General features: G+C 41.9%; 2 protein-coding genes and 1 pseudogene across 2 annotated transcripts; all 3 read left to right on the top strand.

The window, feature by feature from the left end:
• Positions 1–30,549: 30,549 nt before the first annotated feature.
• Positions 30,550–42,715, top strand: AKIRIN1 (akirin 1). Its single transcript, NM_001101236.1, has 5 exons — positions 30,550–30,876; positions 35,029–35,169; positions 37,483–37,617; positions 38,932–39,003; positions 39,663–42,715. The coding sequence occupies exons 1-5, from the start codon at positions 30,657–30,659 to the stop codon at positions 39,671–39,673; spliced, it is 579 nt and encodes a 192-aa protein (NP_001094706.1). The 5' UTR covers positions 30,550–30,656; the 3' UTR covers positions 39,674–42,715.
• A 5,030-nt stretch (positions 42,716–47,745) lies between these two features.
• LOC112445913 (rho-related GTP-binding protein RhoG-like) lies at positions 47,746–53,159 on the top strand (annotated as a pseudogene).
• Positions 53,160–53,299: 140 nt separating this feature from the next.
• NDUFS5 (NADH:ubiquinone oxidoreductase subunit S5) lies at positions 53,300–58,797 on the top strand. Its single transcript, NM_176652.2, has 3 exons — positions 53,300–53,337; positions 55,090–55,307; positions 58,574–58,797. Exons 2-3 carry the CDS (start codon positions 55,092–55,094, stop codon positions 58,676–58,678), a joined length of 321 nt encoding a protein of 106 aa, NP_788825.1. The 5' UTR covers positions 53,300–53,337; positions 55,090–55,091; the 3' UTR covers positions 58,679–58,797.
• Positions 58,798–64,832: the final 6,035 nt, after the last annotated feature.

The following is a 64,832-nucleotide window of genomic DNA, read 5'->3' as shown; positions in this document are numbered from 1 at the left end:
TCCATACTATTTCTGTCTTTTATTGTGCCCATCTTCATATGAAATGTTCCCTTGGTATGTCTAATTTTCTTGAAGAGATCTCTAGGCTTTCCCCATCCATTGATTTCCTGTTTCTTTGCATTTATCACTTAGTAAGGCTTTCTTATCTCACCTTGCTATTCTTTGGAACTCTGCATTCAGATGGATATATCTTTCCTTTTCTTCTTTGCCTTTCGCTTCTCTTCTTTTCTCAGCTATTTGTATGGCCTCCTCAGACAACCATTTTGCCTTTTTGCATTTCTTTTTCTTGGGGATGATTTTGATCACAGCCTCCTGTACAATGTTATAAACCTCCATCCATAGTTGTTCAGGCACTCTGTCTATCAGATCTAATTCCTTGAATCTATTTCTCACTTCCACTGTATAATTGTAAGGGATTTGATTTAGGGCATACCTGAATGGTCTAGTGGTTTTTCCTACTTTCTTCAACTTAAGTCTGAATTTGGCAATAAGGAGTTCATGATCTGAGCCACAGTCAGTTCCCAATCTTGTTTTTGCTGATTGTATAGAGCTTCTCCATCATCAGCTGCAAAGAATATAATCAATCTGATTTCAATATTGACCACCTGGTAATGTCCATGTGTAGACTTGTCTCTCGTATTGTTGGAAGAGGGTGGTTGCAATTTATATAGTAACTAATGACAAATTCATGACAAGTAATATATAAAATAAAATTTTCTTTGCAGTAAAATATTCCCTTAATGTTCTAGAAAGGATAAATCAAGGAACTAGCAATCTGTACGATAACTACCCTCAGGCAGTATCTCTTCTTTTGATTTTAGTATTTCCAATTTTGGTTTATTAGCATCTTAGAAGAACATAATGGTTTGATATATTGAGGCCTAATTATGTTGGACTGTTTTGATCTGGCTTGAGTAGTAATATTATGGTAGGCATTTGTGAATAATGGGGATCAGTTGAATAGCCTGTTCCTGAAATAGCACTATATAATTTCCACTTTGGGAAATATTTAATTCTTTTTTAAAAAATATATTTCATTTATTTTATTTGGTTGCATTGAATCCTAGTTACAGCATGTGGGATCTAGTTCCCTGACCAGGGATCAAACCCAGGCCCCCTCCTTTGGGAGCATAGAGTCTTAGCCACTGGACCACACAGGAAATCCTGGGAATAGTTAATTCTTAGTTGAGACTCCTAGTAGAATAAGCTTTATTTTCCCAGGACTCCAGTACCTATTTAATTTTTTTTTTTTAATTTTTAAAAACTGGTCATTGTTTTTGAATTGCATATGTGGGCAATACATAGATTATTTTCACATAAAATTGTCTCTAAAGAGGGAAAAAGGAAAACAATTTAGTCTTTCTTAGCTACAAAATGAGAAACACTGGGCTGGAAGAAGCACAAGCTGGAATCAAGATTGCCAGGAGAAATATCAATAAGCTCAGATATACAGATGATACCACCCTTATGGCAGAAAGTGAAGAGGAACTCAAAAGCCTCTTGATGAAAGTGAAAGAGGTGAGTGAAAAAGTTGGCTTAAAGCTCAACATTCAGAAAACGAAGATCATGGCATCTGGTCCCAACACTTCATGGGAAATAGATGGGGAAACAGTAGAAACAGTGTCAGACTTTATTTTTCTGGGCTCCAAAATCACTGCAGATGGTGACTGCAGCCATGAAATTAAAAGACACTTACTCTTTGGAAGGAAAGTTATGACCAACCTAGATAGCATATTCAAAAGCAGAGACATTACTTTGCCAACAAAGGTTCATCTAGTCAAGGCTATGGTTTTTCCTGTGGTCACGTATGGATGTGAGAGTTGGACTGTGAAGAAAGCTGAGCGCCAAAGAATGGATTCTTTTGAACTGTGGTGTTGGAGAAGACTCTTGAGAGTCCCTTGGATTGCAAGGAGATCCAACCAGTCCATTCTAAAGGAGATCTGTCCTGGGTGTTCTTTGGAAAGAATGATGCTAAAGCTGAAACTCCAGTACTTTGGCCACCTCATATGAAGAGTTGACTCATTGGAAAAGACTCTGATGCTGGGAGGGATTGGGGGCAGGAGGAGAAGGGGATGACAGAGGATGAGATGGCTGGATGGCATCACTGACTCGATGGACATGAGTCTGAGTCAACTCCGGGAGTTGGTGATGGACAGGGAGGCCTGGCATGCTGCAATTCATGGGGTCGCAAAGAGTTGGACACGACTGAGCGAATGAACTGAACTGAACTGAACTAGCTACAAAAAGCAGGCTTTCTGGATCATAAGGCTAATTATGATGCTTATTTCATTTAAAGATCATGTACAGAAGACCTAAGTAGACATTTCTCCAGAGAAGACATACAGATGGCAAATAGCCACATGAAAAGATGCTCAGCATCTCTAATTATTAAATAAATGCAAATCAAAGCTGCAGTAAGGTACCACCTCACACCAGTCAGAATGGTCATCACTAAAAAGTCTACAAGCAACAAATGCTGAAGAGGGTATGGAAAAAGAGAAACCCTCCTACTGTCTTGATGGGAATGTAAGTTGGTACAGACAATATGAAGAACAATATGGCAGTTCCTTAAAAAGCTAAAAACAGACTTACCATGTGATCCAGCAATTCCACTCCTGAGCATACAGCTGAAGAAAACTATAATTCGAAAAATGCATGCACCCCTATGTTCATAGCAGCACTATTCACAATAGCCAAGACATGGAAACAAACTAAGTGTCCATCGACACATGAATGGATAAAGAAGATGCGGTACATGTATACAATGGAATACTCAGGTCAGTTCAGCTCATTCGCTCAGTCGTGTCCAGCTCTTTGCGACCCCATGAATCACAGCACACCAGGCCTCCCTGTCCATCACCAACTCCCAGAGTTCACTCAGACTCACGTCCATCGAGTCAGTGATGCCATCCAGCCATCTCATCCTCTGTCGTCCCCTTCTCCTCCTGCCCCTAATCCTTCCCAGCATCAGAGTCTTTTCCAATGAGTCAACTCTTCGCATGAGGTGGCCAAAGTACTGGAGTTTCAGCTTTAGCATCATTCCTTCCAAAGAAATCCCAGGGCTGATCTCCTTCAGAATGGACTGGTTGGATCTCCTTGCAGTCCAAGGGACTCTCAAGAGTCTTCTCCAACACCACACTTCAAAAGCATCAATTCTTCGGTGCTCAGCCTTCTTCACAGTCCAATTCTCACATCCATACATGGCCACAGGAAAAACCATAGCCTTGACTAGACGAACTTTTGTTGCCAAAGTAATGTCTCTGCTTTTGAATATGCTATCTAGGTTGGTTATAACTTTCCTTCCAAAGAGTAAGTGTCTTTTAATTTCATGGCTGCAGTCACCATCTTCAGTGATTTTGGAGCTCCGAAAAATAAAGTCAGCCACTGTTTCCACTGTTTCCCCATCTATTTCCCATGAAGTGATGGGACTGGATGCCATGATCTTTGTTTTCTGAATGTTGAGCTTTAAGCCAACTTTTTCACTCTCCACTTTCACTTTCATCAAGAGGCTTTTTAGTTCCTCTTCACTTTCTGCCATAAAGGTGGTGTCATCTGCATATCTGAGGTTATTGATATTTCTCCCACCAATCTTGATTCCAGCTTGTGTTTCTTCCAGTCCAGCGTTTCTCATGATGTACTCTGCATAGAAGTTAAATAAGCAGGGTGACAATATATAGCCTTGACATACTCCTTTTCCTATTTGGAACCAGCCTGTTGTTCCATGTCCAGTTCTAACTGTTGCTTCCTGACCTGCATACAGATTTCTCAAGAGGCAGATCAGGTGGTCTGGTATTCCCATCTCTTTCGGAATTTTCCACAGTTTATTGTGACCCACACAGTCAAAGGCTTTGACATAGTCAATAAAGCAGAAATAGATGTTTTTCTGGAACTCTCTTGCTTGCCATTAAAAAAAAAAAAAAATGCCATTTGCAGCAACATGGATACAACTAGAGATTATCATACTAAGTGAAGTAAGTCAGAAAGAGAAAGACAAATACTATATGATGCAGAATCTCAAGTGGTGTAAATGAATCTATCTACAAAAGAAACTTACAGACAATGTGAGCAGATTTATGGTTGCCAAAGGGGAGGGGAAGAGGGGAAGGGATGGACTGGGAGTTTGGGATTAGCAGTTGTAAACTATTACTTACAGGATGGATAAGCAACATGGTCCTACTGTATAGCACAGGAACTATATTCAATATCCTGGGAAAAATCATAATAGAAAAGAATATAAAAAAGAATATAGATACGTGTATAACTGAGTCAACTGTGTGTGTGTGTTTGTTAGTCACTCAGTCATGTCTGATTCTTTGCGACCCTTTGGGTAGCAGCCCACGAGGCTCCTCTGTCCATAGGATTTTTCAGGCAAGAATACTGGAGAGGGTTGCCTGCCATTTCCTACTCCAGGGGATCTTCCCAACCCAGGGATCGAACCTGAATCTCCTGCATCTCCTGCATTGGCAGGTGGATTCTTTACCACTGCACCACCTAGGAAGCCCTTTGTATATACACTTATTCATCAATTCTAAGACAGAGAGAGATTAAGCGATTCTAGCTGGTGAGTGGCAGAACCCAGGTAAGGCACGAGATCCTGGCTGTCCTTAGCGAAGTTTTGATCAAGGGTTTTCAGATTGTATTTTACAGCACCGGTTGCTGTGGTGAAATAAAGACGGCTATAAATACTTTGTCAGTGTTCCCATTGAGATCTAAATCTGATTTCCTCTCCCTTGGAATCTAGGCTGGCTCTGTAATTTTCTTTGACTAAAAGAATGTGAGGGGATTCATGCTGAACTTTTGAGGCAGGGGTTAAGAGATCTGTAGCATCTAGTTCCTATACTTGGAACTCTTCCTCTTGGAACCCAGCTGACATGCGAAGCCATATGAAGGATGACTGAAGAACTCTGGCCAACAGTCCCAGATGTTGAGCTCCCGGCCAACTGCCAGTCAGATGAGGGAACATCTTCAAATGTTTCTGCCCATTTGAACCTGGGATTACTGAAAGTGAAAGAAAGAAAGTCAAGTCGCTAAGTCGTGTCCAACTCTTTGAGACTCCATGGACACCAGGCTCCATCCATGGGATTTTCTAGGCAAGATTACTGAAACACTAGCTAATCCCACAAAGGAAAGAAGAGCTGTCTAGCTGAGCACAGTCAACTCAAAGAATTGTGAGAGATAAGTAGCTATGGTGGTTGGTTTAATTCACCAAGTTTTAGGAGCATTTGTTATGGAGCAATGGACAATCAAAACCGTTGACAATAACAGGGTTTCCCCTAAATGAAGTTAAATGGCAACCAACTAATTTAAGGCTTTCTTTAGGGAAATTGTATTGCCAAAAAACAGAAACAAAACATAACGGGGATCTATTATGCAGCCCCTAAGGCAATCTCCAGTCCTAAATATTTTACCAGTACAACGAGTGACACTGAATTGGAACAGCTCCCTGGAGAGGAACCCTCTCTGTTTCCCGTCTCAAGGAGTGTCTCTGAAGGATCTTGGACAAGGAAAATCACTTGGTGGTTATAACCTGGGATGCCCAGATTCTCTTACAAAGGAATTTACTTACTGGAAGGAACCGATCTCTACATAGAGCTGCACAGGTTGCTCAGTGCCCAGCTGCTGCAGGCACCATTCATATAAACTGTCATGTGAATGGTATTCTAAAGTATAAATGTGGTGCCCTAATCGGGAAAATGAGTTAATGAATGAATGAATATGAAATGTGTAGGCGTTCCTTACCATAGTCTATCAGGGCTTGGAATATATCTATATGTTGTACCTTATCTTCCCCCTTTTTAAAATGAGAGATTTAACCGATGTCTGAACTACTTTGCTAGGAATGCCATGACAAAGTACCACTGACTGGATGGCTTAAACAAGAGAAATTTATTTCCTCATAGTTCTGGAGGCTAGAATTCCAAGATCAAGGTGCTGACAATATTGTTTTTTTCTAAGCTCCTCTCGTTGGCTAATAGTTGACTGTCTTCTCCCTATATTTTTACACTGTACGTGTCTATGGCCAGATTTCCTCTTCTTGTAAGCCCACCAGTCTTATTTAATTAGAGCCTACCTCTAATAATGTCTTTAACTTAATTACCTCTTTAGAAGCTATCTCCAGATAGTCACATTCTGAAGTACAGAGACTTAGGTCTTCAGCTTATGAATGTTTGAAGACTATAATTGATCCCAGGCTTCCCTGGTGGCTCAGTGGTAAACAATGCATCCGCAATGCAAGAGACCCAGGTTTGGTCCCTGGGTTGGGAAGATCTCCTGGAGAAGGGAGTGGCAACCCCTCTCCAATATTCTTGCCTGGGAAATCCCATGGACAGAGGAGCCTGGTGGGCTAAGAGTTGAACACGATTTAACTACTAAACAACAACAAATAATTCTGCCCACAAGGTCACTCCATTTTTCCTGTACTGTTGTATAAACAATGTATTGCTTATAATTAAACATATCATTTTAGCCATAAATTGTAAGATCTGAATCTGATTGAGATTAGACATCACCTAAAGATTCTGACAGAATGTGGTCCACTGAAGAAGGGAATGGCAAACCACTTCAGTATTCTTGCCTTGAGAACCCCATGAACAGTATGAAAAGGCAAAATGATAGGATACTGAAAGAGGAACTCCGCAGGTCAGTAGGTGCCCAATATGCTACTGGAGATCAGTGGAGAAATAACTCCAGAAAGAATGAAGGGATGGAGCCAAAGCAAAAAGAATACCCAGCTGCGGATGTGACTGGTGATAGAAGCAAGGTCGGATGCTGTAAAGAGCAATATTGCATAGGAACCTGGAATGTCAGGTCCATGAATCAAGGCAAATTGGAAGTGGTCAAACAGGAGATGGCAAGAGTGAATGTTGACATTCTAGGAATCAGCAAACTGAAATGGACTGGAATGGGTGAATTTAACTCAGATGACCATTATATCTACTACTGTGGGCAGGAATCCCTCAGAAGAAATGGAGTAGCCATCATGGTCAACAAAAGAGTCTGAAATGCAGTACTTGGATGCAATCTCAAAAATGACAGAATGATCTCTGTTCGTTTCCAAGGCAAACCATTCAATATCACAGTAATCCAAGTCTATGCCCCAACCAGTAACGCTGAAGAAGCTGAAGATGAACGGTTCTATGAAGACCTACAAGACCTTTTAGAACTAACACCCAAAAAAGATATCCTTTTCATTATAGGGAACTGGAATGCAAAAGTAGGAAGTCAAGAAACACCTGAAGTAACAGGCAAATTTGGCCTTGGAACACGGAATGAAGCAGGGCAAAGACTAATAGAGTTTTGCCAAGAAAATGCACTGGTCATAACAAACACCCTCTTCCAACAACACAAGACTCTATACATGGACATCACCAGATGGTCAACACTGAAATCAGATTGATTATATTCTTTGCAGCCAAAGATGGAGAAGCTCTATACAGTCAGCAAAAACAAGAGCAGGAGCTGACTGTGGCTCAGACCATGAACTCCTTATTGCCAAATTCAGACTGAAATTGAAGAAAGTAGGGAAAACCACTAGACCATTCAGGTATGACCTAAATCAAATCCCTTATGATTATACACTGGAAGTGAGAAATAGATTTAAGGGCCTAGATCTGATAGATGGAGTGCCTGATGAACTATGGATGGAGGTTCGTGACATTGTACAGGAGACAGGGATCAAGACCATCCCCATGGAAAAGAAATGCACAAAAGCAAAATGGCTGTCTGGGGAGGCCTTACTCCCCAGCTGTGAAAAGAAGAGAAGCGAAAAGCAAAGGAGAAAAGGAAAGATATAAACATCTGAATGCAGAGTTCCAAAGAATAGCAAGAAGAGATAAGAAAGCCTTCTTCAGCGATCAATGCAAAGAAATAGAGGAAAACAACAGAATGGGAAAGACTAGGGATCTCTTCAAGAAAATCAGAGATACCAAAGGAACATTTCATGCAAAAATGGGCTCGATAAAGGACAGAAATGGTATGGACCTAACAGAAGCAGAAGATATTAAGAAGACATGGCAAGAATACACAGAAGAACTGTACAAAAAAGATCTTCATGACCCAGATAATCACAATGGTGTGATCACTGACCTAGAGCCAGACATCCTGGAATGTGAAGTCAAGTGGTGACTTGACTTAGAAAGTGATGCTTAGAAAGCATCACTACGAACAAAGCTAGTGGAGGTGATGGAATTCCAGTTGAGCTATTTCAAATACTGAAAGATGAGGCTGTGAAAGTGCTGCACTCAATATGCCAGCAAATTTGGAAAAGTCAACAGTGGCCACAGGACTGGAAAAGGTCAGTTTTCATTCCAATCCCAAAGAAAGGCAATGCCAAAGAATGCTCAAACTACCACACAATTGCAGTCATCTCACACGCTAGTAAAGTAATGCTCAAAATTCTCCAAGCCAGGCTTCAGCAATATGTGAATCGTGAACTTCCTGATGTTCAAGCTGGTTTTAGAAAAGGCAGAGGAACCAGAGATCAAATTTCCAACATCCGCTGGATCATGGAAAAAGCAAGAGAGTTCCAGAAAAACATCTATTTCTGCTTTATTGACTATGCCAAAGCCTTTGACTGTGTGGATCACAATAAACTGTGGAAAATTCTGAAAGAAATAGGAATACCAGACCACTTGACCTGCCTCTTGAGAAACCTGTATGCAGGTCAGGAAGCAACAGTTAGAACCGGACATGGAATAACAGACTGGTTCCAAACAGGAAAAGGAGTACGTCAAGGTTGTATATTGTCACCCTGCTTATTTAACTTCTATGCAGAGTACATCATGAGAAACGCTGGACTGGAAGAAGCACAAGCTGGAATCAAGATTGCCGGGAGAAATATCAGTAACCTCAGATATGCAGATGACACCACCTTTATGGCAGAAAGTGAAGAGGAACTAAAAAGCCGCTTGATGAAAGTGAAAGTGGAGAGTGAAAAAGTTGGCTTAAAGCTCAACATTCAGAAAACGAAGATCATGGCATCTGGTCCCATCACTTCATGGGAAATAGATGGGGAAACAGTGGAAACAGTGTCAGACTTTATTTTTCTGGGCTCCAAAATCACAGCAGATGGTGACTGCAGCCATGAAATTAAAAGACGCTTACTCCTTGGAAGGAAAGTTATGACCAACCTAGATAGCATATTCAAAAGCAGAGACATTACTTTGCCAACAAAGGTCTGTCTAGTCAAGGCTATGGTTTTTCCTGTGGTCATATATGGATGTGAGAGTTGGACTGTGAAGAAAGCTGAGTGCCAAAGAATGGATGCTTTTGAAGTGTGGTGTTGGAGAAGACTCTTGAGAGTCCCTTGGACTGCAAGGAGATCCAACCAGTCCATTCTGAAGGAGATCAGCCCTGGGATTTCTTTGGAAGGAATGATGCTAAAGCTGAAACTCCAGTACTTTGGCCACCTCATGTGAAGAGTTGACTCATTGGAAAAGACTCTGATGCTGGGAGGGATTGGGGGCAAGAGGAGAAAGGGACGACAGAGGATGAGATGGCTGGATGGCATCACTGACTCGATGGACATGAGTCTGAGTGAACTCCGGGAGTTGGTGATGGACAGGGAGGCCTGGCGTGCTGTGATTCATGGGGTTGCAAAGAGTCGGACATGACTGAGCGACTAATCTGATCTGAAAGATTCTGTACTCAGAGATGGATGCAACTGTCAGATGTGATTTTGAATGTGGATGCTTTTGAAGTTGTATATGGCTTAATTGCATTGTATTATATAAGGAATTTGGGGGAAAGTATGTGTGAGAAGAAAGAGCACGTGTGCGTGCCTACCATATAAGTGTGTTCGATCATCAGGTATACCGTAAGAAATAGCTGTGGTATTACACATCTAGCACTTCTCCCTTCTTTTGGAAACTAACTCCTCCCTTCTCACCATTCATGGGAGACATCATGGCAAAGACCATATATTTACCTAACTACATCCCTCCTGGCCACAGTAAATTGGTCTGAGGAGGGCACTTGATTCTAGTCAAGCCAATTAACCTCCTTCTCCGGGATTCTTCAGGCTTAAATCGATAACATTTGTCCTTCTCCAGGGTGGAAGTTGTACACTGAAAAAAAATTAGGACCTGCCGGTCACATTTCTTGCTATGTAGAGAAAGCCAATTTCCAATGAGGAAAAAAATGAAACCAATGTGCTAAAGATAAAATAAAACAAAGAAAAACAAACAAACAAAATCCCTAAAAAACAGAGACAAAATAGGGCAAGAGTCCTGCACCCCACCCGTATTCCTAACTCACCTCAAATCAACAGATTTGAATGAGCCCAAAATATTTTTCCCATTGTGCCTAATATGGTTTGAATTGAGGTTATTTTTTTAACCAGAAGAATCCTCATTAATGTAGTATATCATGGTCAATTTTATGTGCCAATTTGACTGGCTATGGAGTGCCCAGATTAAATACTATATCTGGATGAGTGGATAGGATTTTCTGGATGAGATTAGCACTTGAATCAGTGGACTCAGCAAAGTAGCTTGCCCTTCCCAATGTGGGTGGGCATCATCCAACCTGTTGAAGACCTAAAGAGAACAAAAATTTGAAGAAGGAGGAATCCCTCCCTTTTTGCTTTGTACTTGCTTCAACTGAGACATCTCCTCTTGTCTTCTCTGTTGCTCAGGCTGCGATTTAAACCATTGGTTGCCCTGGTTCTCAGGCCTTTGGACTCACAGTGAATTGCATCACCATCATCAGTTTTCCTGGGTCTGCAGCTTGTAGACAGCAGATTACGGGACTTCTCATAATCTGTGGGTGTAACAAATTGCATGAGCCAATGTGTTACACCCACACACACACATATACATAATTAACAGTACGTTATACAGATATATACATATATCCAAAGAACCCTAACTAATACAAGTAAGACATATAATAGCATAGATGGATCCATGCTACCATTTGGCCATACTTCAGTAATGAAAAGTATGTTCCTTAAGTTTCAAATCTTGCTGACAAAAACTCTACTTAAGTGGTAGGATGTTTCTTCTTTCTTTGTATCCATCAAGATTCTTTTTCTTTCCAGCCACTTGGGATGTGGGATCTTAGTTCCCTGAACAGGGATGGAACATTTGCCCCTGCAGTGGAAGCACAGAGTCTTAACCACTAGATTACCAGGGAAGTCCCTCTGTCAAGATTCTTAATTTTAACCAACAAAAACTAGTTGTGGATGTTTTAGGCAGAAAGAAATTTATTAAAAGGATATTAAGTTGCTCACAGAGTCAGTGGGAGAACTGAAGAGAAGACTCACGTTCTGGGTCACACAACGGAAGCTAAAGTCAAGTTACAGAATTGGTCTGGTGACAAGGACACGAGTGCCATGGCTGCAGAATGCTGGACATGAAGCCTGCATTGATGATTCAACCAGCACTGAGTATTAGACTGATCACCACCCCTGCAGCCACTGCTTTTCCAGCAAGTGATCTTCCTGAAACCATTTTTTCTAGCTATCTTAGAGGCTGGTGTGCCAAACTGGCAGAGCCTGGTCCATGTACTGATGTTCTGGCTGCAAGGAATGTGGGAAATAAAGTTCCTAGCACTTCGGCTTTTATAGAGGATGATAAGCCCTATAGGTTCGATTCATAACCTGAGGGAATTTCACAAATGCAGGACAAGGGGCCCCGATGCTGAGGGACAAGAAGAAATGTTGTATCTACTACGCACTGAACATTCAAGAGCAGCCCTGCTTGGGACATCAGCTCAGGACTGGACCAGTATACTTCACAGAGCCTATAGCAAATAAGACTCACAAATTGTAGTAATCTATACTTAAGGCTGGGCTTCCCAGCTGGTGCTAGGGGTAAAGAACCCACCCTCCAATGCAGGAGACATAAGAGACAAGAGTTCGATCCCTGGGTGGGTAAGATCCACTGGAGGAGGACACTACAACCCTTATCCAGTACTCTTGTTTGGAGAATCCCATGGACAGAGGAGCCTGGCAAGCTACAGTCCAGAGGGTCACAAAGAAGTGGACACACCCGAAGCAACTTAGCATGTGTGCATGCTTACTCGGAGCTGGTTATTGAATGAGGATTGATGCAAGTCAGGCACAACTTTCACCAAGAAAACTATTATCTCTGCCACATTAGAGAAGTGGGGAAATAGGAAGTTGTCCTAACTATTGGTTCTGAGAACACAACACCTTAGCCAAGATCTAGGGAAGGGGAAGCCACAGCCAGAGCGATGACTTCCTAAATCATCACATGTTGCTTCACTTCTCCGTCACTTAACTCAGTTCCGAATTCAACAAAAGCTCCTTACACGTGTATTGGGGAATTTAAAACACATCCAGGTACAAGAAGGTCTAGGAAATGCAGTCTTAGGTTTCTAGGCTTTGCAGTATAGGGAGGCAGAATAGGAGGGGATTGGCAATAGCTGTCTACCCCACCTGCCTGAGATACTACTCATTCTACCTTTTTTCAGTCTCTGAATGCTATTGTTTTTTTAAATCAATTTTACAAAAAGATGCTCAATATTGCTAACTAATAGAGAAATGCAATGGAGAAGGCAATGGCACCCCACCCCAGTACTCTTGCCTGGAGAATCCCATGGACGGAGGAGCCTGGTAGGCTGCAGTCCATGGGGTCGCTAAGAGTTGGGCACGACTGAGCGACTTCACTTTCACTTTTCACTTTCATGCATTGGAGAAGGAAATGGCAACCCACTCCAGTGTTCTTGCCTGGAGAATCCCAGGGACGGAGGTGCCTAGTGGGCTGCCGTCTGTGGGGTCGCACAGAGTCGGACACGACTGAAGCGACTTAGCAGCAGCAGCAGAGAAATGCAAATCAAAATTACAATGAGGAATCATCTCACACCAGGATGGTCATGATTAACAAGTCTACAAGTAACAAATGCTGGAGGGGTGTGGAGAAAAACACCCACACTGCTGGTGGGGATGTAAACTGGTGCAACCATTGTGGAAAACAGTATGGATGTTCCTCGAAAAACCTAAAAACAGTGTTACTATATGATCCAGCAGTCCCACTCCTGGGCATATACCCAGACAAAGCTATGTATAATTTGAAAAGATATAAGCACCTTCATGTTCACAGTAGCACTACTTACAATAGCCAAGTCATAGAAGCAACCTAGATGTCCATCAGCAGATGAATGGATAAAGAAGATGTGGTGTACATATATATTAATATATATACACACATACAGGTACATATAATGGACTACTATTCAGCCATAAAAAAGAACAAAAGAATGCCATTTGCAGCAACATGGACACAACTGAGATTATCAAACTAAGTGAAGTAAGCCACATAGAGAAAGACTAATATCATCTGATATCCCTTCTATATGGAATCTAAGAAAAATGAAACAAGTAAACTTATTACAAAAGAGAAACAGAATCACAGACATAGAAAACAAGTTTATTATTACAAAGGGAATAGGTAGTGGTGGGGAAGGGGACACAATAAGGAGTTTGAGGTTAACACGTGCATACTATTGTATATAAAATAAGCGAACAATAAGGACATACTGTGCAGCACAGGGAACTATATTCAGTACCTTGTTATTAAGAATGTATAATGGAAAAGAATCTGAAAAATAATATATATATATTTATATATACCTTGCTGTAAACCTGAAACTAACACATTGTAAATTAACTGTACTTCAATTAAAAAATATAAAACTATTTTAATAGGCAATACATCTCCAAGAAAAAGTAATCAAAAAGGTAAAATGGTTGTCTGAGGAGGCCTTACAAATAGCTGAGAAAAGAAGAGAAGCTAAAGGCAAAGGAGAAAAGGAATGACGTATCCATGTTCCAAAGAATAGCAAGGAGAGATAAGTCCTCCTCAGTGATCAATGCAAAGAAATAGAGGAAATCAATAGAATGGGTAAGACTGGAGATCTCTTCAAGAAAATTAGAGATACCAAGGGAATATTTCATGCAAAGATTGGGACAATAAAGGACAGAAATTGTATGGATCTAAGTTACTCCTTGGAAGGAAAGTTATGAACAGCCTAGATAGCATATTTAAAAGCAGAGACATTACTTTGCCAACAAAGGTCCGTCTAGTCAAGGCTATGGTTTTTCCAGTGGTCATGTATGGATGTGAGAGTTGGACTGTGAAGAAAGCTGAGCACCGAAGAATGGATGCTTTTGAACTGTGGTGTTGGAGAAGACTCTTGAGAGTCCCTTGGACTGCAAGGAGATCCAACCTGTCCTTTCTAAAGGAGATCAGTCTTGGGTGTTCATTGGAAGGACTGATGCTAGAGCTGAAACTCCAGTACTTTGGCCACCTCATGCAAAGAGTTGACTCATTGGAAAAGACTCTGATGCTGGGACAGATTGGGGCAGGAGGAGAAGGGGACAACAGAGGATGAGATGGCTGGATGGCATCACCAACTCGATGGACATGAGTTTGAGTAAACTCCGGGAGCTGGTGATAGACAGGGAAGCCTGGCGTGCTGCGATTCATGGGGTTGCAAAGAGTCAGACATGACTGAGCGACTGAACTGAACTGAACTGAACAGAAGCAGAAGATATTAAGAAGAGATGGCAAGAATACACAGAAGAACTGTACAAAAAAGATCTTCACAACCCGGATAACCACAATGGTGTGATCACCTAGAGTCAGACATCCTGGAATGTGCAGTCAAGTGGGCCTTAGGAAGCATCACTATGAACAAAGCTAGTGGAGGTGATGGAATTCCAGTTGAGCTATTTCAAATCCTAAAAGATGATGCTGTGAAAGTGCTGCACTCAATATGCCAGCAAATTAGGAAAACTCAGCAGTGGCCACAGGACTGGAAAAGGTCAGTTTTCATTCCAATCCCAAAGAAAGGCAATGCCAAAGAATGTTCAAACTATTGCACAATTGGACTCATCTCACAAGCTAGCAAAGTAATGCTCAAAATTCCCCAAGCCAGGCTTCAACAGTACGTGAACTGTGAACTTCCAGATGTTCAAGCTGGATTTAGAAAGGGCAGAAGAACCAGAGATCAAATTGCCAACATCTGCTGGATCATTGAAAAGGCTAGAAAGTTCCAGAAAAACATCTACTTGTGCTTTATTGACTATGCTAAAGCCTTTGACTGTGTGGATCTAAATTGGAAAAGGAATATGTCTAGGCTGTATATTGTCACCCTGCTTATTTAACTTATATGCAGAGTACATCATGCAAAATTCTGGGCTGAATGAAGCACAAGTGGGAATCAGGATTGCCGGGAGAAATACCAGTAACCTCAGATACGCAGATGACATCACCCTTAGGGCAGAAAGTGAAGAAGAACTAAAGAGCCTCTTGAGGAAAGTGAAAGAGGAGAGTGAAAAAGTTGGCTTAAAACTCAACATTCAAAAAACTAAGATCATGGCATCCGGTTCCATCACTTCAAGGCAAATAAATGGGGAAACAATGGAAACAGTGACAGACTTTATTTTGGGGGGCTCTAAAATCACTGCAGATGGTGACTGTAGCCATGAAATTAAAAGATGCTTGCTCCTTGGAAGAAAAGCTATGACCAACCTAGACAGCATATTAAAAAGCAGAGATATTACTTTGCCAGCAAATGTCCATCTAGTCAAAGCTATGGTTTTTCCAGTAGTCATGTGTGGATGTTAGAGTTGGACTATAAAGAAAGCGGAGCACTGAAGAATGGATACTTTTGAATTATGGTGTTGGAAAAGACTCTTGAGAGTCCCTTGCACTGCAAGGAGATCCAACTAGTGAATCCTAGAGGAAATCAGTCCTGAATATTCATTGGAAGGACTGATGCTGAAGCTGAAGCTCCAATACTTTGGCCACCTGATGCAAAGAACTGACTCATTTGAAAAGACCCTGGTGCTGGGAAAGATTGAAGGCAGGAGGAGAAGGGGATGATTGAGGATGAGATGGTTGGATGGCATCACTGACTCAATGAACATGAGTTTGAGCAAGCTCTGGGAGTTGGTGATGGACAGGGAAGCCTGGCATGCTGCAGTTCATGGGGTCTCAAAGAGTCGGACATGCCTGAGCGACTGAATTGAACTGTCAATCACATAGTAAGACAATTCAAACATTGTCAACTGTACACCATGTAATGTACACCTCTTACCCTCCAATCCCCCAGTTTTCCTCCTGAGAATCATTAAGTTCTACCAGGTTCGTATTTATATTTTCAAAGATAATCTATGGGTATGTGAATGTGTGCCTCTCCCTTTTTGTTTTTCTTATATGGAGTATAAAATACACTCTTTCCAATCTACGTTTTTTTTAGTCCATCTACTGTTAATAGTCAGTGAAAGACAAGAGTCCTGGAGAAGATAAGAAGAGACTGACAACAAAGAAAACTCCATTTCTTTTTCACACAGTTTCTCTCCTTTTTAAAAAAATTCTTCATTTCTTATAAAATATTGCAAAATATTTAAACAACACAAAAAATGAAAACAAAAAAAATGAAAGTGTCCCTCAAGTAAATTCCAAAAAGCAACTACTTTAAATAGTTTGCATATCTATCTATTTATCTGTGTGTATGGTTTTTATAGCTTTGAATTTCTTTCTCTACATTGCTTTTTTTTAGCCAGAATGTTGGTTCTGAATTTACCTCACAGCCCTGTAAGCTATTAAGACAGTGGTTCCAGCCTTAATTGATTCCTTAAATCTTATGTCTCTACTGAGACTCCTCAGAGCAAACAAATGTAGTTAATCTAACTGGGCACTTGCTGTTCCTTAGTTATAAACTCTTGATACTCAAGGTCCAATATTCCCTCTTGGATTCTGCCAAACTTCTCTCCACAGTTTCTGCAATTAACTCTGCTTGTATTCCCTAACACAATGGAATCCTGTTTTTTGTCCCCTCAGACTCCTCCCTCTCTTCTGATCACAGACCTGTGATCTTCCCAGGACACAAAAGGATTCGAGCATAACCCAAAACAGTTGACTCAAGACTTTCTTTGAGATTTTTCAAAGCAGAGTTGCAAGAAAGATGCTCCTTTCCTTTCCAGTTAAAATGCTGAGATTATGTGACTCTGGAACTGCTGGCAGCTACAGATCCACCCTTATGGTGAAATCAGAGCTATCACCCACAGCAATGCTACCATGTATTAATATGTCTTTATTTCAGCTTGTTGAGATATAATTCACTTCACAGGGACAAAGACAAACAAATTGTTTAGTATGCATTTAGTTGCTCAGTTGTGTTAGACTTTATGTGACCCCATGGACTGTAGCCTGCCAGGCTCCTCTGTTCATGGGATTCTGCAGGCAAGAATACTGGAGTGGGTAGCCATTCCCTTCTCCAGAGGATCTTCCCGACCCAGGGATCGAACCCAAATTTCCTACATTGCAGGCGGATTCTTTATCATCTGAGCCACCAGGGAAACCTCATTCTTTAGTAATAGGTAATATTTGCCCTTTTGCCATATACACAGGATCTGGGGATTAGGAAGCGGTATCTCTGGAGGCCATAGTTTAGTCTACCACATTGTATACTGAAAGCAATGTTCCCCATAGAGAGCTATTGTGAGCCTTAACAAAATTAACACAGGTAAAACTCCGTAAGTTGCTCTCAAAAAATACTGGCTACTGTTTTGATTATTCATTTCTGTAATGGACTTGTTGGTTTCTGGCCTGAGCACCCTTCTTATTCTGAGGAAGTGTCCCATTTATGGTCGCAGCTCAGGAAGGGATCATAAGCAGCCCCAAAGCAGTGATATCTGCCAAGACTGGACAATTTCTGTAAACCAACAAAGGAAGCTGGAGGGACCTCTGGTAAAATAAGAAAAGTCCCTATTCCTATACCACATTGAGAGCTAGGAAGGGACCCTCTCCTCTCCTGTTTTGGATGGAGAAGGGGTGGGGAGGGAAGACTGTACAGGAGCTACCAGACAATTATTTCTGCTTTGTTCCATGCTGTTTTAAACATGCGTGATATTAGCCATCTCACACCTTTTTTCTCCCTTTTATTTGTCATCCTCTATCACCTTTTTTTTTTTTTTTGAAAAGACTGTGATGCTGGGAAAGACTGAAGGCAGGAGAACAGGACAACAGAGGACAAGATGGTTGGCTGGCATCACCGACTCAATGTACATGAGTTTGAGCAAGCTCTGGGAGATGGTGAAGGAAGCCTGGCATGCTGCCTTCCATGGGGTGGCAAAGAGTCAGACACGACTGAGCGACTGAACAACAGCATCAATATCAACTTTTTATTCACTCCACTTCAGAAGGAACATAGGATTGTGGTTGAATTCACGGACTCTGACCCAGACTTTTTGGATCCTGACCTTAACTCCTTTTTAGGTGTGCAATCTTGGATGGTTTATGTAAATTCTCCATACCATGGTTTCCTTTAAAAAAATCCTACCATGTAAGTTTGCATACTTCTGATCCATGCTTTTTAATAGCTGCATTAAATGTACTATGCTTTATTCAATAACTCCTTCAATGATGAACATTTTCTTTAATCTCAGTTTGGCCATCATGAACAATGTGCAATATCAGTTCAGTTCAGTCGCTCAGTCATGTCCAACTCTTTGCAACCCCATGAATCGCAGCACGCTAGGCCTCCCTGTCCATCACCAACTCCCAGAGTTCACCCAAAGTCGTGTCCATCGAGTTGGTGATGCCATCCAGCCATCTCATCCTCTGTCGTCCCCTTTTCCTCCTGCCCCCAATCCCTCCCAGCATCAGGTCTTTTCCAATGAGTCAACTCTTTGCATGAGGTGGCCAAAGTATTGGAGTTTCAGCTTTAGCATCATTCCTTCCAAAGAACACCCAGGACTGATCTCCTTTAGAATGGACTGGTTGGATCTTCTTGCAGTCCAGGGGACTCTCAAGAGTCTTCTCCAACACCACACTTCAAAAGCATCCATTCTTTGGCGCTCAGCTTTCCTCACAGTCCAACTCTCACATCCATACATGACCACAGGAAAAACCATAGCCTTGACTAGACGGACCTTTGTTGGCAAAGCAATGTCTCTGCTTTTGAATATGCTATCTAGGTTGGTCATAACTTTCCTTCCAAGGAGTAAGCGTCTTTTAATTTCATGGCTGCAGTCACCATCTGCTGTGATTTTGGAGCCCCCCAAAATAAGTCTGACACTGTTTCCATTGTTTCCCCATCTATTTCCCATGAAGTGATGGGACCGGATGCCATGATCTTCGTTTTCTGAATGTTGAGCTTTAAGCCAACTTTTTCACTCTCCTCTTTCACTTTCATCAGGAGGCTTTTGAGTTCCTCTTCACTTTCTGCCATAAGGGTGGTGTCATCTGCATATCTGAGGTTATTGATATTTCTCCCGGCAATTTTGATTCTAGCTTGTGCTTCTTCCAGCCCAGTGTTTCTCATGATTTACTCTGCATAGAAGTTAAATAAGCAGGGTGACAATATACAGCCTAAAAGCCTCCTTTTCCTATTTGGAACCAGTCTGTTGTTCCATGTCCAGTTCTAACTGTTGCTTCCTGACCTACATACAGGTTTCTCAAGAGGCAGGTCAGGTGGTCTGGTATTCCCATCTCTTTCAGAATTTTCCACAGTTTATTGTGATCCACACAAGTCAAAGGCTTTGGCATAGTCAATAAAGCAGAAATAGATGTTTTTCTGGAACTCTCTTGCTTTTTCCATGATCCAGCGGATGTTGGCAATTTGATCTCTTGTTCCTCTGCCTTTTCTAAATCCAGCTTGAACATCAGGAAGTTCATGGTTCATGTATTGCTGAAGCCTGGCTTGGAGAATTTTGAGCATTACTTTACTAGCGTGTGAGATGAGTGCAATTGTGCGGTAGTTTGAGCATTCTTTGGTATTGCCTTTCTTTGGGATTGGAATGAAAACTGACCTTTTCCAGTCCTGTGGCCACTGCTGAGTTTTCCAAATGTGCTGGCATATTGAGTGCAGCAGTTTCACAGCATCATCTTTTAGGATTTGAAATAGCTCAACTGGAATTCCATCACCTCCACTAGCTTTGTTCGTAGTGATGCTTTCTAAGGCCCACTTGACTTCACAATGTGCAATATAGATGCTTGTAAATACATTCTAGTGCTTTTATTTTATAGGATGACTTCCCAGAAATAGAATTTGTAGAGGAAAGGCTATCTTTTTGTTTTTAGTAGATGTCACCAAATGCTTTCTGAAAAGACTGTACCAGTTAACAGCAATATGTAATAATTGCCTCTTTTTCGGCAATTTCACCAGCAATAAAATTAGATGAATTTTTAAACTTTCACAGTCTGATAAATAAAAAGTGATGTCTCATTGTTAACTTTTTGCATTTCTTTTGCTATTATAAATGAGACTTAGCACTTATATGCTTCTAGTCTATTCAGACTTGGTCTTCTTTGAATTACGTCTTCATGTCCTCTCTCCATTTTATCTACAGGTTTATCAGTTCCCTTAACTGTTTGTATGTGTTTCTCCTATGTTATAGACGTTAACTTGCTATTTTCTTTATTGCATTTCCTCCCAGATTTGCTGTCTCTTTTATAAATTCATTTTAAAGGTTTCATTTGGTCAAATCTTTTGGTCAAAATCTTTTACTTTATTATCTATAAGTCTGCTGCTCTCCTAGGTTGTACATATGATCACCTATATTTTCTTCCTTTCTTTAAACATATACAAAATAAAAATAGTTGCTTTTATTTTTGAATGTTTCCTCTTTATTCTTTTTAATGATGCTATTTATTTATTTTTTTGTCTGGGGCCCTTGGCAGTGAAACCATGGAGTCCTAACCACTGAAACACCAGGAATTCCCAGTTTTCCTTTATAAATTATGTAAAAGAGATTAAAATTTCAACAAAATGTTTTAAGCAACTGCTGTTTATACAGGTACTTTATCAGAGAAAGTGTCTTTTTTTCCCTTAGATTTTTTGAGATAATTGACAAACAAAAATTGTATATATTGAGGTTGTACAACATTTTTTAAGGTACTCAATGGAATGATTTACTATATGTATGCATTCTGAAATGATTATTGCAATCAACTTAATTCATATGTCCATCATTTTACATAGTTACCTTTTGTGTGGTACCTTTTGTATTCTCAGCAAATTTTAAGTATACAGTGCAATATTATTAACTATAATCACGAGATCCCCTCCTAAATTTTCTCCTAAGCTTTTCATTATTTCACTTTATGTTTACTTTAAATGATAATATTTCAACCATATTTTGAAATTGTCCTACTGCTGCTGCTGCTAAGTCGCTTCAGTCGTGTCCAACTCTGTGGGACCCCATAGACGGCAGCCCACCAGGCTCCTCCGTCCCTGGGATTCTCCAGGTAAGAACACTGGAGTGAGTTGCCATTTCCTTCTCCAATGCATGAAAGTGAAAAGGGAAAGTGAAGTCGCTCAGTCGTGTACGACTCCTAGTGACCCCATGGACTGCAGCCCACCAGGCTCCTCTGTCCATGGGATTTTCCAGGCAAGAGTACTGGAGTGGGGTGCCATTGCCGTCTCCTGAAATTGTCCTAGATGGGGTCAAATTATTTTCTTCCATCTACAGAACCAGCTTTACAGCATCATTTACTAGAGGGTGTTCTATAGGTTATAATCTGAAGTGTTCTCTTTTTCATTGTTCTCTGGATAGCTTACAGTTTCAGATTTTATGTCCTCTTTAATTTCAGTGTCATCTACAAGTCTGTTTATTAATTTCCAAGCAGTCAAAGGTTTTCTTATCACCTTTTATTATGCATTTCTAATTTTATTGGATTACAATTAGAGTATGCTCTATAAACTTGTTTTATTAAAGATATGTTAATGTTTTCTTTGTGAACCAAGTATGTGGTCTAATTTTGTAAATGATTCATGGGCATACGGAAAAGAAGGATATTCTATATTCAATGCCATGGATGGTAGTAAGGCAAATTCATTAATTTCATTATTCAATTCCTCTAAGTTTTGCCTATTCTGTACTAAGTTCTATTTAATCACAATATGATTGTATTTCTGCCAAGTTTTCCTTGACTTTCTAATAGCTTTTGCTTTATATATTTACCTGCCATGTTCTTTAGTTTGTGATTATTAAAACTTCTTTTTAAATTATTCATATTATATTAACCAATTTAGTGCTTTTCTTTAGATTCCTCCTGATATCAGCGTTGCCTCTTCTCTTTTCCCTTTGCTTAACATTGCCAGGGATGCCTTGCCTACTCCCTTATTTTCAACTTCTTTGTATCATTTTGTTTTAAATCTGTTTCTTATATGCTGGGTTTTTTTTTTCATAGCTGGGTTTTTTTTTTAATACTATCTGACAGTCTGGTTTCCAATGGGGTAGCTTAGTTTATTTACACTTAATGGTAATTAGTAACACTCACCTTAGTTCTGCCAACCGATACTATGTTTATTATTTATTTTGTTGATTCTCTGATTTTATCAAATTACCATTCATTCCCCTTTTTCCTTGTCATTTGTTAGTCACTCATTGCTCAGTCTTGTCCAATTCTTTTGCGACCCCATGGACACAGGCCATCAGGCTCCTCTGTCCATGGAATTTTTCAAGCAAGAATACTACAGTGGGTTGCCATTTCCTCCTCCAGGGGATCTTCCCGGCTCAGGGATCAAAGCTGTGTCTCCTGCAGTGGCAGGCAGATTCTTTACCACTGAGCCATCTGGGAAGCCCCGGTTGTTTGCTAAGCTCCACTATATTTTTCCATTTTATCTATGATTTCTTTTCTTTTTCCTCTGCTTATTAATGCCCACAGATCTTTCTATCATCATTTAAAAAATACATCAACTATTTGCCCTATAGAGATGCTTCCTTCCCTACTTCTTCTTTCTCTTTCCCTCAAAAGATAAGATCTTTTGAATATTTTTATTTCCCCATTCTCCATTCACATCAAGGCTTTGGATGGGTTTTGCCATGTTTCTCCTCATTCCTCTACTGCAGTTCCTAGAGTTTGCTTTTATAATTTGCTATGCCTTGCTTCAGGCTATTATTGGAATTTCTTTTGCAGTATACCTGCATGTTGTGAAAAGTATTAGTCGCTCAATGTCCAACTCTTGGTGATCTCATGGACTGTAGCCCGCCAGGCTCTAATGTCCATGGAACTCTCCAGGAAAGAATATTGGAGTGGGTAGCCACTCATTTCTCCAGAGGATCTTCTTCTCGACCCAGGTATTGAAGCCGGGTCTCCTGTACTGCAGACAGTTTCTTTACCATCTGAGCCATCAGGGAAGCCCTGCATATATATATATATTTTGGCCACAGAGGGCAACTTGCAGGATCCTGGTTTCCTGACCAGGGCTTGAAGCCATGCCCTCTGCAGTGGAAGCAGAGAGTCTTAATCACTAGACTGCTAGGAAATTCCATGCAATATATTTCTTCCATCTCAATAGTTTTTTTAGCCTTTGTATTATACAGTTCCAGATAGTTTCTTAACATCCAATGAATATATGTCAGATATGCAGATGATATCACTCTAATGGCAAAAAGTGAATAGGAACTAAAGAGCCTCTTGATGAGGGTGAAAGAGGAGAGTGAAAAAGCTGGCTGAGAACTCAACATTCAAAAAAGCGAAGACCATGGCATCCAGTCCCATCACTTCATGGCAAATAGGTGGGGAAAAAAGTGGAAACAGTGACAGATTTTATTTTGGGGGGCTCCAAAATCGCTGCAGACAGTGACTGAAGCCATGAAATTAAAAGATGCTTGCTCCTTGGAAGAAAAGCTATGATAAACCTAGACAGCGTATTGTCGACTTTGCTGACAAAGGTCTGTATAGTCAGAGCTATGGTTTGTCCAGTAGTCATGTACAGATGTGAGAGTTGGACCATAAAGAAGGCTGAGCACTAAAGAACTGATGCTTTCAAACTGTGGTGTTGGAGAAGACTATTGAGAGTCCCTTGGACAGCAAGGAGATCAAACCAGTCAATCCTAAAGGAAATCAGTCCTGAATAGTCATTGGAAGGACTGACGCTGAAGCCAAAGCTCCAATTCTTTGGCCACCTGATGTGAAGAAGTGACTCGTTGGAAAAGACCCTGATGCTGGGAAAGATTGAAGGCGGGAGAAGGGGACAACAGAGGATGAGATGGTTGGATGGCATCACCAACTCAATAGACATGAGTTTGAGCAAGCTCCAGGAGATGGTGAAGGACAGGGAAGCCTGCTGTTCCGCAGTCCATGGGGTTGCAAGACTTAGTGACCGAACAACAACAGCATGTTATATATTCAGCTAGTCTATCAATATCCAGTGGATATTGATATACTATCTTAAATGAATCTATAATTAAATATATATGAGCTTTCATCATATGTATTTTATTTCATACATTTAAAAACGTTCAGAGAAGGATTTTGTTTCACAGGAAAAAAAGGGTAAGAATGCCTACTCTAGACAATCACAGCTTCTCCTATGACTTCAATGACCATTTCTACAGCAATGACTGTCATTTTTTTTCTCCAATCTATGCTTTTCCTGAATCCCAGGCCCACAAATTTACACATACACACATACACACACCACATTTGAGAATCCCATGTTGTCCTTTAAAGGAACCTCTAATTCAACATTTCCAAAACTGCATTCATATCTTCTTCCTAGTCTGGTTCTTGTCCAATGAAATCTTTCTCAGAAAATGGTGCTGAGAAAGCCAGAAGCCAGGAATCACACCTGAGTCTTGCTTCTCTCTTACCTCTATACCTAGAAGTAAACTTGCTCATGTCAGTCCACTTCCCTCCATACATTGATCATTGGTATTTACCTGCTTTAGTGGAACACAAGGGGTGAAATCAGACTGGTGTGGGTTGATGGATGGTGGGTGGGAAATAGCCACTATAAAAAAAAACTCCTATGGAAAGTTTGGGCAAAGAATCCCAGAAGATTTTGGAAGGCGCTATCCTTTGCTCCTTGCATTCCCAGCCCCAACTTTAGCCCAGCTATCCTCCTGGGTCAGAAAACTGCTGGCACCAGTAAACAGAGTCTCAGATCTATTGTCGAGCATCCACAGGGTGAATGAACTATCATAGAAACATCCCTAGGTAGGGATAGCAAAGAATTTGTTGTGTGCCAGGAGGTGGGAGGTTCCTTGCATACAACAATAACCTCAGATATGTGGATGATACCACCCTTATGGCAGAAAGTGAAGAATTAAAGAGCTTCTTGAAAGTGAAAGAAGAGAGTTAAAAAGTTGGTTTAAAGCTCATCATTCAGAAAACTAAGACTAGGCATCCAATCCCATCACTTCATGGCAAATAGATGGGGAAACAATAAAAATAGTGAAAGACTTTATTTTGGGGGGCTCCAAAATCACTGCCAAATTATTGACTATGCCAAAGCCTTTGATTGTGTGGATCACAATAAACTGTGGAAAATTCTGAAAGAGATGGGAATACCAGACCACCTGACCTGCCTCTTGAGAAACCTATATACAGGTTAGGAAGCAACAATTAGAACTGGACATGGAACAACAGACTGGTTCCAAATAGGAAAAGGAGTACGTCAAGGCTGTACATTGTCACCCTGCTTATTTAACTTATATGCAGAGTACATCATGAGAAACGCTGGGCTGGAAGAAGCACAAGCTAGAATCAAAATTGCCAGGAGAAATATCAGTAACCTCAGATATGCAGCTGACACCACCCTTATGGCAGAAAGTGAAGAGGAACTAAAAAGCCTCTTGATGAAAGTGAAAGAGGAGAGTGAAAAAGTTGGCTTAAAGCTCAACATTCAGAAAACGAAGATCATGGCATCTGGTCCCATCACTTCATGGGAAATAGATGGGGAAACAGTGGAAACAGTGTCAGACTTTATTTTTTGGGGCTCCAAAATCACTGCAGATGGTGACTGCAGCCATGAAATTAAAAGACACTTACTCTTTGGAAGAAAAGTTATGACCAACCTAGATAGCATATTCAAAAGCAGAGACATTGCTTTGCCAACAAAGGTCCGTCTAGTCAAGGCTATGGTTTTTCCAGTGGTCATGTATGGATGTGAGAGTTGGACTGTGAAGAAAGCTGAGCGCCGAAGAATTGATGCTTTTGAAGTGTGGTGTTGGAGAAGACTCTCGAGAGTCCCTTGGACTGCAAGGAGATCCAACCAGTCCATTCTGAAGGAGATCAGCCCTGGGATTTCTTTGGAAGGAAAGATGCTAAAGCTGAAACTCCAACACTTTGGCCACCTCATGCGAAGAGTTGACTCATTGGAAAAGACTGATGCTGGGAGGGATTGGGGGCAGAAGGAGAAGGGAACAACAGAGTATGAGATGGCTGAATGGCATCACTGACTCAATGGACATGAGTCTGAGTGAACTCCGGGAGTTGGTGATGGACAGGGAGGCCTGGCTTGCTGCGATTCATGGGGTTGCAAAGAGTCATACACGACTGAGCTACTGAACTGAACTGAACTGAAAAATCACTGCAGATGGTGACTATAGCCATGAAATTAAAAGATGCTTGCTCCTTGGAAGAAAAGCTATGACAAACCTAGACTGCATGTTAAAAAACAGAGGCGTTACTTTGCCAACAAAGGTCTGTCTAGTCAGCGCTTTGTTTTTTTGAGTAGTCATGTATGGATGTGAGAGTTGGACCAAAGAAAGCTGAATGCCAAAGAATTGATGTTTTTGAACTGTGGTGTTGGAGAAGACTCTTTTGAGAGAGTCCCTTGGACCTCTAGGAGATCCAATCAGTCAATCCTAGAGGAAATCAGTCCTGAATATTCATTGGAAGGACTGATGCTGAAGCAGAAATTCCAAAACTTTGGCCATCTGATGCAAATAACTGACTCCGTAGAAAAGACCCTGATGCTTGGAAAGATTGAAGGCAGGAGGAGAAGGGGATGACAGAGGATGAGATGGCTGGATGGTATCACTGACTCAATGGACATGAGTTTGAGAAAGCTCTGGGAGTTGGTGATGGACAGGGAAGCCTGGCGTGCTGCAGTCCATGATGTCTGCAGAGAGCTGGACACGATTGAGTGACTGAACTGAACTGAACTGATAGGCGTTAAGTGCTCAGGCACTAGCCTTCTGCATTGGTTTTTCCTCTCCTGAATCTGCATTCATGCTCTGCACCACAGCCACTTGAGACTTCTTTTGATTCTTCAAACACATTATATCTCTTTTATCACTGGACTTAGGACTGTTGTCCCCTTGGATCGGGGTGTTCCCAACTTCTCTTTGCTTAGTTAATTCCTAGCTCAGATGTCACTGATGGTTTATGGTGAACGATGTCAGATTTACGATCTCTGAAGAATAAGATTTAGCTTCGGCACCAGGGACCAGCCTTGATACTCAAGAGCTTTTGTGTAGCAGAGTTTTATTAAAGTGAAAAAGGACAAAAAAAAGCTTCTGATACAGACATTAGAAGGGGGACTGAGAGTGTTCCCCTAGCTAGTCTTATCAAGGCCTTAAATACTTTTACCAGATCCACTCCTACAACATATTATCTTAAATTAACAAGATTAGAGGTAACAATAGAAAGCTCTTACCAGATCCTCTCCCACAATAGTCAGTAGGTTCTTGTTAAGGAGAAACATGTCTTCGAGCAAGATACATTGTTATATTGACTAAGACAGAGCAATGTAGAAGAAAAACGTTTGTCCTTTTCTCCTCCTCTAGAGCCCCAGGCTCCTTTTTCTTCTTCTCAAGAGCCCTGGACCCCTTCCTCCTTGAGGGCGCTGGACTCCTTATCAGCACACCTAAGAATTAGCTCTCTCATCACTGCTTCAGGGAAGTCTTCACTGTTCTCCAAGACAAGACCTCTGCTGTACTCTCTCATAATATCTTGTCTTTTTCCTTCATAGACTTGTCACAGTTTGTGGTTATACAGTTGTCGTTGTTACAGTTTGATTAATGTCTGCCATCTCTAATAGACTGGAAGCCCTAGGAGGGCAGGAACCATATCTCTTTCTATACCATAGTATCTTCAGCCATGATAATATAGTGTCTGATCCATGGTAGGTAATTCGTAGTGTATGTGGTGTATGTGTATGACTGGTCAAGTATCTGAGTATGCAAAGCAAAGCAGACCTGAACCATGGTAATGACCTCATAAGGAGACATCATACTAAGAAGTTGTCAGAGTAGCCCGTCTGCTTCCCTCAAGGACATCTCACTGGTTGGGCCACTGTCATCTTCAGTGTATAATAGGATATATCACCTACTTGTTTGGTTTCTGAATCAACTAAATCCACCCTCATTCAGCAATGTGGACTACCGGCTTTCAGGGACACAGCACAACCTTGAAATGATAACCATTTATTTATTTGACCAATATTCCTTCTGTGCCTACCCCTCTTGTATTCAAGCAGTGTACTGGCGATGGGGAAACACACATGAATGAGACTTGGTTATTATTCTCAAGGAATTTATAGCTTTGAAGCACAGTCAGACATGCAAACAAATTATAACTTCCTGTTTTAAAACACTAATATTACAAGGCACTCTCAAAATTTTAAAGTATCACAGAGAAGAGACTATCAAAGGACTTACCAAAGCCCTAGCTAGAAGAGGTGCTATTTAGAACAATGACCCAAAGGACACACTTTTCAAACCTTCTGAGCTCTAACTTTGGACCAGTTTAGACCACAAGAAAGCAATTGGCTTGAACCACATTAGATAAGTCCCTTAAAAAACAACCATCCAATGGCACCCCACTCCAGTACTCTTGCCTGGAAAATCCCATGGATGGAGGAGCCTGGTAGGCTGCAGTCCATGGGGTCACTAAGAGTCGGACACGACTGAGCGACTTCACTTTCACTTTTCACTTTCATGCATTGGAGAAGGAAATGGCAACCCACTCCAGTGTTCTTGCCTGGACAATCCCAGGGACGGGGGAGCCTGGTGGGCTGCCGTCTATGGGATCGCACAGAGTCGGACACGACTGAAGCGACTTAGCAGCAGCAGGTTACTTTTATGTCATTGGCTTTTATTGGACATAAGAAATATCAATTTAATTTATGCTTTGCATTTGTTGTTTAAATCTGCTTATTTGCTTTATTATATCATTTACTGGTTCCTAACAAATCACATGAGAAATCACATTTAGAATGTAGTGTTATGAAAACAAAAAAATTTATGTTCTGTCTTCTCTGATAAACTGATTCCTTTCAAATGACAAGATCTATTGAACATGTACTGTGTCTTCACTTTTGCCTTGGCAGCTAGAACACTGAGAACAAAAATACCAAATTCAGTCACAGCCATGTTTACCCTCAGGATAATTGTGAGCTCCTTTTTCTTTGGCCCTAGTGCTCTGTTTCTAGGAGTTTTGTATGTTTGTTGCTCTTGTGTTTTTTGTATTGTTTTTGTCTGTTGTAAACCTTTATGTCCTTATGGAAAAGAAATAGGATAAAATAAGCTAAGCATTTAGTATGTTCAGTCATTCTAGAATTATTTCTGCTATTTGTCAAAGATAAATGCAAAGAAAAAAACCTACGTTTGGATCTTAAAAAAGTTTGGAGAAACTGGGAAGGACAAAGATATGCAACAGAAAGACGCAAACAATGGAACTTGAGGTCGTATTGTCCATTTTCTCTGACTCAAATACTGGGCCACATTGATCTGGCATAAGGTCTAGTAGAAGAGAATATCTGAAATTTGTACTGTTTAGGAAAATCCCAGAGATATGGTTAGGCAGACAGATCCCAGCAGGTATGACCATTACATATATATAAATACACACACACACACACACATATATACACAGTTATAGAATAGATTTAGCCTTCTTTCTTTTTTTTTTGATTTAGCCTTTTTTCGATCACATCACTTTGACCATCTCTTGAAAGCACTGAAACTGCTTGCCGGTAATAGACTTTCAAATACAGTTTCTGAAAACAGAACGCTCCAGTTTTCTATTTATCTTTCCAGAATATCAAAAGTATTTTATAGCTGGCACCACTTCAAAGAATTCAGATAGACTTGAGGAAGCACCTGGGCTGCCAGGTCAAACAAGGGGCCCGGCAAATCAGATGTCAGCTCAAGTTCTTAACACTCTGACACTATTCTTGGATGATTCAAACCAGGGGCGTGTTTTCTGTTGGTTTTTAACTATTTTGAGTAACATACCCCTTTGATGAGCTGATAAAGATACGGGTCATAGATACACACACATACACACACACGCAATTCTGCATACAATTTTATGGGGTTGATGGACTTCCATAAAGTCCATCCTCAGATTCTGGGTTTCGTTTAAGTGAAGGCTTTCCTGGACTGGGGGTGGGAGGGCAATGTCCTTGTAGAACTTTTAGTATAACCGTCTCTCTTATCACTGGGTCTGGAGCGGCTTGGATGGAATGAGGTAACCGGACCGGAAGACACAGACCCCCATACCTTCTGGACAGGCCCCCTCCAGGCTCTCCCTTCCCCCAATTCCCATTCGCGCAGGTGCGAAAACCTAAGGGGCCACCCCGGCGCTTTGGCTCTGGAAGGTTGGGGGAGGATGGGACCCTGGGAGCGGTAGAGGCGGAGGTGGGGGCCTTCCCGAGGTTGCTTGGTGACCAAACTCTCCGCCCAGATCGTTCCATTTCCTCAGTAGGGGGCGCCGCGGGCCAGAACGTGGCTGACGGGCCTCCCAGAGCGGCCCTCTTCCGGCTTCCCCCCCTCCGCTGGGTGGTGGCGCAGGCCCATGACGTCACAGGAGGCGGGGCCAGCGCTGCTGCCGGGTGCTGGAGGCGCCATTGGCGCCGGCTTGGCTTGCGAGCTCCGCTGAGGAGCGGGAGGTTGGGCCTCACTTACAACCGCGTCGGCTCCTGGTCCCTGGTCTTTCAGCGGCATGGCGTGCGGGGCGACATTGAAGCGGCCCATGGAGTTCGAGGCGGCGCTGCTGAGCCCTGGCTCTCCGAAGCGACGGCGCTGCGCCCCTCTGTCCGGCCCCACTCCGGGCCTCAGGCCCCCGGACGCCGAACCGCCACCGCTGCTTCAGACGCAGATCCCACCGCCGACTCTGCAGCAGCCCGCCCCGCCCGGCAGCGACCGGCGCCTTCCAACTCCGGGTAACCAACGCTGCGGGCTTGGCAAGAAGCCAGGCCCAGGCATTTGGGGGGGGGGGGGGTGGGGGTGGAGTGGGGGTGGGAGAAGATCATGAACGCTAAGCTAGTTCACTTGCAGACCCCTTCTTTGCCCTGAGAAAAGGGAACAGGGGTGCCGCTGGGCCTTGTCGCTTCCGGGGATGGAAGACATCCGGGAGGGGTAGTAGGGCCACAGAGTCGGTTTTCGGTTTTCCTGAAGCTGGGGAGCCTAGAGGGGTGGGCAGCGGGAGCAAGATGGAAATAGCCCCGGCCGCTCGGGGCCCTCCCAGACCTCAGAGCCTCTCCTTTCCCCGCTGCCCTCCCCTGTACTGAGCCGCCCTGCAGATCCAGTGGGCCATGGAAAATTGGATTCTACTCACGAACCTGGCCTTGAGGGTGCGGGGGTTGGGGGCGGGTTACTGGGAAGGGGCCTGAGAACGTGCTATGCAGCACTGTGCTGGGTCTTGTAGGGAGACCTGATTTCCAGAAGTCTTTGGTGATCTCGGGCCGCCCTCAGAAGTCGTGGAATCCGATTTCAACCTGTTTCTAAGAGACTGGCCATGTTCTTTTATTGTATGGCTATTGTCTTGCACCATATATGGCTTGAAATCGGTAGATCGTTAGCTAGAATTTGAGAATCCTTCAACATACAGAAGCTCCGGAAGCAGAAATTCAATTATCCGTAACAGAGATTCTCCTTCAATAAGGCCTTCCACACAGGCTAGGGAAAGACGAGAACTGGTGTGACAATAAAGTTAAAAACGAAAGAAAAAAACTCGGCTCCTAACCACAGCGCAAGAATAGAGGGAAAGGTGCATCAGAATGAATATTTAGCAGTTTTAAAGGACTCCCGGAAATGGAGGGGGGGTGGCTCACAACTGGACTTTGGCAACTCATTTCTTTGTGTGTTTTTCTATTCCTCAAGCGTTAGCAAAACCTTGAGGTTGCCTTAAAATCTCTTTGCTTACCCCTTTCAGTTACCAGTGTCTTTAGCCATTATTTCCTCCCCACTCTGCATAGTGCATATCCACAATGCAGATTTGAGGCCCTCATCCTCTCACACCAAGATCCCAGCGGTAGCCAGCCAGGCTCTCCTAGGCACTGTGTCCTTACTCGTGTTCACCTCACCTCTCCTCTTACCTTGGCATTTAAAGGGTTTATCTGCTGTAGCCATTTCTTGCCTAGTCAGTCTTTTATACATTTTTTCCCCAAACTATGCCTTTGCTTTTTTTCCCCCAGCCCCACTTGGCTGTGCCTTATCCTGGACTTCCAACATGATGTTTTCACCTGTTTGCTAATAAATACAATTATTTCTTCAAGTCTTCCATCCTTACCTGACTAACCCTGCCCCATAAGGAACTCTATTCTATTTTAGTTGTCTGATTACTTAATGTTGCAAAGCCTTGTGTACTGAATGAAATAATGTTTGCAAAAGCAGGGGACATAGATACCCTCTTGAAGAGAGAGATTTTTCTTACACTGCTAAAGATACCCAAGGTTAGTCACATAATCTTTCTGGATCGCTCTTCTGCAAAATAGAATTAATACTTGCCTCACCTATCTTGATGGATTTTATGCAAATTTTTTATTTCTTCCAGTACTACAATCTAGATTAATTCTGTGTAGTTTACAATATAGCAAATGCTTAGTAAGTAATTGCTGAATGTATTTGGAAGCCTAAATATGGCAGTCTATACTAGGGTCGTTGGGGGTTTTTTCAATCATAAAATTTTTGCATGGATTTCTTGGTCATTTTATGTGAAAGTATTTTATTTAAAATATTCATTTGTAAAGATTGATCAGTTATGTTTCTTAATGCTTATTAGAATATGATTCTGGCATGAAAGAACCAATATGATTTGTTGCTTTGGCTTAAGTGGAAGATGCCTTATGGATTAAAATGGAAGAATGGGGGAGAAAATATTAGTTGCTATGCAAGAGGAATAAAGCCAACTAATAGAAGAGTGAATTTTAAAATCAGTGACTTCATTTTAAAATATCCTATTTAACTCAAAAGTTCTCTAAGAAATAGTCAAGAAACTGTTCTTACTGAAGTTAAAAAGAGGGGCAGTATATATTATAGCACTTTTTGTGGAAGGAGCCTATAAAATTAAGCCTTTTGTATTTAAGGAAACTAGGTGGATACCAGCCACGGAAGGGGCTTGCTGACCTCCAGGAGATGTTTGTAAACATGGATTGAGTTTAGATGTAAAACAGTTAATAATTGATCATGACTTTAGGGTTGGAGAATAACTTCCAGAAAGAAATAACATTTTAGCTGAGTCTTGAGTAATGTTAGTGGGAGAGACATCTTCAGATCAAGCAAAGGAAAAGTGCTAGAGCAAAGGCCAGAAAACCCAGAGGTTAAAGAAAGGGTAGTTTAAGGCAACAGTGTTGTAGTGGGAAATGGAACTGGAAAAGTAATTTGGGGCCAAGTCTTGAAGGCAAGGGATACCATATTCAAGAGTTTGAATTTGGTCTGTAGCAACCAGAAGCTATTGTAGAATTTTGAAGATGGGTTTAGTTTGGTATAACCTAGAAGCACAATCTCAAATAATACTGGGAGGCAAGAATTTAAATTATTATCCACTGTTAAGTTTTTTTTTTAATGTGTTTTACTGTTTTATGTGGCCTTCTTGGGAAGAAAATCACAGCTACTTCGTTTTATCCTGTGCAAACCGTGTTTGGACTCTTGGACTTGCCAGTCCTTCTGCCAGCCTTAATGTTGTGTCTTTCCGTTTGTTCACTTTGTTGTACAGGAGGCGGTTAGTTTATCAAAGACCTTCTGTTCTCATGAGCGTTGTCCTCATACTTGTCCTTTCTTGTTTCAAGTCTTTGCAGTTCCTTACATCCTTGTATTGATTCTGGCAAGTATGTGCTTGGAGAATAATACATTTTGAAGATGAAGCAGAGACTTCATAAATTCAGGGATCTAAAACATGAACTTCATAGCACTGTGAAAGGAAAGGGTTGCTAATCCTACATTTTTCTGGTGTTCAGGCTGAGAATTCTGGAGTTGAGCTGTGTGTGGCGCTACATTGAGCTCGTGTCAGACTGTATCATCACTTCTTATGGCATTATTAATGTCTTTGGTGTAGATGCTCACAACTTTTTGGGTAGACATTTAACATTCGTTTTGAAGTACTAGGCAACTAATCCTGAATGATTTCCCAGGGTCATAGTCACATAGGTAGTAAGGAAGCAATGGCATTATTGGCAATTACACCTGTTTTAAAAAATATATGGTTATAGCAAGTATAAGAATAATGTAAGTAGGGGAGTGATACAGCTTCCTGGTTTTCATTTTTTATGAGGAAGCTCTGTTATGTGGAAAGTGAATATATGTTTTACTCACCCCACCCCACCCCCCCCGCAAAAAAAAATATATAAAAAACACACACACCAGAAAACTTGAAAACCACATCCTTTCAGATTCTGTATTGTCTCTGGGAGAGGCCTTCAGGGTGGTTAGTGATTTGTGTGTTTTGGACTCCCTTTAATAGCATTAGCAAATTGATTTATTACCTTGACACAGAATAGTAATCTGAATCCTACCAAATACTGCCTCTTATAGGATCAGAAAATTTATTGCTAAGCTCTGACCACCCATTCCAAGCAATAATGTCAGATCTTCTCTTGGTCAATGTCCAAGCTGTGAACCTAATGATTTCTACTGTCCCCTTCCCCAGAGATCTTAAATTCCAAACAGTATAAGAGTTTCATTGTTAGAAGCCCTTGGGTAGTAAGAGACTCTTAATTCCCTGGTTTGTGAAATTGTGCAACTCAACAGAGATCAAAAATAGCTCTTTATTAGGTGAAGCATGGCTTTGTTTGTTTATTTGTTGCTGTAAGTTGTCCTAGTTAATCCTACAGCAAACGGCAGATCTGGTCATCATTGTCACAAGAAAAGAAGCAAAGTGAACTATTAATATCTGGGTGGTTTATGCCAAAATAGCTGCTACGCTATGTAATTATTGAAACAGTGGCAATAAGAGGAAGCACTTCGGGGGTTATAAGAGGAGTGCTGTATCTGGTATAAACATTTTTCTTGTTAATATGTATAACATGGAAAAAGGGACAGGAAGCGTGAAGAAGTAACAATAAAGTGCATGCTCAAGTGTGTTTCTTTTTTATTAGAGCAAATTTTTCAGAACATAAAACAAGAATATAGTCGTTATCAGAGGTGGAGACATTTAGAAGTTGTTCTTAATCAGAGTGAAGCTTGTACTTCGGAAAGTCAGCCTCACTCCTCAACACTCACAGCACCTAGTTCTCCAGGTAAGCATGTTTTAGTGTGCATAATCCATTCAAGACTTTGTAATTGGTAATTAAAATGGTTTCCTAAGCCAGAATTGATTTCATCTAAGTAATAAAATTGGTAAAGTGTATACATTATATTACTGCTTATAAATACTTTTAAAACCATAGTCATGAAATTACAAAAGACCTTAGATTGATTGGATTGACCTTCCTTCCACCCAGTTCAAGAGTACCCTTTGTAACTGCAGCATCTAGTACCATAGCCAGTAGCCACATGTAGCTGTTTAATTTTAAATTACTTAACATTTAATAAAATTTTAGTTTCTCAACTGCGGTAGCCATATTTCAAATACTTAACAGCCACCTGTGACTGTTGTATTAGACAACACTATAGAACATTTCCGTTATTGGAGAACGTTGTGTGACAGCATTGCTCTATAACATCGACAGGTGGTCAGAGAGGATGTGCTCAAAAATAGCATCTCAGGGTTGGAGGGAACCTTCATGGTCACATAGTTCAGCCATGAGTCCCTGCAAGTAGTCAACAGGCCGGGGCTCAAACATCACCTCTGGTAGTGAACTCTGCCTACTTTAACAGTAGAGGAGTATATTTCCTCACAGAATATTCTCCTTTTAACAGTTCGTAGAGTTTTAAATTGCCTTGATTAAAATTAGTCTCCTTATAGAACACAGATTAATGTTAGCCAGGAGGTAGGGGGAGTGGGGACAAATTGCTTAATGGGTAAGTGGTGTTACTTGGAGTGATGGAAATATTTTGAAATTAGAGGTGGTGGTTGTACATTATGACTATACTGCTGCTGCTACTGCTAAGTCGCTTCAGTCGTATCCGACTCTGTGCGACCCCATGAACTGCAGCCTTCCAGGCTCCTCCGTCCATGGGATTTTCCAGGCAAGAGTACTGGAGTGGGGTGCCATTGCCTTCTCCATATGACTATACTAAATGCCACTGAATTGTTCAGTTTTAAAATGGTTCATTTTATGTGAATTTCACATGAAATAATTTTTATTTCAATTGTCTTCTAACCCAGAGGTCTTGGCTCTCAGACAACACCCTTTCCAATTAATTGTACATACATGAGTGATAGATCTTTCAGTGATTGTAACTAGCAAGTCTCCTTAATATTCTCTTGGGATTTTAGTAATATAATTTTGATGTAATAGAATATTATGAGTAGAGAAACAATTATAAATAATTTAACTGGTTTATAGACCAAGAGGGCTCAAGAAACAGATTTCAGGCTGAGCTTTGAGGAAAATTCAGAACTGGGACAGGGCTGCTCCTTTTATCATGGTCAGGAAGCCAATTTCCATCTGGCATCCCAGTGGAAATTTTGCTTTCCAGCTGCAATCTTAGGAACATTTCATTTTCCTCAACCTAGTTTTAAAAGGGATCAAGGATGAGATTTTTAGTGCCTAATTGTCTCTTTCCTTCATACGTCAGTGACTTAACAGTTTTTTATATCGGGCAGGTCAGCTCTTTCTTATCAGAATCACCTGTGTAACTTAAACAGTCCCCAAGCCCTTTTACCCCAGAATTAAATCAATATGTATCTTTTTTGTTGTTGTTTATTCTACAGATAATTATGATGTACCACCATGATTAAACATAGGTGTAGATGATCTCCAAGGATCAGGGTAGCTCTTACGTGTGCTATGCTGTGCTTAGTTGCTCAGGCATGTACAACTCATTGCAACCCCTTGGACTGTGGGGGTTCTCCAGACAGAAATACTGGAGTGGGTTGCCATGCCCTCCTTGGGGAATCTTCCCAACCCAGGGATCGAACCCAGGTTTCCCACATTACAGGCGGATTCTTTACCAGCTGAGCCACCAGGGAAGCCCAAGAATACTGGAGTGGGTAGCCTATCCCTTCTCCAGGGGATCTTCCCAACCCAGGAATCAAACCAGGGCTCCTGCATTGTGGGCGGATTCTTTACCAGCTGAGCTACCAGGGAACCCCAGCTCTTACACTGTGAATCTGTTTTCTCTAATCCAGTCTTTCTATCAGCTTTAACCTTTTTGTTCTTTACCAGGTGAGCATTCTGTATGGGCTCAGATTATTAATGGCATCAGAACCATTTTTCTGTGTGCAGATAAGCTAGCACACTTGAACACACTTTCTTCCTACTAGATTTGCCTTGTAGAACGGATGTCAGAAACAGAATTTTGTGAAACTATTTCATGTGTTGTCAAGTAGTGGAAATTACTATTTTTTAAAACAATTTTTATATTCTAGGACCCTTTGTTTAGTTACCAATTCAGAACCCTACAGCTGGAATGTGTTATGTAAACTAGATTTGTCTTTTGGCCAGGTTCCTCCTGGATGAAAAAGGACCAGCCCACCTTTACGCTCCGACAAGTTGGAATAATATGTGAGCGTCTCTTAAAAGACTATGAAGATAAAATTCGGGAGGAATATGAGCAAATCCTCAATACTAAACTAGCAGGTAGGCTGACGCAGTGGCTATGACCATTGTTATTAGGATTCAGTAAGGATTAATCCCGGCTAAGTAAATGGTAACTTAGAAAAAGCATAAAACTTAATACCAGAGAGTTCAATGAATTTTAAGTATTAAGTTACTCTCCTTAATTACTCTCTTTTGGATTCTAAGCATTTTATTTATACATTGTATGGAAGGACTTTCATTTGCATTTTCGAAACAATCCAAGCTTTTCTTTCAAGAATCTTCCATATGAATAAAGGCATTGAGAAGGTTATTTGGAATAGCTGGTGAGTAGACGTGGGTGGGGATCATGCTAACCTCCCATCAGGTGGTTGGAAAGAGTATAGTCGACAGATTCAGAGTTCTGGTGGGAGTCTCTGTGGATGTGGAAGTCGGGCGTCTTGTGATTTAGAGGTACTTTAATGTCTGGAAAGCACTGCTCAGGCTAGAACAGAGTGATTAGTGATGGCAACAAGTAAAGCCTTTTGTAAAAGGAAGGTATCTAAATCAAGAATAGAAAGTAGTACCTGTTTAGTGAGAGAGGATGATGTGATCAGAGAGGTTTTTAGGCAACAGCTTCTTCCCGTAACAGTATTGTTTTCTCACCACTAGGCCTACATTACAGAATGTCAGTAGGTCAGCTTTAAATTGAGAACTGTTGACTTAACAGAGTGTTAAATGAATTTCTTTATAGCAGAACCTCTTTGATCCTTTAATACACTAATGGTGTGTATTATAAGAAGAAGCTGTAGTATGTCATTCCCATCTTCCGCCCCCACTCCAAAATTGTTTGGACTTCTTTGTTCATGGATGTCAGACTGCCTTCTGTCTTTCTACTGAGTTTCCCCTTCAGAAGGTAACTTCTGTGGAACTGTCTGTAGTTAGGTACTGTGGCATTTTCTCTTAGCTTTCTAGCCATTCCACCTCTATCACTCAATGTGTATGTTGAAATTTATAGCAAAGATAAAGTGCAGAAAAGAGCTTCAAGCTTCATGTCCTATAGGAGATACACTAAGATTTGCTGACTTGTAGTAGTATGCCTAGCTGCCTGTCTTGGGGAGCCATTAGCAGGAGATGAAATTATGGCAGGGGTGAGATTATTAGGAAAATGTTAGAGATGATCAGTGACCAAACCTAGGAGCTAGGGATTTGGCTCTGGGACCTGAGAAAAAGGAATAGATCTCAGAGTGACCATTATAAGGAGGGCCTAAGAGTGGGTAATGTTAAATGGGAAGCTATATGTGATTCTGACCCTTGATTCTTGAAAAACTGTGGGAGAGTTTCTGGGGATAGTATATACTGTCTTTCCCCTCACAGAACAATATGAATCTTTTGTGAAATTCACACATGATCAGATTATGCGACGATATGGGACAAGGCCAACAAGCTGTAAGTATTGCCAAGTCTTTCGTTGACTTTTTCAACTTTCAAGAGCCAAGGTTTTGACACTGGGTACCTTGTCTCTTAGGAGCCAAAAGCCCCTATGAAGTAAAATAATAGATGACATTTAAAGAATACTTGTATGTCCAGCACTGTGCTGAACCATTTAAATCCTCCCAAAGTTTGTTTAATCCATAATTCCCCTGTGAGGGAGAAACTGCTACTTGTCCCATTTTAAAGGTAAGAGTATTTAAAGAAGTTAAATAATTTGTCCAGGCTCATATTGCTAGTGGTTCAGCCAGGATTAAAACCCAGGTAGTCTGACTTCAGTGCCAATTTATTATCTGATTTTTCCCTCAGAAAGATACTTTCAGCTGTTAATTTATGAAAATTGAGTCCTTAAGGTAGCTTATCAAGTGTGTGGTCAGAATTTCTTAATTGTAAAGATTTTGTCACTACTGGTTGCTCAAAACGTAAATTATAAACAGCTATATATGTAAGTTCTTAAGAATTATCTTCTCTTAAATTCTTGCAAATTTAGGACCTCTTGAATGGTGATTCATATCCTCCATACTGTTTATCATATTCACCATTAGTTAATATTAAAAATGCATGATCCTATATTTTTAGTATTCTTAACTCTTTTATTTTTTATTCCTAATTTATAGATGTGTCCTGAAGCTTTCTTGCATATCTGGGTACCAGGTTTGACCTCAAGAGATGGCTGCTGTACACTTTTTGCAACTGGTTTGATATCACATTTCAGCTCCAACTTTTCATCCTGAGAACACTTAAATGTTTCTGCAGGTCCATTTTATACAACTTGAAAGACCTTAAAACTTTCTGGTTGCCACAAGCATATCTTTCTTTTCTGCTCATCGAATAAACAGCTGTGCCCTACTGTGATAGATTTTTCAAACAAAAACACCTGGAGCAGCAGTTTAGCAAAAATATGCCCTCAGTGGCACTCAACAAATGGAGTTTCCCCAAGCACAGTTCTGTAAGAAGTGTGTGTGAGAGTGTGTGTATATGTGTGTATGTGTATTTTAAGTTATTATTTGTATTGTGCAAATTTTTTTGATCTTGGGGATTCTGGCTGTGAATTTGATGCACGACAATTATGGTTAAAAACATTTGCTTGGTCTACAGAAGATCATTAATGTTTTGTGACCATATAAGTTGTAACAGTGGATTGTTTTATGTGTAGGTATTATTGTTAAATACAGGGACTGTTTCCAGGCACAGAATATGAATCATAAGTTAGGATGGACATTAGATGTGATTATGATGATATAGCAAAGGTCTGTGGTCCTAAGTCTACAAATGTGTGGTGAGGAATAGAACAAACTGGAGACAGGCCACTTGACATCTGATTCTGCCTCGCCGTGTTAGAACATTACTTTGACTCCAAGCCTTAAAAACCCACGTGGAGTCTGTGCTCACCTCATTCACACGGGAGCTCCCTGGACACTGAACCTCTCAGAAGGAAAAAGTCTCCTTTGGAACAAGAGCATCAGGGTTTGATGGGGAGCATAACAAAGGTGGGCACGGGCTGGGACAGGCCCCAGAGGCACTGCTGCTTGGGAGGAGCCACTTCACCTTTGTATCAATTATTAAAAATAGAATTTGGATCCTTTGGTCAGGTTCCCCCAAATTCTTTTTAAGAGATGTCCATGTTCAACTGCTTAAGCTTTGTTTTGGCAACCCCTGCCCAAAGTTGCTTACAGACTGTTCTTCACCTTATTTCCAAGGCTGAGGAACAGAAAGTAGCCTCTGTTTTGAGGAGGTGGAAGTTAAGTATACATTTATTTTTTACTGTGACTTGTTCAGGACCACATTTTACAAAATGCCTTGTTTCCTTTATTATTGTTTCTGGAAAGGAAAGTTCTATTAAAATTGTTTTAGTTTGAATATAGACTAGTTTTTTTAATTAAGGCTTATTTTGGGGAAAAACAAAACAAAACTTGAGTTTAATTCAAACATATGCCAGTACCTTCCAAAGTAAGGTAATATTCAGAGACAGTTGTCCTGATCATATATATGGCTTAGAAAAATTTCTGGAATATTCACATTCGAAGATTCCTTATTAATGAATGTCTTTGACTTAAATCTAACCAAAACAACAACATTATTCTTTGTACATTTTCATTATATAGTGTTAATAAGCTTAGTTGCAAACAAATAAAATACTTAAGCTATTTGTTTACCTTGCCTTCTTAATACTGTGATATGTTTATTAATTCAAATAATTTATGTGAGGCTGCTATAACTATTTCTCCATTTCAACATTACATTTAAGATTTAAAGACTTTTTAAAGCCCGGAAGTGATCTTTTAATTATTAAAGAATTATTTTGACTTCATATTTGAAGGGCAATGTGTTTCATCTCTTCTTTGTCCAGGGTAGTCACTTCTTCCTGGAAGAGAAGAATAGCAGTGGCTGTAATGAGAGTGGCCTTACAGTGGGATAGTCACAGCAAAACAAGGGAAGGGCAACTGTGGGGGCATCCGACATCCTGAAGGATGGACCAGGACTGGGGCATGCTGCTTCGCTGAAGCCTTTTTAATACAGAGTCAGTGTGAGGTGCCAGCTCACTGTCGCTGGTGTCAGTCCCATTCCTACTAAATGGCTTCTGGGTGAGAAATAGAGTAGGTCTCTCTAAGGAAGAAGATAGGTACCCTCTCGCTGCACCCAGTATTGTTAGGCTCTTGTATCATCATATGGTTACCCTTTGGGGCCACAGGATATAAGACCACACCACCATGACTGGGTTTTGGGATCTTCTCAAAAGGGACTAGACATGTTTGTTTAATGTTTTATGCAGAGAAAAGACGAATCCTAGATCAGAAAATGGGGACATGTAAGGTGATCCTTAGACAAGTGAAAGGAGTTTTTTCTCTAGAACTTGATTGCTAGGGCTTTGAACTTAGGGGCAATTCCCAGGTAGGGAAGTGTCTTTGGCTCATGGAAATAGGTTAAGGCCAAGGGAAGAAGTCAACCTACAGAGACCTGTAAGGATGGGCCGGGACCTGTGGTCTCAGAAGAACTGGGTATAGTGAACTAGTTTTAAAATTTTTAATTCCATGTATTATCTTTCAGTAAAGTCTTCCTCTTAAGGGGAAGGAAGGGAGTAAGTGTCCAGGCATACCTAAGTCAGAGGAGTACAGGAGAGATCAAAGTTTGTGAGGCAGTGATAATTGTTAGGAGTTCCCAAGGAGAAGAAGACTATCAGGAGACATAAGAACTTGGGCCAACCTTCTCCACATGGTGAGTTTTCTGTCCAGCAGGGAGGATTGGTTGGTTCATGTAGTAGTTACAGGAATGGTCTTTGGATGTTTGTAGCCCTGGAGTTTAGTCTGCTCTGCCACTAATTTGCTATGTGAGCCTTGCCAAGCTACTGAACTTGCTGAGCCATAGTTTCCTTGTCTGTAAAATGAGGGTTAATTGTATGTACATCATTGGGGTTTGTTTTCAAATGTGAGATTGCATTTTCCATGTAAAGTATTTAGCACAGTTTGGGACATAGAATATACACTTGAAAATGTTACAGCAGGTCTCTTTACAGTGGTCTTCATCAGATTGGAAGACCAAAACCCTTTCTGCATTGGTGATTCTCAACTTCCAGAATGAATAGCCCCTTGTTAACATCAAATCTACATTCTCTTAGAATTTGTACTTTCTAAGTGTTTGACTGAAAAATAAAAGATGAATGACAACTGAATTCAGTGATGCCTTTCAGTGAATCTGTATTTTGTTACTCACTTAGCAGGGATCAGCAAACTGTGGCCAATTTTTGTAGATAAAGTTATACTGGAACACTGCCACACCTATTTGTTTGCATCTGTGGCTGCTTTCACATCGCAACTCCAGAGCCAGAGACAGTGTCGTCCACAGAGTGAAAATACTCTTTGGCCCTTTATAGAAAAGTGTTTGGGCTCCTGCACTGTAGCATCAATAGACATATTAGAAAGGTTACAAAAAAGGCAAATGGGGTGCATCATGGATGGGAGAGTCACACCTCAGGTCAAGGTCTGATGAAAAATTCCTCTGCTTACCAAGGTAAACTGAATGCTGTTAAGGAACAGTGATGTCTGTGCTGCTCTGGTGAGTCTTTCCTTGAAAAGGCCCTGAGGGTGTGTGTAGTCTTCTATAGTTGGCAGTTAACCTGGACTTTGAATAAGGCTGACACCTTCAGCGAAAAAAGATGCAGGTTTACCTAGGAAAAAATCTCCAGGTCTCAATGCCAAACCACACTTTGAAATAAATAATTAGCTCTTCATTGTAGGAATGGTGTGATACTTTGTCTAAAATTTCAATATCTGTATTCATAGACCTCATGTTTTTGCTGCTGTTGCTTATAGTGTTCTGTCTCTGCCAGGTTATCTGTGAGCTGGACAGTATATTTGAAAAATTATTCATAGGAATAAACCGGAAAAGGATGCAGCATCCGCCCCTAGGAAGGCTATCTGGTTGCCTGTTTTTTAGGAATATTACCAAACCTTAATTAAGATTGAAGGCTGGAGGTTCCATGGATCATCCAGGTAACACATAGCCAGGTGTCAGGTCCATGTGAGAAGTGGTTTCCTTTTGTTTCACCCATATCTTGAAAGTGTAATACTTTGGAATCCCTGCTTGAGGTGTCTGTGGTGGCGGGTTTGCACTTTTAGCTCAGCCTTAGGTTTTGATTTTTGTCTCCTTCAGTCCATGGTGTTCCTAAAAGTGTAATTCAGGCATCCAGGGGCTTTTTCCATGTTAGCAAATACCTTAAGAGACAGAGTAGCTTTGAGTTCTAGGCTGTCTAGGTTCTCTCTTACCTATATCTTGGCTCAGTGATTCCTCAAAACTAGTTTGTGCTGTTTAGAAAATGATTCTTATATTTCAACTGTTGTTTAGCTGCTCTTGACAGTAGCCTGATCCACTTTTTCTGAGGCATAGTACCCAGTATACCTTCAGGCTAATAGGACAAAAGTAGGGAAAGACATGTTTATATTGGCTTTGAATGTTTTTTAGTCATTCAGCAAGCATTACTGGTATCTTCTGAGTTCTTTATTTGTGGAAGACAGATACATGATTTGGTGGGCGGGGGGGCACATGCAGTGGCTTGCAGAACCCAGGCCTGTGGCAGTGAAAGCACGAAGATTCAATCCCTGGACCACCAGGGAATACCCTGTGAGTTTTAAAAGCCTGACAAGTTATGTTAAATAGCCCTACTCTGTCTTGTATCACATAAATACTTAGATGGATCTTGATTCCTGAAAAGGAGCTCAGTCTAGCAAAGCAATGGAAGCGGGGAAAGTAAAAGCTGCTGTGTCATGTGAGGGTACAGGTAGTGGACTGAGAGAAGAGATGGTAGGTGCTTCTAAGTAGCAGTGGTGGTCAGGGAAGGCTTCGTTTTGGGTGGTAGTGTTGGAATGAGGTTTCAAAAGGTGAATAGGGTTCAGATAAAAGTAGTAATTAGGACTTGAAATAAGCAAAGGCTGGGTGATGGGAAACTGCCAGTGTTCAGGCACAATATTCTTGTTTCAACCAGAGTAGAAAACGCATAATGGATCTTGGAAAGAGAGCTCAAAGGTAGGTAGTAGGGGTTAGATAATGAGGGGCTTTGACTACAGGGAGTTTGACCTTTCCCCTGTAGGAATCTGAAGAGTTGAGGGAAACTAACTGAAGTAAGTACCAGAGAGAAGGGCAAATACCAAACTAGAGACAGACCAGTCACAGGCCTCTTTTTGTTGTCCAGTTAGAGATAACAAAGGCCTGAACATTGATGGGGGAGGATGATGAAATGAGGCTCTGGCTTTGCCTGGCTAAGAAGGGCATGGTGCACTTCCAACAGGCCCATTTTTAAAGATCCTTTTTCTTTTGGCTTGTCTTATCCGTGTCTCTTATTTAATCCAGCCCAGTTCCATAGCGGCTGCTGTTGAATGGTTTTGTCCTGTGTTTTGTTTTTCACAGATTCTCTTAAATCTACCTGTTACTCTTAAAGGTTCTGGTTATCTCTTGCATGGATTGTTAAATTTTCCTCTCAGACTGTCCATCATGGTGCCCCTATTGTTCTACCTGGAATTAAATCCCTTCTGACTTGACAAATGGCTGCCTCAAGTGGCAGTTGTCTTCCTGCTCCCTTCTTGAAAGCGGTGTTAATGTAGCCCTTTGATGAATGCTTATTGAGCACCTCCTGTATTCTAGGCACTAGGAATATATCACTGAGCTAGATAGACCAAGTCCCTGCTCTTAATGGTGCTGACATTGTGAGGCAATACAAACTAGTAAACAGTTTAATCCAAGATTTAAGTTTGAAGGAAATCAAATGGGAATGATAGAACCAGATGCCTGAATTGGGTGGCAAAAGAGACCTGAGGAAGTAGTTGTGTAATGCATTTATGAGTCTACATGACTCTTCCACTGTACTGAGCTGTTGGTAGCACCTTGAACTATTACCTATTGGCTCTTAAATGATGAGTGACTAATGGATTATGTGGCTACTCCTCCCCTTTGCTAGTAGTCAGTATACTACCTGAAACTCTTCCTTAACTCTCAGATAAGTAACTAAGCTTTCTGCAGGTTGTCTCTCTGCAGCAAAGGTAAGAGAGATCCAGCCCTTACCCTAGAGAGGCTCACAGTCTCTGGGCAGGAAGGTGATGAAACTTGAAGTATTCTGTGCACCTGGACAGAAAGCAGAGTGCTTCCTGTGGAAGGCCACTCTTGACAGCTTCCCTCCAGGTGTTTTAAGATGGGGAAACAGTGGAAACAGTGTCAGACTTTATTTTTTTGGGCTCAAAAATCACTGCAGATGGTGACTGCAGCCATGAAATTCAAAGACGCTTACTCCTTGGAAGGAAAGTTACGACCAACCTAGACAGCATATTCAAAAGCAGAGACATTACTTTGCCAACAAAGGTCTGTCTAGTCAAGGCTATGGTTTTTCCAGTGGTCATGTATGGATGTGAGAGTTGGACTGAGAAGAAAGCTGAGCGCCAAAGAATTGATGCTTTTGCAGTGTGGTGTTGGAGAAGACTCTTGAGAGTCCCTTGGACTACAAGGAGATCCAACCAGTCCATTCTGAAGGAGATCAGCCCTGGGATTTCTTTGGAGGGAATGATGCTAAAGCTGAAACTCCAGTACTTTGGCCACCTCATGCGAAGAGTTGACTCATTGGAAAAGACTCTGATGCTGGTAGGGATTGGGGGCAGGAGGAGAAGGGGACGACAGAGGATGAGATGGCTGGATGGCATCGCTGACTTGATGGACGTGAGTTTGAGTGAACTCCGGGAGTTGGTGATGGACAGGGAGGCCTGGCGTGCTGTGATTCATGGGGTTGCAAAGAGTCGGACACGACTGAGCGACTGAACTGACTGTACTCAGGAAGGCTGACTCACTGGTAAAGCTATATTGGTCTATAAAACCAGACTCTAGTGTGTTAATTCATGAGGAGAGATGTCTGGTGCAGTAGACAGCCCCATTGGCCTTACTGTGTTTTCTGTATACTTTAGCAGCACTCAGGGATCTTAGTTCTCTGACCAGGAGTGAACTGGTTACCCTGCAGTGGAAGGCCGAGTCATAACCACTGGACTGCCGGGGAAGTCCCTTAGTGTGTTTTCATGTAATCCTACCACTTGGGAAGCCTAATTAAAGTCAAGAAAAAGCTCCATGTAACAGAGCAAGGGGACTTTAATTCTAGGGATGGAATGTTGACCAACATCCAATTACGCCTCCCACAAGCCTTCCCCACCTCCACCCCCTGCCCCCACCCCCACCCCCTTTCCTCCCCGCGGCAGTGGTTCCTGGTTTGGTTACATCTTTTCCCCATACTGTGAAAGTGAAGTCCTTCAGTCGTGTCTTTGTGACCCCATGGACTGTAGCCTACTACACTCCTCTGCCCATGGGGTTTTCCATGCAAGAGTACTGGAGTGGGTTGCCATTTCCTTGTCCACCTGTATCTCCCCCGAAATGGCACATCTTTTGCTCTTTAAGAGTCACTCTGCCATTTTATTTCAGGCCTTGGGACTGTTACTTTCACTTTCGGATTGCTTTGCTTATTGCTTTTGTTGAGTCTATCCTATAGCTCCAGGCTTGGAGGTGAGGGTTGGGGGGAAAGCTTTCAAACTTTGTCTTTTCCACTTGTGCTAGGATCCTCAGGCTACCCAGTTTATTCAAATCTGCTGGACAATGGTATCAGATAAGGCCTAAAGTTCCCAATGTGCTAAATTATAGATGGCATATCTGCAGAAAGGTAGCATTAAACGCTTTTATCAGGTTATGACTGAGGTGTGTAAACAGGAAATCCTACAGATCAAGGATCAAGGACAGAAGTCCCGTGAAATAGGTCCAGGGGTCATTAAATCTGTGACTGTCCATAGCCCCAGCTCATGCAGCAGCGAGGCTAGTTTTCAGGGGAACGGGAACAGGAAGGCGTTGGGGTGGGTGGTGGGGCTTCGATTATCACTGAGCCTTACTCTTGTTCTTTGAAAATGGGAGCAAGACTGTTGGGGAAGCACAGAATGCCTAGGCCTGTTCCACCCGGCCTCTGAGCCTCAGGGTTCCCCAATAAAGAATGAACAATGCAACAGCTCAGGCTTGTTTCTGTGTATAATATCTTTTGATTTCGTTGTAAAACTACAATTCCAAGAAGCAGAGGCTTGCAGAAAAAGGAAAAAAAGAGATAAACGAGAGGAATACAAGAGGTGGTAACGCGGCCCCCGCCCCATGGCAGAGTTAAAGTCACTAAAAAGCCCAGGAAGCTAAGCTAGCGCCATGGTCGGCATAGCAACGGCGCAGGCGCAGTTCTGGCGTAGGATTTCTGGGAACTGTAGTTTTCCCATCTTCGGGAGCGCCCTGTCATGGACATCCTTGCACAGCCGCACCAACACCGGGGCCGAATGGAGGGGCTTGGCGTATTAACAGTTAACATCTATAATAGGAAACAGTATACGTATAACTGGTCTGGTGGGACCTCAACAAAGCCCTAGTAAACGCTCAGGAGTTCAGGAAGACTCCACAGAAAGCTTCGTGCGATAAACGATGAAAACGGATTAGGCATTTGCTGAGGGGTACAGTGGGAAGTCTGTAATGATCCTACAAAATTTGCAAGCATGAGAACAGTTCTGGATGTTTGAGAACACCAGGGTATTGAATACCAGTTAGTGAACAATGGGATCTGAGGAGTTAGAAATGGAAAGAAGTCAGATCATGGTCTGAATGCCAAACCCAAAAATCTGGACCTTTTCTTGAATAACCTTACACAGAGCCCAAGCAATATGAATGACCCCCTTCTTTTGCATTCTCCTTTTATTCATCTTTGTTTTAACCACTTGCCACAGCATTCTGTGCCTTCATCCCAAGAACTCAACAAGGGTCATGGTTGAGATAAGAGCTCAGGAAGTGTTTTCTGAATGATCAGATTTGAGTCTTCAGAAAAGCGTGCAACAATAAGAAGAGAGGGGAAGAAGAGAGTAAGGCTGGATGTAAAAAAAACCATCAAAGTTCAAAGTAAATTGCTTTCCCAGTCTGTAATTTTCTCTCCATCCAAGGTTTGAAATCTGGTACCTCAAAGGCCATTTCCATGATGGGTTTTGTTTGGTCAGCACTTGAAAAAAAAATTAGTTGCCCCACTTTTTAAAATGGAATGTTTCACATTTCACTTCAGTTGCTCAGTCGTGTCCGACTCTTTGCGACCCCATGAATTGCAGCACGCCAGGCCTCCCTGTCCATCACCAACTCCCGGAGTTCACTCAGACTCAACGTCCATCGAGTCAGTGATGCCATCCAGCCATCTCATCCTCTGTCATCCCCTTCTCCTCCTGCCCCCAATCCCTCCCAGCGTCAGAGTCTTTTCCAATGAGTCAACTCTTTGCATGAGGTGGCCAAAGTACTGGAGTTTCAGCTTTAGCATCATTCTTTCCAAAGAACACCCAGGATAGATCTCCTTTAGAATGGACTGGTTGGATCTCCTTGCAGTCCAAGGGACTCTCAAGAGTCTTCTCCAACACCACACTGCAAAAGCATCAATTCTTTGGTGCTCAGCTTTCTTCACAGTCCAACTCTCACATCCATACATGATCACAGGAAAAACCATAGCCTTGACTAGACGGACCTTTGTTGGCAAAGTAATGTCTCTGCTTTTGAATATGCTGTCTAGGTTGGTCATAACTTTCCTTCCAAGGAGTAAGCGTCTTTGAATTTCATGGCTGCAGTCACCATCTGCAGTGATTTTTGAGCCCAAAAAAATAAAGTCTGACACTGTTTCCACTGTTTCCCCCATCTACTTCCCATGAAGTGATGGGACCAGATGCCATGATCTTCGTTTTCTGAATGTTGAGCTTTAAGCCAACTTTTTCACTCTCCACTTTCACTTTCATCAAGAGGCTTTTTAGTTCCTCTTCACTTTCTGCCATAAGGGTGGTGTCATCTGCATAACTGAGGTAATTGATATTTCTCCCAGCAATCTTGATTCCAGCTTGTGTTACTTCCAGTCCAGCGTTTCTCATGATGTACTCTGCATAGAAGTTAAATAAACAGGGTGACAGTATACAGGCTTGACGTACTCCTTTTCCTATTTGGAACCAGTCTGTTGTTCCATGTCCGGTTCTAACTGTTGCTTCCTGACCTACATACAGGTTTCTCAAGAGGCAGGTCAGGTGGTCTGGTATTCCCATCTCTTTCAGAATTTTCCACAGTTTATTGTGATCCACACAGTCAAAGGCTTTGGCGTAGTCAATAAAGCAGAAATAGATGTTTTTCTGGAACTTTCTTTCTTTTTCCATGATTCAGTGGATGTTGGCAATTTGATCTCTGGTTCCTCTGCCTTTTCTAAAACCAGCTTGAACATCTGGAAGTTCATGGTTCACGTATTGCTGAAGCCTGGCTTGGAGAATTTTGAGTATTACTTTACTAGCGTGTGAGCCAGCGTTTCACATTTAAGCAATAACAAAAGATTTCTGGCTTCTCGTGAAAAATTTGAAGAGTTGACAATTTGGAGCCCTGATTCTTGACAGCAAGAGTGGAGCTGAGGAGCTGCTGCCCCCTTTAGACGGGACATATGCTCTTCAGGTTGCATGTTCCCCACCATTCCTCTCCCTCAAACTGAGGCCAAGGATCAGTTCCCATTTATCATAATGCTTTTGTTTTCATTTCCTTACAGTGAGCTAGCTCTGGCCTTGGAGGCTTTTAAATTGCCATCTTTGTACTAATCTACCCCACCTGGTATCTGAGGAGTGATTCAATGAAATTAATATTTTAGAAAGATTAATCAGTGCAAAACAGACTAAAGTGAGGAGCCAGGAAGCAGAAAGGAAAAAATAAATTTGAAAATCTATTGAAGGAATATTTGAAAGCATTTGGCCAGTGATTAAATATTGGATGAAGCAGGAGGAAAAGGCAAAATACAGCTTCAGAGTTTACTACCTGAATGGCTGGAAAGATGCTATCACCAACATTAAATGGGAGAAGTGAAAGGGGTGGTGGTGATCACCACCTTGCCACCTCTAGTATTTTGTAGGCAAGGGCCATGAGTTACCAATTCCATAATCCTCCAGTATTGTGCTGGACATGCATTAGGTGCCCAGGAAATTCTAGCTGAACTGCAACTTATCTGAGGTGGGGTACATATCTGATGAGGGGGGAAGAAAAGGAGAATTGGAATGCTGGAACAAAAGCAGTACATGGTGGGACCTCAGGCATTCTCCTCAGAGTGGATGAAACCAGGGCTTGGTTGATAGTTAATGCATTTTAGAGAAACCTATGCAAAAGTCCTGAAGCAGAGCAGGAATCTGGCATGCAGAAATGGAAGCGGGGGAGGGAGGAATCGGTATCCTTCCAAAGGAAAGAAGAAAAAAAGGGAGAGAGAGATTGGATGGCAGGATATTCCTGGAATACACAGAAGAGCAAGCTCTCGGTCGGGGCATTAGGCAGAGTTTTGGACAATAAGGCTGGGAAGGTTGGAACACCGGACTTCTCTAAACAGTTTTGAGAGCTCATTGCTTAAAAGGAAAAGAAATCTGCAGAACACAGCCACTGCCGCCACCCCCATCTTCCCTGCCTTGGGGAGGGCATCAGGTCACTGATCCAGGAGGGTTCAGAAAGGGAAAGAGTCATAGCCTCCACAGCAGCACCTGCACCCACCACACAGAGCATCAGGTGTGTGGTGGTGAGCAAAGGGGCTGTGGTCAAAACATGGTACACAAGCAACGCCTTCCCCAAGGATTACATCCCCAGTATTCAACAACTATAGCGCCCAGAGTGCAGTTGACGGGTGCCCAGTGAACCCGAACCTGTAGGAACAGCAGGCCAGGAGGAGTATGATCACCTCCGCACACTCTCCTGCCCTCAGACCAACATGTTTGTCATCTGCTTCTCCACTGTCATCCGCCTTCCTATGAGAATGTGCAGCACAAGTGGCATTCAGAGGTGTGCTACCATCGCCCTGAGGTGCCCATCCTCTTGGTGGGCACCAAGAAGGACCTGACACCCTAAAGGTGCCTGAAGGAGCTGGGCCAGGTGGTGGCCCAGCAGATCCAAGCTGTGCTTGGCCCTGCAGCAGGATGGCATCCAGGAAGTGTTTACCGAGGCTGTCCGGCAGTACTCAATCCCATGCCGATCAAGCCTGGGCAGTCCTGCATCCTCCTGTGACCTGGCACTCAGCTTGGAGGCTGCCCCTGACCCCCCACCGGTTGCGCCTTTGTGTCTTGGTGCCTCGTCTGCCCTCAGCTGTGCCTTAAGGACTAATTCTGGGACCCCCATGCTTATGGGGTCCCCAAATGTCTTTTTCTCCTTAACGGGGACCCACAGGGAAAGGGGCTTTGGGCCCTGCCCCATTCTGCTTGGAAACACCAAGTATTCTTGAGAGCTCACCCAGGTCACAGTTGGACCCCTCCTCCAAGAAGCTTCCGCATTTCCCCCTACTCACCAGTTGACCTAGTTTTCCACACAGATATTGCTGCCTGTCCTGGTGCCTTCTCTCCAGAGGGCTCCGCAGACCCTAACCTCTCCCTCACTGCTCTTCAAATTGCTCCGCCCTCAAGATGCTCTCTCTTCCACAGGGAAGAAGCCACTGAATCCTAGTAAGATGAATGTGCCCTAACCTACCTCCATGTCCCTGGGCCTCATGCACCTGCTGACTGACTCGGTCCCACCCCCATCGGGCTCCTGGGGCCCCTCAACCCCCATCTGCATCAACAAAACCTTCTGTCTCCAGTGAAGAAAAAAAAAGAAGTTTTCAGCTCAACCCCCCAATAAATATTTATTTACAAGTTTTTTAATATGTAGAACTAATGTAGTATTATGCCCTTTATAAACATTAACACACAAACAAGAAATTAAAAAACACAAAAATTAGAAATATTCTATTTTCTTTCCACTTCCCCAACGTATCATATCACATACACTTTATGGTACCCATTCCACCCCGCGCAGCCGTCCCAGCTCCAACCCCACCACCACTCTGGGGCTCTTGCTGTAATCAAGGGGAACCTCTGGAGGTTCGGAAACAGAGGGGCATGGTCTCTGACGACTCTCCAGAATCCGTAAACTTTAAAAACTGAGACACAAAGAACTGCGATTGTCTTAGAGTGCCCTCCATGTGCTAGGAAACGCCTCAGTGGTTTGGTGGTGGTTTACTCGCTAAATCCTGTCCGACTCTTGAGACTACGGGCTGTAACTAGCCAGGCTCCTCTGTCCATGTAATTCTCCAGGCAAGAATATTGGAGTGGGTTGCCATAGAGGATCTTCCTGACCCAGGGATCGAACCCTCTTCTCTTACATCTCCTGCATTGGCAGGTGGGTTCTTTACCACTAGGGCAATCTGGGAAACCCAGTGCTTTAATAGAACTCATTTAATCCCGCAAGCAACCCTATACACTGTATTATTATCTTAGATGAAACAGAAACAGCGAAGTTAAGAAATTTTGCCAGGTGACGCAGAAGTGGCGGAGCAAGAACTGGAACCCACCCTGGGTGTGTCCACACTCCATGAGCTTAACTGCCACTGGAAGGGGATGAAGAGGGTTTCCTTGGTCAAGTCCCTCACCAATCATAGCTGTGGTGAGAGTCCCAGGCACTGAAGGAGGAAGCAGCAGGAAATCACTAAACCCCGGGATGCCTCTCACGCGGTTATCTGGGCAAGGTCCGCTCGTCCGCAGTCTCTCGAGGGCAACTCAGACGGCCGCGCAGGCGCAGACAGATGGGCTTGGTCTCTATGGTTCCGGGGCGCGACGGCGGAAGGCAGGTCGGTTCCCGGCGTCGCGCTGCAAGAGTCGCACAGCGGGCTTCCTTTACGGCAGGCCTCCTAGTCGCCTGAGGATTGTCTAGGAGAGGCGGCCAGCGAGGAGAAAAGGACACAGCGGCCGGACGGTAGGGGCTGTGTGTGTCCGCTGGACGATAGACCCTAAAGCGCGTCCTTCCGAGAGCTCTTTAACAGATTTCCTCTTGGCTTGCTGGGTGGATGACCTTTCTCCCTGGCCATATTTTCTGCTTTCCCAGGCTCCTCGGTCCACACAGCTTGTCACTGAAGTCTATAGACCGCACCTCTCTCGGCTCTTTTTCCAGGTTGACTTAACTTTCTGACAGACTCATACTTGGCCTTCTGTTTCTTAACCTGAAGTCCACGTTCCCTTCCCAGCTTGCTGCGTGGCTATGCGGGATTTAGGCCCTGCCAACCTCTAAAGCTCGTTTCGTTCTTCCCGACGTGTACTCTGCGCTCCAGCCGCGTCTGGGTGCTCAGTGTACCCCAGACATAACCCAGCACACCGGCTGTAACTCGTGCAGTGTGTGCCCTGCTGGAATACTCTGTCACAGACCTGCACTTGATCCGTAGTTTTCCGGACAGAATAGTTGCTTCCTCCTTAGCTCTTGCGCTCGTGTGTTGATTCCCAGTTCCCTCTGTGTGTCCTGTGCTAGTGCTTAGGTTGCAGCTGCTCCCCACCTCCCCCCCGCCCCCATCCCAGTGACTGGAACATTGCTCAGTAAATGACTGAAAGAATGGGTGGGAAACTTTAAAATTACACTCACCTGTAAGCCTGCCACTCATAAAAGTAACTGCTGACCTTTTTTTGTGCTTCCTTCCAGTCTTCTTTTGAAGCTTTTTTTTTTTAGCATTATTGTAAACCCCCCTTTTTTTCATTAAGCATTAAAATGTATATTTCATGTGTATTATCCGCCCCCCACCATTGTCTACCAAATAGGTACTGGATTTAATTATTCATTTCTGTTACTTCACTGGTGGCTCAAACGGTAAAGAATCTGCCTGAAATGCAGGAGACCCAGGTTCGATCCCTAGATTGGGAACATCCCCTGGAAGGTCATGGCAACCCACTCCAGTATTCTTGCCTGAAGAATTCCATAGACAGAGGAGCCCGGTGGGCTACAGTCCATGGGGTAGAAAAGAGTGGGGACAGGACTGAGAGACAAACACTTGGACTTTCTCTATTGTTGCACTTTTAAGTTGTTTGAATTTCTTTTTTTTTTCCCCCCAACAATTATTGAGCTCCTACCTGACTGGTCCCTATCCTCAAGGTTGTTCAAAAGGGAGATATGCGTATGAATAGTACATTACAGGGGCGTGCAGGGTACTAGGAAAGGTCTACGATGCTAACACAGGATGACATTCCTGCTTCAAGATGGCTTCTTAGAAGTGTCATCTAAGTTGATATGGTTCGAAAAGTGTAAAGAAATGTTTTTATGCTTGTGCTTTTTTATTTCAGTTTTTTCTTCAGATCTGTCTCAAAGCATTGGGATTACTGAGTCAAGATATTCAATACAGGGACTTTTTAGTGGTCCAGTGGCTTAAACTCTACACTCCCAATAAAACACACTTTTCAACTTTTGATTAAAATGACCTTATCAATGTAGAGGATTTTTAATGCATTGTTTTTTGGTTCAAGTTCCGTTTTCCTCGAGTTTGAGTTTTGTGAAAGCACAAAAATTGCTTATCTACCATGAACTGGAAGAACTTGTGTAATGAAAAGGTTTGGGGAAAAGAAATTGGGAGACTAGTACAAAATATCTTTCTAGAGGGTTGTTTGTCATAATTATCTCATTTTTCTCAGAAATTTCTCTTTTGACTGCAATTTTATGGCATTCCTTTTTTTTCCCCTTCCACTTCAGCCATGCCTTTCTTTGATGTGCAGAAAAGGCTGGGTGTTGACCTAGATCGCTGGATGACAATCCAGAGTGCTGAGCAGCCTCACAAGATCCCATCCCGATGCCATGCTTTTGAGAAGGAATGGATAGAGTGTGCACATGGAATCGGCAGTATCCGAGCAGAGAAGGAGTGCAAAATAGAATTTGAGGATTTCAGAGAGTGTCTGCTTCGACAGAAAACGGTGAGGAAGTGATGAAGATGGGGATGGAATTACTTCCTTGTTTCTCCAGAGCTACTTTTAAATACTTTTAACTGATCATTGGGCATTGGCTTGCCCGATGTGAATTGGCAAAACTTTTGTGTGAACTACCTTCTCTACTTAGGTACCATGTCAAGGAAGTTAACTGTGTTAACTTGTTCAGTGTTCTTCCTCATATTCTCATATATTGGGTTAGCCAAAAAGTTCATTAGGGTTTTCCGTCAAACTTTTTGGCAAACCCAATATTTTCCTTAGCATTGTGCCCTGCTGCAGCCATCGGGTTGGAAATTGCACATGTAGATTTCCATTTTTGTGTAGGCTGTAAAGTAAGAGAGTATCAACTAGCCTTGGGTGTTTGTCCTTGAAAATGTTTGGGCAAATATATTTCAAATTCATTGAACCCTCACTGGGGAAGAGATTAAAATCCTGCAGCTCTATTACACTGAACCTGATAAAACAACCTCTAGATTTCTATTCTGGGGAAGATGGAGGTGTTAATGAGATTGTTTTAGGTGATCCTGACCAAAAATACAGGGAAAAAGCATTAGTAGCATAGTGTTTCAGAGAAGGCAATGGCACCCCACTCCAGTACTCTTGCCTGGAAAATCCCATGGATGGAGGAGCCAGGGACGGGGGAGCCTGGTGGGCCGCCGTCTATGGGGTCACACAGAGTCGGACACGACTGAAGCGACTTAGCAGCAGCAGCATAGTGTTTACCTCCTCAAGACTTGAATGAATTGCGTAACACATAGGGTCCTATTCTCCTTTAGAGAAGAAATCGTTAGCTGTGGGCTGTCATTTTGCCTATTTCTGTGCCCCACATATAACATAGAATTATTTTTATTACTGTCAACTCCTTGAGGTTCAGGAATACAATTTAGATTTTCAGTTAAATGCATCTCTAAAGTTATCTGTATCCATTTTTAAATAGCTTGTCTTTTATAATCTGCTATTGGCATTTGGGTGAAGTAAAGCCAAATTTGGAAGGAATAAAGGGTTGTCAGGTATTAATTTTGTCATGTTCTCTGGAAGAATATTGATCATCGAGTGTACTGTAGTAGACAAGGAGTGGGTGGTAGCTGGCCGCCAACCAGCTAGTTAGTTCGCAGCATATCATAACTTCTCTTCTGCAGGCCCCACTTATTCCTTGCTCAGATTAACACTTGATTTATTATGGAAAATTTACACCAAGAAGAGACAGTGTGATGAGGTGGAAAGAATATTAGATTGGGATTTGGGAGAGCTGGATTTTGATGCTGGTTTTACCACCACTAGTTTTGTGACTTCAAGAAAGTCTTTCCCATCTAATCTTGGTTTCCTTATCTGGAAATACAGTTTTGCTCTAAGGTCAATTTCTGAAGAGAGATGTTACCATTTTAGAGGTCATCTAAGTGAAGATGTTAGTGAATCAAAGAATTAGAATCAAGCACTTTTCTAAGTTCTTAGAATGTAATAGTACATATATTTCTTGCAATAATCTCCTATGAGATACTTTAGAATTATTTTCCCCACTGTAGGATTAAAACATTGAAGCAAGGAAATACTAAATCCATTACCTAAGGTCACATAGCCCAGTAAGAGGTGGAAATAGCATTTGAACCTGGCAGTGCTGATTCTAGACCCTGTGCTTGTATTCAGAACACCAAGTCATGATTGGTTCTAGCTGGGAGAGAGATTTGACATACGGCTGTATGATGCCTCAACCATAACTAGTTTTATGTTGGGAAATGCTTTACTAGAGAAATGTTAAGAATACAGTTTTTTAAATGGTTAATGTTTAGTATTGGGAATACCTAAAGTTTTTTTCTACTGAAGTTGCATCCTCATTCTTTAAAGTTAATGGGATGTTTAATTGAATATACTGCCACTTCATGCCTTTGTGAAAACCTAGTCATTCACTCAAAAAGTATTTTTTAGATCACCTATTATGTCAGGAACTATTCCAGGTACTGGGAATATAGCAGTAAGCAAAACAGCGAAAAGTCCCTGCCCTAATGGAACTCATTGGTGGGGCAAGGGTTGGGGATGGGATACAGAAAATGTACGAACAAGGTAAGAAATAGCGTGTCGGGTGTTGGTACGTGCAGTGGGGAAAATAAACAGAAGGATGCGAAGCACTGGTATGGTTGCTCTGTGCTTCAGTGGAGTGCTCCTGAAAGAGCTCAAGGATAGAAAACATGAGAGCAGAGACTTGGAGATAGTGAACCACGTGCACTTGAGGGAGGAGGAAGCAGCGAATGGAAGGATCTCTGAGCTGGAGCAGAGAGAGCTGGAGGAAGGTATAAAGACATAACGTCAGAGAGAAGGGTCTTGTAATTTCCTTCTAGGGAAGGATTCAGCTTTTCCTCTCAGTAAGATGAAAGCCACTGGGTTTTGAGCCAAGGAACAGTGCATTCAGGATTGGTAAGTCTGTTTTCCATGTCACAGAATCCGTTAATTGCGGCTCTCGCACAGTGTTGGATAGCTTGATTTTCATCCGTAGGGAACGTCCTGCTGAGGGGAAAAGGCAGCAGTCAAGGCCCTGCCTGTCTGAGCGACTACTGGCTGAGCCGAGCACATAGCAGGCCTTTCAGTGTGGCCCAGAGACCTCATTGGCCTATTTCTGCTTCATTCATACCTAGTGAGCTGCTGCTGCTAAGTCGCTTCAGTCGTGTCCGACTCTGTGCCACCCCATAGACGGCAGCCCACCAGGCTCCCCCGTCCCTGGGATTCTCCAGGCAAGAACACTGGAGTGGGTTGCCATTTCCTTCTCCAATGCGTGAAAGTGAGAAGTGAAAGTGAAGTCGCTCAGTCGTGTCTGACTCTTAGCGACCCCATGGACTGCAGCCCACCAGGCTCCTCTGTCCATGGGATTTTTCCAGGCAAGAGTACTAGCATGGGGCGCCATTGCCTTCTCTGACCTAGTGAGCAGTCACCAGCATATGCTGTGAGGTGATGACAGCTTTTCATATTTTTAAAGATTTTAGTATGCACAAGTATACCTCTTAAAGCTGCTGTATCTCTATTATTTTTGTAAATGCTTATATTCCTCTATATAATAGGAACATACTAGTTATCCGTTTTCAAGGAGGTATTACTATACATACAGCAGAAATTGATTCTTTAAAGATGGGATTTATCTCAGAGGCCCTCCAGGATGAAAAGCTTCCATAGTTTAAAAATGAAACCAGTTTTGTATTCAGCTTCTCCAGTGCTCACTTTCTGGTGCATATCTCCCTCCGAGTTTAAATATTTTCCTCCTCTGACAGATGAAACGTCTGCATGCCATCAGGAGACAGCGGGAAAAGCTAATCAAGGAAGGGAAGTACACACCCCCACCTCACCACTCAGGCCAGGAGGAACCTCGGTCCTGAGCGGAGCAGCTGCCAGTGGCTGGAGGCTGATTCTCACGTTCTCTCTTCTCCGCTGGAAACTCTACGTACTAAAAACCCCTTTGTGAGAGTGTCTAAAAATAAAGGATTGCTCCATCCTATTTGTTCTATTTTCTTTTGTATCATACTTTTCAATAATGAGGTTGCAACCTATTTTTTAAGTTTGGTAAAATGCCTTTACCTTAAAAATTAGCATTAAGGGACTATCAGTGGTATATTAGTACTTCTGATTGAAATGCTTAGAAACATTTTTTTTAAAGAAAAAATTCACATGAAGAAGGGAAGGTATGATCCCTAGAAAATTAAATGTTGAGAATATAATGAAAACTTCAGATATCCCCAACTAGGGATCAAACCTGCATCCTTGGCAGCAAAAGCAGAGTCCTAACCACTGGACCAGGAAACCAAGAAATTCCTCATCTTAACCATTTTTCAGTGTAGAGTTCAGTGGTATTAAGTGCATTCACATTGTGGTGCGACCATCCATCTCCAGAACTCTTTTCATCTTGGAAAACTGAAACTATACCCATGAAACAATAACTTCCTCTTCCCTCGTCCCCCTAGCGCCTGGCAACCACTATTCTACTTTCTAGGTCTATGATGTTGACTACTCTAAGCACCTCATTATAGGTGGAATCATACAATATTTGTCTTTTTGTGTCAGAATTATGTCACTTAACATACATAGCATATATCAGAATTTCTTTTTTGAGGCTGAAGAGTTTTCCATTGTGTATATGTACCACATCTTGTTTATCCATCCATTTGTCAATAGACTCTTGGGTTGCTTCCATGTTTTGGCTGTTGTGAATAATGCTGCTATCCATATGGTTATACAGATACCTCCTTGAGACCCTGCTTTCAATTACACTCCCACCAGTATTGCAGAAGGGTTCTAATTTCTCCATGTCTTCACCAACATTTGATGTTTTCTGGAGTTTTTTGATAGCCAGCAAATAGAAGTGAGGTATCTCACTGTACTTTTTGTTTGCATTTCCATAATTATTAGTGATGTTGCATCTTTTCATGTGCTTACTGGCCATTTGTATGTCTTGACTATTATATGGATATATGTCTATTCAAGTCTTTTGTTCATTTTTAATTGAGGGTATTTTTGTTACTGAGTTTTAGGAGTTTATATATTCGGGATGCTGATTCAGATACGTAATTGGAAAATATTCTCTCCCATCCTGTAGATTGCCTTTTTACTCTGTTGATAGTATCTTTTGATGCACAAATGTAAAGTTCCTCCAGGGGATTTCCCTGGTGATCCAGTGGCTAAGCCGCCGAACTCCCAATGCAGGGGACCGAGTTTGATCCCCAGTCAGGGAACTAGATGCCACATGCCACAGCTAAAGATCCTTTATGCCATAGTGAAGATCGGAGATCCCACTTGGTGCAACTAAGGTCTGGCACAGCCAAATAAATATTGGAGATTCTATGAATTTTAGGATGGGCTTTTCTATTCCTGCAGAAAAATTGAGATTTTAATAGAGATAGCATTAAATCTGTAAATTGCTTAGGGTAGTATTGATGTCTTAATAAGTCTTCTAGTCCCTGAACATGAGATTTGTTTCCACTTATTAATGTCTTTAATATTCTTTCAGATACGTTTTATAGTTTTCATGGTACAAGTCTTCCACCTCCTTGATTAAGTTAATTCCTAAGTATTTTTTTAGATGCTGTTTAAAAATATTTTTATTTTAAACTGGAATATAGTTGATTTGCAATGTTATATTCGTTTCAGGTGTACATGAAGTGATTCAGTTATATTATTTTTCAGATTCTTTCCCATATATGTTATCACAGAGTATTGGGTAGAGCTCCCTGTGCTATACAGTAGCTTCTTGTTGATTATCTATTAGATGCTATTTTAAATGGAATTGTTTCTGTAATTTTCTTTTCAGATTGTTCATTGTTAGTCTTAGAGCATTTTAAGCCATAAATGTCAACTGAAGGCTTGAATATAACAAACTGAAGCAGTGAGCAGTGCTCAGTTGAGTCCAGCTCTTCTCAACCCCGTGGACTATAGCCTCCTAGGCTCCTCTGTCCGTGGAATTCTCCAGGCAAGAATCCTGGAGTGGGTTGCCGTTTCCTTCCCCTCGGGCTCCAGCCCGAATCTGCATCTCCTGCACTGGCAGGCGGATTCTTTACCGCTGTGCAGTTCTCAGAAGGGAAAGCACATTGTGTGCTAGTCTCAGAATTGGAAATAGGGGATCTGGCATTCAGTCAGGGTCCTGCTTATTCCTTGTGTTAGCCAAGCACATTTTCTTAAACTAATCATTAATCCATCACAATGGAGAAGCAAACTGGAGGCCTTCCAGCAAGATCCTGTGCTGTGGCCCTGGGTTAGGTTGTTTTATTTTCTCTAAACACACAAACTTCTCTGAATTCTTAAAGTCCCAAATGGTTTTAAGCGCATACATATTTATGGGAAAGCAGAGGCCAATTGAAAAATCAGAGAGGACAGCAGAATACTAATCAAGGCTTAATGTAGGTACATGCTCTTTCATTCAAAGATATCTTTTATTCCTGAGCTCTGGGTTGTGTCGACAGAATGAAGGGAAAGCAAATCCCACAAGATTACATTTACCTAAAGGTAAAAAATGTCTGATAGAGAACACTTAGTTGTATTTGTTGGGAAGAGTTGCCTTGATGTCTTTACAGGATATCAGAAAGCTTCCTTTACATCAGGTATCCATAAACAGCTCTGGGACCAGCAACCCTGCTTCTCTGTATATTTAGCAAACTTTGTGCCTTAATCGGTTTTTTGAGAAAGTAGGACAGCAATGTTATGAGTCAGTGAAAGCAAGGAGACAGCTCCAAGACCCCCGTTCTTTAAGCATTCTAATATGATCAAGCAGAGTTATCTTTTTGATCAACTAGGCTGGTAAGAATAGGACTGAGAAGGTTGGGGGACAGAATGGCTGTGAAGTTCTTTGCTTTTGATGATGAAACATGAAGTTACTTGCTGCCCTTGCCCCCTCCCTTCATCTGGCAAATGGGACTCATAACTTATTTGGTCTGTGCTTTTTAACCCTGACAGCCACAAAGGAAACCACTGAGTATTTTGGCAACTGCATTTCAACTTTTCATTTAATTTTTTTGAATAGGTAATTTATGTGGCTTAAAATTCAAACTGGATATATAATGAAAAATCTTTCCCAAGCATCCTATTTCCCTCCCTCGAGGCCACCAATGTTTTCAGTATTCTAGAGATTCTGTCTACACATATATACACAGGTTTTCTTTACCTTTTTGAAACAAATGGTAGCAAATTGTTCACGTAGTTTATGCATTTTGCTTTTTGTCCTTACTATATTCTCAAAAATGGTCTATATTAGGCACATGGCCCAGTTGAAGCCAACAAATGACTCTTGCTTGGAATCCTAGAAAAGAGGAGTTATATTTCCTCTGGGTTTAATGCTGAGGAGATTTAGTTTTTATGCTGACAGACATAAATAATGTAGTCGTGCACATTCTAGGGGTGATTACATTCTGGGACTGTCAGAGTTGACTGTAAAGATGATATGCCTGCTAATGCAGGGGATGCAGATTCAATCCCTGGTCCAGGAACTAAGATCCCACACTCCATGGAGCAACTAAGCTTCTGTGTGCCCCAACTACTGAGCCCACACTCTAGAGCCCACGAGCTGGAACTACTGAGCCCAAGTGCCCTAGAGCCAGTGCTCCACAACAAGAGAAGCCCCCGCAGTGAGAAGCCCAGGCACTGCAAGTGGAAGGTAGCCCCCACTTGCTGCAACAAGAGAGAGCCCACTCACAGCAATGAAGACCCAGTGCAGCCATAAATAAATAAATTTTATAAAAAGATGAATCACAAACATACAGAAGTGCAACCAACACATTTACAGCTCAAATTCTAGCAAGATCAAAAAGCAGCACCTGGGAAGATTGGCACTTGGATTAATCACAGGTGAAATCAATCTAATTAAAGTGACGTCACTCCAAAAAAAAAGTGACAACTCATCTCCAACCCTACTCTAGGAGGAATCTGAATGATCCTTTCCTCTAATGGTTAGAGGAAAGGGTTTTACTTTTGGGGAAATAAACAAGTAGTATACTATATTAGGGGCTTCCCTGGTGACTCAGATGGTAAAGAATCTGCCTGAATTGCAAGAGACCCAGATTCAATCCTTTGGTCAGCAAGATGCCCTGGAGAAGGGAATGGCAACCCACTCCAGTATTCTTGCCTGGAGAATTCCATGAGCAGAGGAGCCTGGTAGGCTACAGTCCAATGGGCTTGCAAAGAGTCGGACATGACTGACTGACTAACACACTCACACACACACTGCATTAGCTTTTGTCCTCTTATAAACAGTATTTGGAATACAATATGAAATCATGAGACATGCAGAGAAACAAGAAAACTTGAAATTTATGAAAATTTAAGAAAATTTGAACTATAAGGAGAAAAAGTTAACCAAACTATTGTAAACATAATTATAAACAAATGAAAATTCTAGAACTGGAAAATACAATGTCTGAAATCAACTCATTGAATGGGCTTAATGGTAGATTGGATACTGTAAAAGAAAGAATCAGTTAATACGAAGACAGATCAATAAAATGATCAAAATTAAAGTAGAGAAAAAAGACTATAGGGAAAAAATATCAGTTATCTATGGAATAATATAAAACAGTCTATATATAATTGGGCTTCCCTGGTGGCTCAACTAGTAAAGAATCCGCCTGCAATGCGGGAGACCTGGGTTCAATCCCTGGGTTGGGAAGATCCCATGGAGGAGGGAACAGCTACCCACTCCAGTATTCTGGCCTGGAGAATTCCACGGACTGTATAGTCCGCAGTGTCACAAGAGTCGGACACAGCTGAGAGACTTTGACTTTCACTTTACATATAATTAGAGTCTCAAAAGGAGAGGAAAGAGATAATACGGCATATAACATATTTGAAAACAATCTGAAAATGCAATTAAGAAAACAATTCCATTTATAATAGCATCAAAAAGAATTTTAAAAATTTAACAAAGAAGGGTAAAAACATAATCTTAAAGTACAAAATATTAGTGAAGGAAATTAAAGAAAACCTTTAAAATGTAAAGTCATCCATGTTCATGATCAGAAGACAAGATTGTTAGGATGGCAATACTTCTCAAATTGTTCTACATATTCAGCATATTCCCTATCAGACTCTCAGCTAGCTTCTTTGTCAAAATCAACAGTTCAGTTCAGTTCCTCAGTCATGTCCGACTGTCTGCGACCCCATGGACTGCAGCATGCCAGGCTTCCCTGTCCATCACCAACTCCTGGAGCCTACTCAAACTCATGGCCATCATCCCCATTGGTGATGCCATCCAATCATCTCATCCTCTGTTGTCCCCTTCTCCTCCTGCCTTCAATCTTTCCCAGCATCGGTCTTTCCCAATGAGTTGGTTCTTCACATCAGGTGGCCAAAGTATTGGAGTTTCAGCCCCCCAAAATCAACAAATTAATCTTAAAATTCACATAGAATTATAAGAGGCCCAGAATAGCCAAAAGAATCTTGAAGAACAGTGTTGAAGGACTCTCACCTTCCCAATTTCAAAACTTAATACAAAGCACACTAATCAAGATAGTGTGGCATTACTATAAGGATAAATATTTAGATTGATGGAAAAGAACTGAGAGTCCAGAAATTAACCCACATATCTACAGTCAATTGATTTTTGACAAGTGTGCCTAGACCATTTAATGGGGAAAGAATAATCTTTTTTAAAAATGGTGCTGCAATAGCTGGATAATCCACATGTAAAAGAATGAAGTTTGGACTTCCCTGGTGGTCCAGTGGGCAGGGATCTGCCTGCCAGATGGGTACATGGGTTCAGTCTCTGGTTTGAGAAGATTCTGAATGCCACTGGGCAACTAAGCCCATGTGCCACGACTACTGACGCCCGTGTGCCATACAGCCTGTGTACCGCAACAAGAAGGGCAACCACCATAAGTCTGTGGACTGCAAGTAAAGTAGCCTGCGCTTGCTGCAACCAGAGAAAACCCACACACAGCAACAAACACACAGGGTTGCCAAAAAGTAATTAAATTTTAAAAATAAAAAGTGTGTATATATTTTAAAAATGAAATTTGATCCCTAGTTACCATATAAAAATCAGAGTGTCTTTTC

This window comes from Bos taurus, chromosome 3 (genome assembly GCF_002263795.3).
Source record: "Bos taurus isolate L1 Dominette 01449 registration number 42190680 breed Hereford chromosome 3, ARS-UCD2.0, whole genome shotgun sequence".
NCBI lineage: Eukaryota > Metazoa > Chordata > Mammalia > Artiodactyla > Bovidae > Bos > Bos taurus.
The sequence above is the reverse complement of the archived record's forward strand: the minus strand, read 5'-3'. Positions and strand labels throughout refer to the sequence as shown.

Bases quoted from the DNA above. Each gene is read 5' to 3' on its own strand.
- AKIRIN1 (NM_001101236.1), top strand. From the start codon at position 30,657: ATGGCGTGCGGGGCGACATTGAAGCGGCCCATGGAGTTCGAGGCGGCG. The intron at 30,877-35,028 runs GTAACCAACGCT...CTTTTTTATTAG, and splicing joins CCGGCGCCTTCCAACTCCGG to AGCAAATTTTTCAGAACATA. The intron at 35,170-37,482 runs GTAAGCATGTTT...TCTTTTGGCCAG, and splicing joins CACAGCACCTAGTTCTCCAG to GTTCCTCCTGGATGAAAAAG.
- NDUFS5 (NM_176652.2), top strand. From the start codon at position 55,092: ATGCCTTTCTTTGATGTGCAGAAAAGGCTGGGTGTTGACCTAGATCGC. The intron at 55,308-58,573 runs GTGAGGAAGTGA...CTCCTCTGACAG, and splicing joins GTCTGCTTCGACAGAAAACG to ATGAAACGTCTGCATGCCAT.